General features: G+C 40.7%; 3 protein-coding genes and 1 long non-coding RNA gene across 8 annotated transcripts; 2 read left to right on the forward strand and 2 right to left on the reverse strand.

The window, feature by feature from the left end:
* Nucleotides 1–20,033: 20,033 nt before the first annotated feature.
* On the reverse strand, nt 20,034–23,791 carry LOC114572742 (uncharacterized). Its single transcript, XR_003694814.1, has 3 exons — nt 23,726–23,791; nt 20,291–20,344; nt 20,034–20,103 (listed from the first exon to the last, which is right to left on the reverse strand). It is a non-coding gene; the product is annotated as an uncharacterized LOC114572742 (long non-coding RNA).
* On the forward strand, nt 23,215–40,462 carry agbl5 (AGBL carboxypeptidase 5). 4 transcript variants are annotated; one of them, XM_028604469.1, is made up of 17 exons: nt 23,215–23,302; nt 24,516–24,808; nt 25,505–25,676; nt 25,803–25,969; nt 26,125–26,302; nt 26,405–26,583; nt 27,143–27,674; nt 27,873–28,042; nt 28,416–28,551; nt 29,709–29,926; nt 30,748–30,959; nt 33,435–33,611; nt 36,517–36,659; nt 36,765–36,817; nt 37,954–38,147; nt 38,512–38,648; nt 38,761–40,462. In XM_028604469.1, exons 2-17 carry the CDS (start codon nt 24,594–24,596, stop codon nt 38,797–38,799), a joined length of 2,922 nt encoding a protein of 973 aa, XP_028460270.1. In that variant the 5' UTR covers nt 23,215–23,302; nt 24,516–24,593; the 3' UTR covers nt 38,800–40,462. The 4 variants fall into 4 exon arrangements, with proteins under 4 accessions (XP_028460270.1, XP_028460268.1, XP_028460269.1 ...); XM_028604467.1 differs by having other exon boundaries at nt 38,781–40,462; XM_028604468.1 differs by having other exon boundaries at nt 30,751–30,959; nt 38,781–40,462.
* ost4 (oligosaccharyltransferase complex subunit 4 (non-catalytic)) lies at nt 40,460–41,840 on the reverse strand. The gene is made up of 3 exons (XM_028604473.1): nt 41,733–41,840; nt 40,802–40,940; nt 40,460–40,592 (listed from the first exon to the last, which is right to left on the reverse strand). Exon 2 carries the CDS (start codon nt 40,937–40,939, stop codon nt 40,826–40,828), a length of 114 nt encoding a protein of 37 aa, XP_028460274.1. The 5' UTR covers nt 40,940; nt 41,733–41,840; the 3' UTR covers nt 40,460–40,592; nt 40,802–40,825.
* A 30-nt stretch (nt 41,841–41,870) lies between these two features.
* selenoi (selenoprotein I) lies at nt 41,871–54,175 on the forward strand. 2 transcript variants are annotated; one of them, XM_028604472.1, is made up of 10 exons: nt 41,871–42,303; nt 46,183–46,251; nt 47,094–47,202; nt 47,896–47,970; nt 50,493–50,755; nt 50,846–50,954; nt 51,268–51,316; nt 51,410–51,590; nt 51,759–51,938; nt 53,026–53,091. In XM_028604472.1, the coding sequence occupies exons 1-10, from the start codon at nt 42,247–42,249 to the stop codon at nt 53,089–53,091; spliced, it is 1,158 nt and encodes a 385-aa protein (XP_028460273.1). In that variant the 5' UTR covers nt 41,871–42,246. The 2 variants fall into 2 exon arrangements, with proteins under 2 accessions (XP_028460273.1, XP_028460272.1); XM_028604471.1 differs by having other exon boundaries at nt 41,879–42,303; nt 53,026–54,175.
* Nucleotides 54,176–62,524: the final 8,349 nt, after the last annotated feature.

The following is a 62,524-nucleotide window of genomic DNA, read 5'->3' on the forward strand; positions in this document are numbered from 1 at the left end:
TATGGATAATCACAGACTGTCAACGTTTAGTAAAAAATGTAATAAAATGCCCAAAAGTCAAAGATAGTTGTGAACTGATCCTTAATTTTGCAATTTGGTTGAAAGAAACCGAAATTTCCCAAAAAGGGTCAAATTTGACTCGAGGACAACAGGAGGGTTAAACTTAATAAGACATTAGCATTAGCTAGACATTACTTTGATTAGTTGGTGGAAGTATTTACACATGGATGAGCACATATTTGTGAAAGAACAAAGTTTTTTTTGCTAAGAATCAACTCCAAAAATCACACAATGTAGGTTTTAAGGAACACGCCGACTTATTGGAACTTTAGCTTATTCACCATATCCCCGAGAGTTAGATAAGTCCATACTAGGGATGGGCGATATGGCTTTTTTTTAAAAGAGAAAGATACATAGTATGTAGTTTTGAGAACATTTATTGTTCAAAACTGTAATTATACAACATAATGTTGCAGTTAAATAAAATTCAGTTTATCTAGTTGCAGAGACTTTGACAAAGAAAAAGCTTAAAGTATTGGGTGTCTTCTCTTTAGTGCAAACCATTCTAAAAGGCACTACACTTAACACTAAGTTTAAGTCCTTGGTTCTTAAATGCCACCCAAGATGCAGAGAACAGGAGAACCTGGTGTCTGTTTAGTTAAGGAACAGACACTGTACCTAAAATACTTTCAGTATTAGGCAAAGATGCACAGATACTTTAAATAAAAACATATTTCAAACAAAGTTAATGTAACGCTTTTAGCGCACACACACACACACACACACAAACACACACAAAAACAGAGAAGAGTCAGGACTTTTCCCGGTGGGCCGGTCTGATAATAGTTATACATTGCAAGTTGTTTGCAACACCATCCGGCGGCTTGGTCCCACTCCGCCGCTACACACACGCGCACATGCACACACGGCTGTGTGTTCAGCGGGGAAGTACAACGTCTGCAAACACCGGCTGCCAAGATTCCAATCGTCTGTTATATAGTGAATTGTCAGGCTGGTGAAAGGCTCCATGGTATGACTCGACCACCGGTCCGTTGTAGCGGCTTAAATCCAAATCAAGTCCAAATAATGGATGTTGCACCGGTCTTTTTCACCAGCTCCTTGCTTCGCTTTTAGTCACGTTTACTCAAGATGACGATGACGTGTGCAGCCGGTTGCAGCTCGTGGCTCTAAACTTCGCGGGTAGATTGCGTCATCAACATGAATTATCGCGATAGTGCAATATAATTAAAATCTCTATCGTAGGCATATTTTGTATCGTTTATATTGCATATCGTCTATATCACCCATCTCTAGTCCATACATACCCTTCTCATCTCTGTGCGCGTCGTAACAAGGTCACATGAGACACAGCCATCTTCTAACCGTATATAAACTGGGAACTATATTCTCAGAAAGGCAAAGCAGTGTTACTTTTGCTACTTGGGCGGAGTGATATGCTTGCAGCACCTGAGAAGCCCCAAGCAGAGAGTAGCAGTGCTTTGCCTTTCTGAGAATGTAGTTCCCAGTATGTATACGGTTAGAAGATGGCTGTGTCTCATGTGACCTTGTTATTTGTACATGCTGTGACTACACAAATCACAACATGTAAATAGGAAAATGTTGGTGTTATTTTGTCACTTATTGGGAGCAGTAGGCTAGATGGAGCCGGTTACCTCCAGGATCTGTGCTAGGCTAAGCTACCGTTGGGGCCGTCAGACAGACTTACAACACGCACAGAGATGAGAAGGGTATGTATGGGCTTATCTAACTCTGGGGGATACGGTAAATAAGCTAAAGTCCTAATAAGTCAGCGTATTCCTTTAAGATGATATTGTTGTATGGCACAAAACAGATGTTTTCTAGCTCAGCTGGGGTTGGGCATATAGAGCTCCTGTTAATATCAGATGCAGAACCAAATGGAAGATAAAATAAAAAACAAAGCTCAACCTGGTGTTATCATTGACAGTAATAAATCCAAGGTATTAGATTGAATTGAGATTTCTATACAGAAATACGTACGTATACAGACACGTATCTGTTCTCACAGATGTTCATTTAACTCAGGGAACATTCATGTGGACCAACATAATTTAACGACACACCATTCAGCTTTGAGGAGCGATTAGCAAACAGAAGAACAATGGCCTTAGGTGGTGAGGGCTCAGTATGCGTGTGTTTGTGTGTATTACAGTTTTTCATTAGCACGCCTCAAAAGGACTGTACAGTAGTTAAACAATAACTTGAAATTCCAGTTTGACTTCAACAAAGTTTTTTTCTGACGTCCCTTCAACACTTGAACGTACATCAAGCTATGAAATGCAGAGAACTAATTCAAGTTGGGTTATTGTATCAGGACAGTTGACCTGGTTTATACATCAGTGTTGGTTGTAATGCACCTATTCCCCCCTTGTGGTTATTGTCTTTGTTTTCCTCTGTACTTTTTTTATCATATGTACTACGGGTTCCGGCATCCATTCCGACATACTCCCACTCCGACATTGACGTCTAATTGTCGGAGTGGCGGCACTTCCATTGTTTTCAAACGTCCACCACTCCGACAATTTTTGTTTCCATTTCTGAATGCACTCGCTTCAAGTGAGGGCTGGTCTCCACCCAACTTGCCCTCCCAGGGGAAGGGGGCACTTGGCACAAAAGTGCATTCAAATAATCCCTAAAGGTTAGGGTTAGGAGCAGACAGGTTAGGGTTGGAGAATCCAATTAGGGGTTCATGGCCTAGGGTTAGGAGCCCCGGTTGGGGTTAGGAGCCCAATTAGGGGTCCCAGCCTAAGGTTAGGGGCCTTGGTTAGGGTTAAGATCCCAATCAGGGGTTCTGAGCCTAGGGTTAGGGGCCCCGGTTTGGGTTAGGCATCAGATGTGTGAAATTTAGGTTTAGGCACAAGATAACAAAATGGTTAAGTTTAGGTTAAAATCCCTTGGGCCAGGGGATAGAACCGGTTATTTTTCGTTGAGGCTTTTAGGGACCAAGGTCCATAATTTAGAGATCCAATTCCGTTCGGTTTTACGTCAGACCTGTACCGTCCAATTAGGATTTGCTTCCAAAATCGTGGCTCTTAGATTGTAGTGCCGCTCGTGCTCAATGAAATGACTCACCAGAGGATTATATACATTTTTATGGTTGACAACATTGTATCTATGCTGTGTAAAGTTAGGGTTAGGGGTTAGGGTTAGGGAATAGCAGCATGTCGGAATAGTGGCATGTTGGAATAGAAGCATGTCGGAGTGGCGGCATGTCGGACTGGCAGCATGTAACCACGTACTACTACGTGCATACTAGTTGCAGTTAGTGAGTAAAACTCTTTTGCAGCATTGTCTTTACGCTGAAACAGCAAGCACGCTGCGTTTTTTTCTTGATTGCTTTTTCTGGCAATTAGCTTTTGAACCTTCCTTATGTCCTCGGACAGAACTGTCCTACCTACGTGCATCTGCCCCTCTGCTCGTCACACGGACATTTCACAACCAAAACCCTCCCTTTCCTCTGTTTCGCTCTCCCTCTCTGTCACACTTAAATAACTCAAAAGAAATCCAAACACATATTCTATGTGCTTCAAACCCCATCTCCCAAAGAAAAGTTTCAGATTTGTATGCATTTTTTTTTTTCTTCGTCTCTAATGTGATAGACGGGCAAACTTTTTGGAGTGCAGGGGGATTTGGGGGCTGGCATGGCGATGATGGTGGTGGTGAAGTAGGCAGCAATTAGCGTGGCGCTAATGAACTCCCTCTCATTATCAGTGAATCAACAGGCCTGTGCTAATTACGGTTAGCAGGACAGACTCCTCTCTCCCACTGCGACGGGCTTCAAGGTCCCTCCGGAGCTGCAACATACCGGATGGTCTGCCATAGAGCCACAGGTGCAAAGCACTCGCTGCCAATGTTAAAAACAGAACATAACACATGCACACGCACACCAACATGGGGTCTGACAAACACACCAATCCAGAGAGCAATACTCTTATCTGTCATGTTGTGGTCATCTCTTGCAGATGGCCCCATTGCACAGCCCTTTTTTTTTTTAAACACATTTGTTAGAAATTAAAGTGCTGTTAGCCCAAATGGTAAGCACATGAGAGAGGTATGATTCAATATTTGAATGGGGCTGTTACAGGATCTGACCTGGGCTTTGTTAACTGCAAGCGTATTTTAGCGTCCATTGCTCTTCTGATCTTGAGGTATAATTTTAGTTTATTTCCACTTGGGTCTCATTTTCATGGTTTTTGCCATTATTCCAATAGCAATATTAACCTTTTTATTAATTAATTTATTAATTTGCTAAAATCTGAGAGCATTAGCCTAGAAATCTAAACGCACCTTAGCGGCAGCAAATGTAATTTGCCAGGGTCAGTCTAGCAACTCTCCGTTGGCTTGCGAGCTGGAAAATCCAAACTCTAGTCAGGCCAATCACATGTATAGAGTCGGTGGGCGGGCTTGACATAATGATGGCAGAGTTGCGACGGTTCCGAGTGAATTCCCTGCTACTTGAAAACAAAGAAGGTGGCTGCTGCTGCTGGCGAACAAAGGCCTTTCAAATCGAAGACTCTGAAGACTTGGAGTTAAGCTTTTCTTTGAGAAAAGAACAAAGAACGGCACAGAAATCATTCTTAATAAAGGAAGATGCGTTTGGAGTTTTGCCGACCGGATACGGCAAAAGTTTAATTTATCAACTAGCTCTGCTACCTTCTGCCTGGTTGTAGCGCTATCCTATTGCGTGCAGAGGGAATTTGAAAGACAACCGTTTATCCCGCCCTCGGATTGAGCCCTACCAATGGTGAGTTCCCAGACCCGACATCTTGATGTGGGTCTGGCTTGTCAGGCTATGAGAACATTTTAAATTAAAAAGAAGTCCGATGGGGCAAGGAACACAATAATGCACACATGGTTTTAAAGTTGTGTTATTCCATACATTTACAATATAAATGGACTAAATGACTGTGCGCTATATTTGTAGTGACAAATATACAATGAATTATCCTGCAACTCTACAGTTCCCCTCACTTTTACAGAGCATTTTAGCATCTTTCAGTTCATTGTTTCGGTTTTATGTCCCGCAGCTTTACTGTTCTGCTTCACCACTCACCCACTCACTCGCTCACCACTCTCATCATCCAGCAGACAGCTGAAAAAAAACAACTTTACACTCCCTGCCCAGCACCAAACAGCAGACAGACCAAGTTAGTGACTAGCTGGTGAACATAGTGGAGCATTAGCTGGGTGCTTTCTGTTGCTGAAGATCAAAACAGAGACTGAAAATGTGACTTTATGTTTGTCAGATGGCCAGAAACGTGATTTTAAATTAATGCTAATGCTGCTTCAAGTCTGCTAGATCAGGCAACTGTAACATCTATAAGTAGATCTATAATAATGTCAATAGCTGTGCTTCCTTTCAGGTGTCGACCGAATTCTGAGCAAACATTAGAGGGACTTCTAACAACAAAGCGAATTAGGTGTGTTTCCATCAATTGGCTCGGAGCAAATAAACTAGGCGACAGCGTAGTTTTGTCAGAAGTTGGCATGCAACAAGTATGCATGGCTGTAATCCGCTAGTAAAGAGAGTAGAAGAAGTAAAGGTTGTCAAATTTTGCCTTTTCACACAGCTTGTCTAATGTGATACTACAAATTGCGCATACAAATACGTGACTGGAAACTCAACTAATGTCAATATCCTCAAGCAATCGAAATGAGTTAATTAGAAATCAGTTAATAAGGCTTTAAACAAACATCAGGTTAGCCCAAAGGTGAACGGTGAAGTGTGTAGAAGTCAGCAATTACTTAAGCATGTGCAATGTAATCATAACTGATGCCAAAACTGAAAAAAAATGAGCCTCAGGTTGAGTTCATCCTCCTTTAAGCAGGACCTGCTCTGAGGTGTGTACGTTTTAACTGCCATATCACGACAAAATCCGTCAATTATCTTACAACAACCTCCCAACATTCCCCTGCTCTGCAAACAAGTGTTTTACAACAGACACAGCAAGATCCATTAATCAAAAGCCTCTTTTAAGCCAGCAGTGGCTTTCGCCTATCAAACACTCTAAATACTTTTTAAAAAGCACAAGTTCTAACTCCATTGATTAAGGGACTAACGGCTTTTCCGTGAGTCACTGAGGTGAGCAAACACCAAAAAGATACTTGGTGTCAGCCCACAGCATGAGCCATAAGATGGGACCCGGGCGTGTAAAATAGACCCCCTCCCTTTCCATCTATAACTTAAGCATAGATCAGTGGCTAACACTCTTAATCCCAAGGGGGTGCTTTCTGAGCTGTAATTTAAAAATAGCGTTTTAATAACACACCACTGCTACAGTACATTAATCTCAGAATTAATTATCTACCCCACCCCCCAGCCTATTTGCTTGAAAGAAGCTCTTTGCTGCATTTCTTGTGTTTTAGTTCTATTTATTCCTAGAGTGAGCGGATAAAGAGATGCATGTGGGGTGTCTTGTGTTGAGCGCAGTAATTATGCAGTTGCTAGTATATTACCAGTATGTATATGAAAACCAGCGAATAAATTAGAGCTGCAGGGTGTCATCGGCATAAATGGTCAGTAAGGTGTGATGTTCGGCGCGCAATCTGCAATGTAAACAAGACACGATTCAATTAAGGAGGGCATTAAATAAAAAATGAGAGCGTAATCCAAAGATATTGTAGCAAACAGCTGTGGCGTGGAGAATAACTTCATGTTCCCTTACATTTTTATGCAAGAAAATGTTTTTAATCAAACGTCACTCCTAGCGATAGAAAATCAATTCCGGTGAGAAATTAAAGAGCATAACGTGACTGCGAGACAGGCCTAAAGGCACCGCAAATATTCAAAAACAATATTAAACTGCGATAAATAAAATATGAACCTTCTTTGGCAATATAGTATTCAAGCATCAGGGGAATGTGGGCACTTAATGCAAGTTAATGAAACACAAGAATCATTGTTTTAAAAGGCACGGCAATCACTGAGCTTTTGTCGAAAGGTGATGATCGTGTTGCTGAGCCCTCTGGCAGAAGTTGCAGGGCTGACAAGAGATCAAGTTGAACACTGACGGGGATTAGAAGTATATTAGCTAGGGATGTTCAAAAAAAAATCTTTCTTGTTCTCCCCCCACCCCCTATTTCCCTGATTGACTGACTGACTGACCTCTATTGTCATAGCTCCACAGCTGACAGTGATCTCCACACATACATCACTTTGTATGTTCTCGGCTGAATAGCGGCGACGAGCGTGAACTCTGCATGAGGCAGGTGCCCCCGGGTCTGTGTATCACAGATAACCTTTACAAGGAGGTGCAGTTCACGCCTCCCGGCCCCCGCACCTTCCCGCTATCACATCAAAGGATCTGGATGTGGTTAAATTCAGACACTGGAGAGACAGTTGGGGCTTGGCATGCATGATTGATGTCGAGTTTGTAACATTAGGTATCATAAGGTGTAATATAGGAGATAGCGTGAAGTGTAAGATTGCATTTGAGCGTGTTGGAGGAAATAGGAAACAGTTTGACAGCTCTCTGTGTTTTATGGTTTCCTGCTGGTCTTTTTCTGTTCTGGATATTTGACCATAGCTATAAAAAAAAACAAAAAACAAAGAGCTGCAATAATTTGTGTTATGCAATGTGTTAACTCCTCTGTATCTCTGGCTGCCTTACTTTTTGGCTGTGTTTTGTCTTCCCTGCTCTTAAATAAATCCCTCACACACATAGCAGACTTTCATGTTTCAATTAAGGTTTGATTGAGTTATGAAATATACGAGTCGTGCAGCCAAACCGACGTACATTTCTGTTGTTTGTGACATGACTCTCCTCCGATTTCTGTGTCTCCTACATGACATCGTATTAATTTTGTTTATATCGAGGCAGGTGGTTGTCAGTAAAAGTCATTTCGTCAATCAATTTATTTTTTTTCTTTCCGGACTGACTATTTTTCAAATGAAAAAATAAGTTGCTAATTTTGTCAGTGCTCTTTCTAGACACTGCAGGTTTAATTGCTAATTGTTAACTGGGAATGAATGCATTTGCATATTAATTAGTTAGCCCATTTGCATTTTTAATTTGCTGCCTTCAAAGGGGGTGAGATAAAAGGTCGCACAATTCTGAATAATTTAAATAATTTATGCTCCATTGGTGAAAAGAAGCTGAACAGAAGTGTTCTGCGGATATTAACCCCTGAGAGCTTTTACCGAATAAAGCACTCCAAAAATTGTTTTAACAAATCTAATTAAACGGAAAAAGGTCTGAACACACAACCACCCAGAGCACTAGGAGCTAGAGTGTGTCCTCGGGAAAAAAAAAAAAAAACGCTCAGGAGAGAGTGATGGAGGGTGCATGGATATGGAGGATGAGACTTCCAGCCTTCCATCCGGATATGAAGGCCTCTCGTAGTCTTTTCATCATTCAGATTGATCAAATACCCCTGCAGGAATGCTGATGGAGTCAGTGCTTGGTAATAGTAATTCTCTCTGAAGTTAAGCTGCTCTTTGCAACGTGTCGTACTCCATACGCAATCAAAGAGATGCATGGACTGCGGTGGATCCTTGAAAGTTAGCCGAGGCTAATTTCAACTACACGCGTCCTGGTTGTCGTTTTAATGAACGGACACCACTGGCACAAGTAAATTCATCAGATCATCACAGGGAAGTAACAACAAGTATTTGGTGCCATGTGTTCCCCACTTTAACTTTCTATGCATTTATTGAAACTACTGAAGTGTCCATTTAAAAAAATAAAAAATAAAATAAAAGGCAAACATCTTTCCAATTTTGGGTGGAGGAGCTGATATTTTCTCTCCCTCTTCTTCAACCAGGTCCCAACTGCATTGTGAGACTGTCTCCTTGCCTTTGTCCCAGTGATCTTAATTACAGGCCCTGGGCCCTGAGCAGAGAAGCCCATTTAAATCAGAACACATCCAGCTTCCATTATGGGCTTGGCATTTGGTCTTTGTGCCCATGCTCTTAAATTACATGCTGCCAATCCTAGTGGGCACGGGCAAGATGAGGAGCGGAGGATGGGTGAGAGATGAGGTGAAGGGGGGGATGAGAGAAAGGAGAGAGGGGGCTGAGAGTTACAGTGGAGGGGGCCACAGGCTACACTTGTCGACAGAAACCCCCCCACCCTCACCCCCCTCTCTCCCACTCTCTTCTTCTGCCCTCTTTATCACTAGATAACTTATGTAAAGTAGCAGATGAAACCCATTCCCATTCACGTCGGCCTGATTGTCAGAATAAGCTTGCATTCCTTTGAAAAGTGATTGACCGCCTGAAAGGGTACAAATTAGGGGCCTGTTCGTCTTTTCTTCTCCGGTCGTGTGGTATATTTGCGGCAGATTCACCCAGGCCCAAAATTAAGTGAACTCAGGCAGGGATGAATGGGAGAGCTCTGATTGAATAATTGATTTCCTTTGTGCGGCCTGTGTTTAAGAGGGATAACTAGACATCCTTTGGAGTGTAATGATTGTAATTACTGCGATGACTGGTCATGTCAAATATGACACAGGAAAGGACTGTTATTAACCTTTATTCCCCACATAGAAAGAAAAAAAAACTAACCCAATATCCTCTTGTCTCTACCGTCTGCATATGGGTTTCACCTCTGGTGGAGGCATGGCTGGCGTAGGTTGAATGCATGGATGAACTCATTCCCTGTCTTCTACTCCTGGCCCATGAAAGGTAGATGGGTAATTGACTGTGCAGTCGAAGACACTGGGTGTGTCAATGACTCAGGCGGCTAGTGAGCCTTGGGGTAACTCTCCAAGTGCAATGCATTATGGCTGTAGAATTTAAGTGTAAAAGATAGGAGTTATAGCCGCGTTCATGATATCTGTCAGATTCCCATATGCCTTGACCTCTCAAGCAGTGTGGCCCGAACAGGGCTTTGATGCACTTGATGCATTTCAGGGCCTCAGTGAAACAGACATTCATCATGTAGTGATCAGACACAGTCTGCTGAAGTTACTGGACATGCTGTCCATATGAATCAGAGATACCACCACCGATCGACTGAGCCATTGTCTTGCCCAAAGAGTGAGGCTTTAAAGCTGCATATTGACTGTTCATTTCTCAACAACCATTCTTAGCTCCAAGCAAGTATTAGCACTGACCCAACTACTCTCATTGTGTTTTGATGGTAAAACGCTCCATAGAGCTAAGGAGGGCTGCAGCATAGGGTGATAATTCTCTGTGGGTTCGTCACTACAATCGACCCCTTTCACATTACTCTAGTTATTTGATCTATTGCTGATATGGAAATGTTGATTAGCGCAGCTTTAAATTGAGATACTCCATGCTAATAAAATGTGCTATTTCAAAAATAATCCAGCTCAGGTTCAAATATGAGCAAGGCTCTCCTTAAGATGAACAGCAAAGAGTCAGGACTATGGTTATAATGTCAAACTGAAACCGATCCTGGAGCCACTCCATAGGCACTGAATAATTGAACAACGGCCAACTGTGACTGCTCCCGTGGACATTTTACTGGGATATGTAGACATTTTATGATTCACAGCTGTAAGGCCTACAGTCAAATAAAACTCATTTGGATGTAAAATCTCAAACATTCTACGAGCCCACGGAGTCAGTCGCTAATTCAGTGTCGGTGGACCACCTCCTAGAAGTGTTGTGAAATGATCAATTCAAGACTCTATGCTGTGATTTCCATTTCAGAAAGGCAGCTGTCTGCGTTTCTGTGTGTTGACGGTCTGAAATCACTTGGATAGCACAAATCAAAGTCTCATAAAGGATCTCCCTTTAAGAGCAAGTACCATGGGAAACGTGACAGTAGCTGTTGTAGCCTGAAAAAAATTGTGTTTCCGTAAGTGTACCACATTTTAACAGCTGTTTCAGAGACTAGAACTGCCAAGGGCTACCTCTTCCCATCTCCAAGTCTTATCTAACACCATACCAGTTTCTTTTTGCCACTTTTCTCCATCCCAGCAAAAATCTACAGCTCTATGTGTCTTTATGTGCTCTATGTGCTCCATTCACCACACCATAGACAGATCAATCTAGCTCCCGGCAAACTTTTACAGGCATTAGAGTTACCTACCTCGTCACCGGAAACCCCAGGCCTCGTTGCCCTTTAGTTGAACCTCTAGAGTCAGTGCTGCCTGCCTTGCCAGCTGTGGAGACAACTGAAAAACTTCATTTGCAACTTCATTTGAAGCCTTTAATTAGGTACCACAAACACTTGTACAGGGATAGTGTGACCAGTTAGCACTAGACAGATGGCACCAGGGAGGCATGTCATATTGATATATAGCTCAAATTGGTTATAAAATTAAATTAAAGAACTGAATCATAGCATAGCATAATTATTTAGCCATGCTAGCAGCGTGGCTCTAGGGATATGTGTCTATGGAGTATGTTGCCCTGCAGTTCACCGCTTTGGTCCAGACCCGAGGTTTTCAAACTGTGTGTTCTGGAGGGTTGACGGTAGGGCACAGAGGGAGAGACATGGGGCAAAGATACTGTGTGAGGTGAAAGGGACAGGTGTACGCTGGTGTTCTGAAAACAATGGGTCAGGTTACTATAGTTTGACCCGCTAATTTGGCTCACTCATTAACCCAACACGGTCAACAGCAGCAGCAGCAGCTGTGGATGCAATAGACCCTTTTCACTGAAGACATTTGACTTGTTATAGCAGAAAAAAGCACAGTTGATTTAGTTTACAATGGCTCAGTTCCATCATGTGTCCCATGAGCCATAATATACAGTACACACACAATACACACAATAGCAGGACCCTGGAACTAGCTCACCTAAATGGAATGCAGTTGTTTTTAATCAATTATCCCTATGATAATCCTCCTATTAAATGCTAAAATGTCTACTGTGAAAAAGATCTATTAAGGTACTTGAGATAGCCGAATGAAGCAGTTTTTGATACCAAGAGCACCGCAGCCTAAAACAACAGGTTAAATTAAAATGTCAGAAATATGAACTGTATCTCGAGCTGGGCTTAGTTGGACTGGCTCAAGTGACTCACTGCCCCACTGTGGCCTCAATGTGTGATTGGTAAAAAAGTGCATCCTAAGGATAGCATGTGGCTTATTAGCCAGATGCACCTGGAGGCCCAAGGCCTCATACTGACAAAGGGAGGAAAGGCCATTGTGGGAACTTTCACACATGGTACACACATTCATGTTCACTGTGGTGATCCCCTGACTTTTCATCTATCACCACGGCAGAATTTTAATTTGTCCAATACTTTGGTTTATGACTAAGTACCTGCTAAGTGCTAATCAGCAAAGTTAGCGTGCTAACACACTAAACTAAAATGGGGACGAGATTATGCCTGCTAAAATTCGCCATGTACTGTAAGCATGTTGGCATTCTGACATTAGTATTTAGCTCCTAGCACCGCTGTGCCTTAGTACAGCCTCACAGAGCAGTTACTGTTGCATGGCTGTCGAGTCTTGTTCTTATTGACAGCATTGTTGAAATGCACCGTTCACCGATTCCTCCTTCAGTCTGTGACTCAATGAGTATTTAGGACCCTACGGGGATATGGCTGCATCTCTGTAGCTTCCATCTTATCCTCAAGCCCTGGGTGTATTTCATGGTAGATCATGGAGGTATTGGAGTAACCATCATGTTGTGTGCATTAAGGCAAAACTGTTTTCATGCAGCCATATGTAGTGGTTATTTTGCAAACCAATGGCCACAGTGTGCATTTCTTTTAGTATTGGCATCTTTTGTAATGAACATCAAGCTGACCTAAATTGAATTTTAATTTTACTTTTCATATCATTATTTACATTGAAGGACAATATCTCAAACATGAGATATAATGAAAGACATTTAACAAATCTAAATTGTAAATGTAAATATCATCGTCAATAATGAGAAAATGTAAAGTTAGTTTTTTCCCCATGAGTCTATAAATGAAGACATACATTTAGTCTGGAGTTGGCTGCGACTGCGCCATCCTGCTATTTGTGTTCCTTAATGACTTTCTAATTCCTCATCAGTGGGTAGCTAGCCTCCACAGCAGGCAGACAGAGAGCAGTGGCAGGGTGCCATCCAGGAACAGGTGGTCTTCCATGTTGTGCTTATGCTGTCCGTAGGCCCCAGTTACATCCTTTAGGTTGCTTTTAAATTGGGAGCAATACAGTGGGTTCAGTGCTGAGCTGAACGTTGCATGCTTACACACTTGCACACTGGACTTCTTTGACTCCAGATGCTGATTAATTTGTGGCTGCTGCTAACTTGGCTAGCTTTGTTTTTAACACAGTGGCAAAGTTAGCTGGTTGCAGCAACAGTGAGCAGGAAAGAGATTGACTATGTGCTAAAATTATGTAAAAAGCAAGCTTATGACAAAAGGAAATCAAAGCCACATCACATGGAGGGTGCTTTACTGTGTGTGTACTGTGTATTGTCAAGTCAAGTCATTTTATTTGTATAGCACATTTAAACGAACAACGGTTGACCCAAAGTGCTTTACAGGTAGAACAGGGAAGGCAGAGACAATATGCCTTAAAAATACATAATCGTATATGCGAGGTACCATGAATATAAATAGGCAAATAAAAGAATTAGTAATGCAACAGAGAAAAAAACAACAAAGGAACAATGTTTGTAAAAAAACAAACAAAAAAAAAACTAGGAATCAAGGAGAGTTAAAAGCAAGAGAGTAAAAATGCGTCTTCAGATTTGATTTAAAACTAGCAATTGTATTACATGATTTGATATGGGGTGGGAGGGAATTCCAGAGTTTGGGGGCTACTACAGAGAAGGCTCGGTCCCCTCTGGTTTTTAGGCGTGTCCGGGGGATGACGAGGAGTTGTTGGGTTGTGGACCTGAGTGCCCTGGTGGCAGAGTAAGTAGACAGGAGATCGGAAATATAGGGAGGGGCTTGACCATGGAGTGCTTTAAAAACAATAAGTAAAACTTTAAAATCGATTCTGAATTTCACTGGCAACCAATGAAGCTCAGCTAAAACGGGAGTTATGTGGTCATACTTTTTGGTGCCAGTGAGGAGTCTTGCAGCAGCATTCTGGACTAATTGGAGTCTGTTCAAATTATGTTGGGTTAGGCCTGTGTATAGTGAGTTACAGTAATCTAGGCGTGAAGTAATAAAGGCATGAGTGATTGTCTCGAGATCCTTCTTCGATAAAAATTGTGAAAGAATATAGCACAAGGTCTCCATGTGTGTGTTTCTGATTTGTGCCAGGATGTCTCTCCACACTGTTTAATGTGACTGTACTGCATATTTACAGTAGCAGTACACATTAGATGTTTTTTTTCCAGAAAGAAAACAAGTGACAGTGATTTACACCTGTCAATCTAAACTAAGTCACGTGTATGATCATTAACATAACTCCATTTAAAGTCTTGTGAAGTTCTTAGAGAACATTTAAATTCAAACTTCAGGTCAAACTGTTATGTCAGGAGGGGAATATGTAAGATGTTTATGTTTCTTCCATGCCAGTGACAATATTTTATTCTGTCAGAATCACTAAGCAAATATTTTCATTTTTTGCTCATTAACTCTCAAACAGTCTTGTGTGTTCCCATGTGTTCTCCTTCTATCTTCTTCAAGGCTTCACTCTCTCACATTGCTAAATATTGACAGAGTGACATCTAGGACAACCAATTTCTTTACATCTCCCTGGATACTTTGCGGGCTCTGCAAATCACTGTGTATGGACCACCTATCTGCCTGGTAGTACAACACAGTATGTACTTCTTATTTGCACGATTAAGAGTCACGTATAGTTTCCATAAATATTAGCACGAGAAAAAAAGAATGTTTATCTTGATCAGCTGTTGTCAGTTTTTTTGTTGCTTTTTTGCTGTCATGAAGTCTCCTTAAGGTTATTAAATGCATATCACATGCAACTGTGTCGTGGCATTGTAATCTTTGCGTGACTCCAAAACATCTGATTTACGCTGACATTACCACGGTTCCATCAAATCTGCATATGTGTGTACTAAATCTGTTTCTCTCTAAATTTAGCCTCAATCTGGCAACCCATATTCAAATCATAGGATGAAGTATCATATTTTTTCAAGCTTGATTTAAAAGGGGGATGAATTTTGTCAAGTTTTCCATCAGAGAGGATGGCATCGCGTTGACATCCTCGCTTCTTATATTAACCCCTGACCAGCTCAAATATTCCAACAAAAGTGATAGAACATTCACAATGTTTACAATGTCATTTAGACAATACATACAATACATATTTTAAAGTGCATGGGAGGGTTTTTTCCAAAAGAAATATCTCAGTTCTTATTCTTTGATTATGTTTTTTATGCAGTCAAGGTAATACAATTAAACTGGTTTTGGTTCATTGCTTTTAAATTTTTTTGCAAATTAAACTCTTCCAGTTATTTACATACAGTTACAATTAATCCAATGCAGAATAAAGACAATACTGCTGGGGTCGACTATATGATGTCAGCCCAGAAAAACAAAGAAAATATACAATAAGAATAGGATAAAAGTATTAAAATTTTAAGTAGAAAGAGTTTAACTACCACACGGTCTGTTTCAGGCGTATGCATGTACATGCCAAAAAACAAAACTGTGTGTACCAAATATCAAATCTGCATTGTTGGTATTGACTGTGGTGTAGTATATTTTATAATAACCTTGATAAACGAAGTATTTATTGTTGGAGCCAGCTTACTACTATTTGCAGTAATTTGAAGTCATTTACAGCACCATACACTATCTGATAGTCAGCTAAGCCAAAGAAGAATCCTGACAGTTGGGAGTAAAGCAAATTCCTTCAAGGAAAACCTGCCACAGACACACATCCCAGTAAGTCTGTCCGCCATGACACCTCTCGTCCATGACGCTGGTCAGATCACTCATAGCAACATAACAGCACACATCTACCGGGCCTCCTCTGATCTCACCCGGGAAGGAGACAACACTTTCATATCAATACACCTGTCATCTCACAATGTGGCATCTTCCCCTTTGAAGGCACAGTAGCATTGTTGCAGTTTCTCAGATGTGAAACTCTAGCTTTTATCATCCTGTTTTGGGCGAGGAGGAGAGGAGTGGGAGATGAAGGAAGCGATTTCTTTTTAACTTGGACCCACCAAAGTGGAAAGAAACAGCGCTTTGACAGGTGTGTGTGAAAGGAGTGCTGCTGGGTCAACTGGGGAACTTCAGAGACCAGTTTAGAAGCCTTCATAACGTCTCTCTGTAGAGGAGGCATAGTAGCGCTCGCTGGCAGCAGAGCCAGTATCAACACTATCAGAAGTCCGCATCGAAGGCTAGTTTCTATGGATGCCTGCACCAGCTTTTACCCATAGATTATCGTTAGCTCAGATCTAGCCACGTAGTGGAAGGCTTTGCTAACGTACCACCAAAGAGTCTAAAGACAGAAGCCAGAGAGATTGGCTCCTTGTCCCGAATTACCAGCCAGCTGTAAACTACAAGTCCCATTCCACAGCAGGAGGATCACTCCTCCCATTAGCCCTGGCATAGTGCCGACTGCAAATGTGAGATCCGTGTGTCGTCAGGAGGCCCAGTTGGGACAAGGCCCTCTGTCACTCACGACGACACATGTCATAAACTCATTGTCTTGCCATCAATCTGGGGACCTAACCACCTCCGCAGCAGATGGAGGCCCAGCAGGAAGACAGGGGGCCATGCCCTGAGCCTCTGCCCCACACAGAGTGCACGCGGCGGGAGTAAGAGGGGCCACAACTATAGGGGAGCCCCGTACCCTAGACTGGACCTCCTGTGGATACACCTCTGGATGAAGTCCTAATGTTGTCCATGATTAATTAGGGACAAATGTAAGTACGCCGTTTCTGTGTAACAAAATATAGGCTTGCTTTGCTGTTGATAACTGTGTCTCCCTATTCACCTTCTCCTTTATGTCAGCAGTTACTCTGCATCTATCAGTCAATACATGAAGGTCTAAAACCACAGTGAGCAACATCCCTCCCGAATTTAGGAGTGAAAATAGCGATAAACATGGTCTGCAAGGGATAAAGATGCCTCGCCTCCCCTGAATGGGGATATGTAATGATATTCATAAAGAGCCCACCTACTGCATGGGGACACAGCAAAAACTGTTCCTAAGCAACAACATACACGTTCTTACAAGCTACATCTTGGGAAATTTTGACCGGATTGGGATGCAAACAACAGAAAACCCTTAACCAGGCCATGTTATGAGTCTGCTCCCTATGGCTGGGTATCTGGGTGTCTCGTCTGGCACGGATTACCCCCGACTAATGATACATACTGTATTTCAACAAAAGACAATAGAAGCAAGCTTGTGGTAGGTTGCTTATCCAAATTCCAACTATTGTCCATCAGTTCAAAATGTTACGTGAATGATGACAAGTCATTTAATATTCATTAATCCATCAAAGGTAAAGGTCAAGTCTTATTTATCTCAGGAAAAAATACCTTTTGAGCTCTTTTTTTATTTTATTGTACAACACTGCTGTACAAGTTTATGTACAATGAATGCATACTTCAGAGGTCAAGAACTGGTCAACCTAACTATTTAATTCCTGTTCTCCCTCCAGCACTCAGAAACCATTTCACATTATCAGTTGATGAGAAAACTCTGATGGCCCAGGTGCATTAAATACGTCTTATGCCCATTTAATGTAATTAATTGGTTAGTCCTGTTCACAAAGTTGCATTGTGGGATTACTGAATGTCAGAAATATTACATTTGGTGAAGAAAAAAAAATCAAAAGCCAAAGAAGAAGGTGGAAATCTAGTCAAAATCATGTGAAAATATAAATACCTTATAAGGCAATGTAGCATTCTGTCATAATTTCTACTGTGGATGCTATTTACATATGTTTACATAGAGGACTCTATGATGTAAAACTAGGCTTTAGACACTTTAATGCACCAGTTCCATCTTGCCGTCTGCGATGCAGTGTGTGTATTTAATGGTGTTGGATTGAGTGTGATTTTTGTGGTACTCAGATCTTAAGTATACTTTCTATTATGCTCTTCATTCAAAAAGGCCTATAAACAATTACCATTCAATAATGAGTGATGTTTGTTTCTCCCTGTCATTAATTACAGTTAATCAAAGCCAGCAGATGACTTAAAAGCGCCACTCTGCAAAGAGCTCCCACGGGTCAACTGACAAAACATTATCCTCTGGGTACAGCACTTCCAGGAAAATGATGAAACAACAGCATGGAAAGGAAGTAAATACGTTTTTTAAAGGACAGCGTGATAGATTATCCTCACAAATACATCATAAAATTATTAATCAGCACCTCAATACTAATATCTGCTCTGCAAATCAACACATTAAGGTGAAAAATGCAAGCGCTCAAAATCCTCATTTTCTTTCCGTGAGGACTCGGCCATTTATAAAAAGATTACAGAAGGTAAAGATGCTCCCTTAACTCTAATATGCATCAGCTTTTGCTGTCACCAAGTGACGAGTCTTTGAACGATGTGTCTGTGTGTGCCCAATCCTTTGCTACGGTTGAGGAAGAGGCCAGCAGAAAGGCTTCATTGCCCTCTTGTGGTGAAAACATATGACATTCGCCCAGCCCTATCAGTCCACCTTACAAGAGGCCTAAGAATCTCAGCATGAATACTGCATGTGAGGATGTCTGTCGTATGTGGCACACAACAAGGTAGGAAAGAGTAGAAGTGTGTGCAGCGAGAGGGAACTAAAGAGAAGTTTGCATTCTAGTTCTCTATTCTGAATTTTGATGGCAAGTTTCACAACTGTAGCAGGCTTGGTGGCTCAACAGTGGGCAGACACTGAGAGGGAACAGACAGTGAGGTAAGTCACAAAATATGAATGTCTTTTAGACCAGCATTTTATAGACAGTGTCACAGAGCAGCAAATAGGTCTCTTAAGACTCAGTACAAGCTGAGAAGTTGTATTTAATAGTGTATGTCAACCTAACAGAACACCTCTGAAGATAGTTTTTTCACACCAGGTCAATTCTGACTTTCTTGGTCGGCTTCTGAAGCTCAGGAGTTCAGGCTCTCTTGGGGCTTGGTGAGGTCACACTTTGAGCCGGACTCTTACTGAGTGAATCACCTGCAGAGCACTCAGAGCAGGTGTCTTTAGATCAATTCAATTTTATTTATAGTTTCAAATCATAAGAGATGTTATCTCAGGACACTTTCCAGATAAAGTAGTTCTAGACCACACTATAATTTACAGAGACTATTCTCCCAAGAGCAAGCATGTTTGGCTCCTCGTCAGGTTTGAACTTGTTAAAAGATCTTTCAGAGTGGGGAGAACCAGTTCTCTTTGTGGTCCCGTGGACTCATGCTGGGTGTGGACGCTTGGACAGATGAGCCGTTAGTCACAGACACTGATTCCTGTACAGAAGAAGGAATATTTTTTGTTTTTATACTGTAGCATGGGCTTGGTTGGTTGATTCATTTTTATTCACATCTTACCACAAGTACTTGGCATGGTTAAAGCAATAGTTAGGACATTTTCACATCCAAAAACTGGTTTAGCTTATCTTGTCAGCTTTGGCCTTGGCTGGTATAGTGTGTGACTATCTGGTAGTGTAGCAGAGATTTGACGGCTCACTGTGGGCTTCGGTTTCGGACTGAAGACCCTTTTCACGTTCTCCATTAGACATCTCCCAGCTGACATTGTCCCTGGTCACGTAGGTGACTGATATGGTCATCCCCTCTGCATACATCTTACAGCTGTCTGCCAGACTGTACACTGCAACAGCACAAAATATGATTTGGAATTTCACACAACATTGCTCAATTTTTACTGAATTTAGAAAAGTAAAAAAATATAAAACATAATAGCATCACTGAAGGACAGGAGTTCCAAGGTCAGGTCTATTTTTAGGTTTTTAGAGCCCACCGTATTAAAGACAAGTCCAGTCCGCCACCTTGTGCTCATTCCCTCTCTGAAACAGAAATACGGGCCAATGAGTACCAAATACTTTGTTGCTGCAAACTGAGATTAAATATATAACACCACTAACATTATGTTAAAGGCTAATGCTCAAGACAACTTACCGCCATAATTAAAATATAACCATAAAATCATGTGTCCTTACTTGGATCTGGATCCAGGGAAGGACTGAAATGAATGTGAGCCAGGGAATCGTGCACATTTCTCTCCATGTTTCCCACCAGGAGTCTGATTTTAGACTCCACCAGGCCAACCCTGACAGAGTGAACAAAACATCATTTTCAGAAAGCACTACAGTAGGTGGAAATAAAATATTTAAATTGTTTTCTCCTCCAGCGAGAAACATGGGGTTCATGAATAAGAAGCATTCTCACCCAAAGATATGAGATTGTCTACATTCGTTCCAGTTTTACTTAAACTTGGCTTTGCTCTGTGTACTTACCATTCAAAATGCTGTTTCTCTGTAGCTGAAGTAGTGTGCAACTGAATGTAATGCCTTGAAACATAAGAGACACAACAATGGTAACAGATTTCACAGGCTGGAACCGTACTACATCAATCATATTTCCTGTTTTACCAATAGTCATACTGTAGTTGAAGGGATTACTGATTTATATTTCAAGCAGGTCACACAGCACAATGTGTGACATCACTAAATGAAGATGGATACTAGTCCAAATCAATTCATTATAAACTTTTAACATCTAACTATTTTAAAAGACACAAACCTATGTTCACTGTTTTAAAAGGTGAGTATGAAAAGAGAGTAATGAATCTGCCTTCATGTATTTCATGTTAAATCTCGACAACTCAACTGCTTACTTCTTACTCAAGCTGGTAATTACCTCATTAGCCATATCAAGGATAATGCCTGTTCTGATCTTCCGATTGCTAAGTAATTGTGTCATTTAAGAAAAGGAGATTTCTACTATTTCTAGTCATAGTTCCTTTATCTTTATTGTGACTATTATTCATTGTTCATTGTTCATCACACCCCAACCGGCACCGTCAGACACCGCCCACCAAGAGCCTGTGTCTGTCCAAGGTTTCTCCCTAAAAGGAAGTTTTTCCTCGCCACTGTCGCACTAAATGCTTGCTCCTGGGGGAATTACTGGAATTGTTGAGTCTTTGTAAATGTTAGAGTGTGGTCTAGACCTACTCTATCTGTAAAGTGTCTTGAGATAACTCTATGATTTGATACTATAAATAAAATTGAATTGAAAGTTCAATTTGTCCTTGATGTTGTATGAGATGACTCAGCATAGACACCTTTGTGAGAAAGGTGCTAGCTATACAGTTAAAGGGACAGTTCACTCCAAAATCAAAAATACAAATAGCACTAGAGACAAATATGTATTTTTGATTTTGGGGTGAACTGTCTCCTTTAAGTAAACCTGTGTTTATTTCTGCAAATAGTGATTGGGCTGGTGTTTGCCTGGTACCAAATGTAGACAAGACAAACAAAATACCCATGGCAACATGAGACACTAAAACACATGAGCCATGGTAACGAAAAGCGAACAATGGCTGTGTCTGAAAGCCCGCTCTTGAACTCCTTCACTATTCCCCACATCATAAACACTCAATACTTCAAATTGTGAGTGAATAGTGAATACTAAATTGAGATTGAAGTAATCATTTTGCACCACTGCATTGTTTGTGCAAATGTAATTATCATGTAAGGGGACCAGTCCTCGAAATAATCGTCTGCAAAGCGAGTCTGAAGTCATAAATGTTTGGCATGAGCCTGAGGATCTCCTCTGTAACTCTGTAGCCTACAAAAAAATAGAATAAGAAAAAGATCAAGAAATAGAAACAGTCACATTAATAAAAAGGGGAAACCACACTAGAGTAATAAAGAAAACTGATAATTTTCCTTATGAGTGCACTCCCAGATGATAGGAGCTAAATGGGAAGATCTTTCCTTCAACGCTTTCAGTTACTGATTCAGGTAAGTTTGGAAATATTTCAGTATTTTTATATGAACATTTTATATGAACATTTGGTCACTACGTGTAATGTGGAAGGTTTCAGTAGAGACTACAATACAGAAAATGATCACCTGACTCTGCAGTTCCCCTCAGCTCTACAGCGATTTGAGTGTTTTTACATCTTTCAGCTCATTGTTTTGGTGCAATCACACTGCTCTTAGTGGTGATGCTTTTGGCTGCAGCGTGCAGCTGTTTTCAGTAAAAAAAAACACTGCATGCTACACAGCATCAAAGTACAGACAAAGTTAGGGAAGAAAACACGGAAATGGAGCATTCACCTAAGGGGACAGATATTTTTCTCAGGAGATGGTAGAGAACATGACAGAAGTAAGAGGGTGAATATTGAACTAACATGTGCCACTGTGCAGACTCCGTAGAAATGACTTCAAATGAATGTTTGAATGTGTCTATCGCATGTGAAAACAGGCAACAGTTTGCTAACAAGTTCACCATATCAACTTATATGTCAGTGTTGTGTTTACAGCTTGTTTCTAAGTTAACATCTCCCACCATGGATGATAAGCAAGCAAAAGTGTGTAATTAAATTTAGGCCTACTGTAGGTGTCACATCTGCATTTTAAGTGCCAGAGAGAGGGTTATATAGATTATCTGAGAAATTGAGGAGGTCATTTCATACCAAGTCTGTAACTTCTTTACCACCAAGTCCAAAGAAGAAACATGGTTTTATTAGGCTGTCAGGGAAGCCAATTGTTCAAACAATTGGTGATGATGAATAAATCACAGAAAGAAGATATAGCAAAAACAAAAAAACATAGATGCAGGTCCTATATCCATATTTGACTTACCTATTCAAGCAACTGCTTCATAATCGGACAAAGTCCAAAACTTTTGTTCAAGCTAATTAGCCTAAGCCATTGTGACATAATTAAGCCATTTTAAGCCAAGAGTGGCTTCCATACTACAGTATTTTACCATTTTCTGTATTTAAACAGCAGTTCAGTAAAACATCAACACAAATACATCACAAAGGTAGGCCTTATGCTGCAAAATGTGCATTGTTGCTGAGATTTGTTTTGTTTCATTGCTATATATTTATTATTATTTTTTATACTTAGCTTATTCTTGCTATTTTTTTTATATATATTTTTTGTTTTCTGTAAGAATTTTGCACTGCAGGGCCACCAGAGTCTGAATAGCGTCATAACCATAATGTTGGTCACTTGATAAGAGTAAAATTGTGCGTGTATAAATGTAAATATGGTTCTTATTGTCTCTGACTGCTAATATCAGTTACTTTTACAAACTTGTTTTACTACAATTCTTGCCATTTGGAGCCCGTAACAAAAAACATCGCACTACTTGTTACTGTAACAAAAAGCGAAACGACGTTTCCAGGCAGCGTTCATTTCTACAGAGAAACCTGAACGCAGCATCCAGAGCAATGAATTGAGGCTTAAGAAGGACGATGACAACAAAAATGGACATCGAACGACAATAGCCTCGTAAGACTGCAAATTCATTTTGTCACCTGAAAGCATTGGTGCAGCTACAATGTATTAATAGTGTAACGATGGAAAACCGTCTATTTGCTAAAAATACTGTCGTTTCGAGCAACGACTGATAACGTTAGTTCGGTAACGTTAGCTAAGTTAGCCTCAGTGCTTAGAAACGTATGCTAACGTTATTAGCTGTGTGTAACATTAACGGTAACGTTATGACAATGACCACTAAGACTAGCATAGTAGTAAATATAAGCTAGAATTTGCTGATGATTTAAATAGTGTTTGACGAAAGCATCTTGTGAACCGACTGTAAAGCGTCTAGCTGTTAACGTTACTTCACACCCCCTTACTGCGTGCTAAATCTCGGTCAGCTGTTGTTGTTATTGCTCTGGTACTGAAATCAAACAGCAGCCATTGTTTTACCGGTATCCCGCAGGACAGAGGTGCAGACATGTTGTCATAGATGATAGGCATGCAACAATGAATCTGCGCTAGTGGTACACTGCGTTGTAACTGTAGAAAATGTTGTATACACTCTGGCTATGGTTGTATTTTCCTTAGCGACCTCAGGTTGTCGCTGTTATGCATTTAAGCACGTTTTCATTTTCATCTAAATGATATCTCTAATTACATATTAACCAGAAGAAACGATAACCTGTTTTGCCCTTTATTTAATTTAAATATATTTTAATTAAGTTTTGATCTGAAATATGAATTCCATGTAACGTTACCTTCGTCGTTATTTTCAGTCAAATATATATTTCCTAATTAGCTAGCTTAGTGTTTAGAGTTATCTTTTTTTGGATATCCAAAACAAAGATATTACTCCCAATTGTATGATAGGCTACTACTACAACATGCAATTTCAAATATCTACAACTGGCAGTATGGCTACTCAACACTAGAGTAGAAATGACATTTGACTTTTTACTAGTCACAGTCCCTTTTTAAGATATTTACTATATGATCAGTCATGCAGTGTCCTGGTCATGTCATCCAGCAATATGCATGCTGTTTGGGTGTGATAATGACACCAATTTTGGAGGGCAAAAAACAGCGTCATTGCAATACAAGGCTGCACCATACACATACAAGACTGAAGTTTGTATTTTTGTTATTTTACTGGATGTTCCAGCCAGAAACACATCTTTTTCTTTCTTTATATGTTTTTTCTTATAGTAAATTTAATTGCGTTTGTCTGATTTCATTCCAGGCTGTCTATGTCAGACCTCTGCCTGGCACTTCACGAAGAACTAGAGGGGAGAAAAGTGAGAGGCCAGAGTCCAGAACCATGGAGGCTCGCTTTGGTAATATTGTCTTCAGCTCCAAGTTTGACTCAGGGAACCTGGCACGTGTGGAGAAGGTGGAGAAGGGCAGCTCCAGCCCTTCTACCGATGTAGCTCCTGGTGGGAGTGCCCTCTCAGGGCCAAACATTGCCCCTGATTATGAGTTCAATGTGTGGACGCAGCCAGACTGCGGTGGCACAGAACATGAGAACGGAAACAGGAAAAAAAAAAAAAAACTTCTGCTTATGTAGCATGTATTTTATGTTATTCACACGAGAGGACAGCAAAAGACATTAGCAAAACCTCTTTGTAGATACTGTAAATGTGTTTACTTTCTGCACACAACCCTTACACTAGAGATACACAGAGATTCCAAAAAGTGTCGCAAGGTCTGGCCACTATGTCGGCTTTGTTTATTCACACAGAACCAAGCAAAGACAGCATAATGCTGCCCCAGTGTGTAATTTCACGTAGCGTGCCGTAACACAACAGTGTCTGTGTCTAGTTTGTGTGAGCTGATCCGCACCGTTCATCAACCACGTGAACCCGGCCCACGAACAGCAAACTCGATGCATTATTGCAGCATAACCGTCGGTAGAGAGAAGGACAGAGACGGCCGCAATCCGTGCGTGTGTGTATGTCTTTGAGACGCACGCAATGTTTCTGTAAGTTAATAATAACTTTGGCTACTCTGAACGCTGCTTTGTTACTTTTTGACCTGCCTGTGGGTAGACTTGGCCATATTACTGCATGTAGTCCCACCACTGCCAGCTGTCCCTTTCACAAAGACCTTGGTTCGGCTCTGTTGCGGCTCTGTGACTACCTCTGCTGCTGGCTTAAAGGTGCAACAACTCTGTCTTGAACAGGCTGTGTGAAAGGGACTTAGGTAGTCCAAAATCATGCTTTTGTGTTTCAGATCATGGTTTTACTTCAGCGTGAGGGGAGCCGCACCTGGGAAGATACTGAAAATCAATGTGATGAACATGAACAACCAGAGGAAGCTCTACAGCCAGGGCATGGCTCCTCTCGTACGCACCTTACCTGGCAAGAACCGATGGGAAAGGATCCGAGACAGACCCACATGTGAGGTATTTAGACATCCTGAGGCTGTCAGGGAGAGGATGTGGGCATCAGGAGCCGGCGAGGCAGAGTGCTGTCAGTCTGGCTTCTATTATCTTACTCATAATATGTCTCTGTCTTCTCTTGTGTTGCAGAATGTAGATAACCAGTTCATCCTCTCATTCACTCACCGGCTGTTGGAGGCGAGAGGAGCGACCACCTACTTCTCCTTCTGCTTCCCGTTCTCTTATAGTGAGTGCCAGGAGATGCTGCAGCAGTTTGACAAGAGCTACCCCAATGCTGCTCAACTCAGTCCGAGCAGGTAAAGCACAACACACACAGAGACGCCTCTAAAACCGATGCAAGACATGTAGTTTGAAACTTTTGGCTTTTTTTAATTTATTTTTTCTTACTGCCCTTCTAATTTGTACAACTTCTTACTTTCTCTCCCACCAATTTCCATCCTCTCACTGTCAGTGAACCAGACAGTGTGTATTATCATAGGGAGTTGCTGTGCCACTCTCTAGATGGCAATAGGGTGGACCTGATCACTGTGACCAACTGCAACGGGATGCAACATGAGAGAGAACCCCGTCTGCCTAAGCTGTTTCCCGACGCCAACACTCCAAGACCACACCGCTTCTCCAGCAAAAGGGTATCGCTCAGTCATATATAAACACATAATCAGTATTCTCTTTCGTAATGTCAAAACAGTGAAGCCGACCGTGGGCCCTTGTGTGGCCGCGTGTGTTTGCAGGTGTTTTTTCTCAGCAGCCGAGTGCACCCTGGGGAGACTCCCTCATCCTTTGTGTTCAACGGTTTCCTCAACTTTATCCTAAGAAGAGATGACCCTCGTGCTCATGTGCTTCGAAAAATATTTGTGTTCAAGCTCATTCCCATGCTCAACCCCGACGGCGTCGTTCGTGGACACTACAGGTACAAATTGCAATTGAATTGTTTGTTATATTTTGTCTTGGTTACATGGTTTTGCATTGATCTATGCACGCGTTGTCGCTTGTAAATGTTGGATTTGACATGATATGTAAGAATGTTCTATTTCTGTTTCTCCAGTAATATGTTTTTGAAAGGTTCTGCCAATAGGGCTTGGGAATGTGCCGTCATGTATTGTCATGCTGCACGGAGCCACCATTGTTGTCACAAAGCTAGTTTGCTTTCTGTCATCCTATGGCTCAGCCTGTAGCAGGGCTGCAGTTAAGTTACAGTGCAGTTACAATTTCAGCAGTTAACAGGTGTTTGTATGAGTTGGTTGGCAGTGGGTTTTTTTCTTGTGCCAGTAACACAATCAGGTTACAAAGGAAATTATTGATTGCGTTTACATGCACTGTAGTTACCTAGTTGCTGTAATAATCAGATTTTCCACCTACACCTGACTTTACAGTATTTTGAAAGCATTACTTACTAATAATTTAACCACAGTGATTGTATTAAGGGTATCAGCAAACAGTGTTTTCAGTAACCTGTCTCTTGTTTGCAGGACTGATTCCAGGGGTGTGAACTTGAACAGACAATACCTGAACCCCAGCCCTGAGCTGCACCCTTCCATCTATGCAGCCAAAACACTTTTGCTCTACCACCACACACACAACCGCCTGCACAATCCACAGTCCAGCAATCGCTGTAACAGCCCTCCACACCCGCAGACCCCGCCGCTTAGCATCAGACCCGCCAATCAGCACCAGTCCCCTCCCTTCACTGCCCTTGAAGTCAACTTGAACCAACGAAATGCAGAGAAGGATGCAAGTCCCGCGCTGCCAGAAGTTCCCATGGTGATGGAGGAAAACGGCTGGGTCACCACAGAGATGGGGAGGGGGGACCAGAACAGCTCATCAAGCTCCCCAGAGACTGTAGCTCCTGTTGCTGTAGAGGTAACAGTACCACAGGTGGAGGAACAGGAGGCAATTCCACCCCAGGATGGGGGTGTGGCATATTATGTGGACTTACATGGCCACGCCTCTAAACGGGGATGCTTCATGTACGGAAATAACCTTTCTGACGAGAGCCAGCAGGTACAAATTATAAAATACACTCGCCCTCCCTTTGCAGTGTTTATGGAAAATTGTCACTTTTATTTTAGTGAGTTGTTTTGAATCTTGTTCTTGACATATTTGTTTATCCCCATACGGCAGCCACAGCACAAGCGGTACTATACTTTATGTATACATCTAAGCTCCTGTGTACTGTTTACTCTCTCTCTCTCTCTGCAGGTAGAGAACATGCTGTATCCGAGGCTGATCGCGGTGAACTCTGCCCACTTTGATTTCCTGGGCTGTAACTTCTCTGAGAAAAACATGTATGCACGAGACAAGAGAGATGGTCAGTCTAAAGAAGGCAGCGGGCGGGTGGCCATTCACAAGGCCATAGGGCTGCTTCACAGGTCAGATTACAATGAATTCACTGAAAGCCAACAGTTGATGTGTATGGCTGTCCGTGTATGGCTGTCCCCCCTCCTCCTCAATAGCTACAGACACAGAAATGACACATATTAAGGAAAGCTGGAATGAAGAGGACAGTGATAATCCCACTGTTGTTCAGAAATCTTTCATGGTGCTTTTAATTATGCCTAACTCTGTCAAAATTCAGTTTACTAGGGTCAGGTAAAATCGAACTTGCAGGAAACAACTGCTGTAACAGTTCTTTCTCAGTCATTACTTTGAATGTAAATGACCTGATGTCAGCTCATACATCTAATTTGTGTTCAAGCTTTAAATGTGTATTTTTACAAGTTTCTGTTATTGGGTGCCCGTCAGCTACACTTTGGAGTGCAACTACAACACAGGAAAAACCATGAACACCATTCCGCCGGCTTGTCATGACAACGGACGGGCAACCCCCCCTCCACCTCCATCATTCCCTCCAAAATACACTCCAGAAATATTTGAACAGGTAGGAAAACAAGAGTGGTTTCTGTACAAGTATTCCTTCTCATTCCGAGGGGAATGTGATTCTTTGATTAAAGCGCAACTCTCGCCAAAATGCAACCTAGGTTCTTATTGTGAATGTGCCGGAGTCAAACTTTAGTTTTAAAGCATAATTAGGACGGAAACGCCACTTTTAAGATTCACCGTATTCTCGTTTTCAGTCAAATGGCCTTTTGAATGTGAGTGCTAGGGCCACTACTATGATCGCATCAAATTCGCTATTTTTAAAACACTAAGAAGGCTCGACACAACATGAAACTTTGCTGGAAGTATCACCAGGGGCTCTACACGTGAACTCCAGCATTGAGAACATTGAGAGTTTACTAAAAAAGGTTTTAAACAACTCACAGTCATTGTTTACGCTATGCGCCATTTTGCCAGTCAAAAAGAGTCGATCTCTGAGTGCGAATGAACGGACTCCATAGGAGGAAATGTCATTCTTATATGAGGCTCCTTTTTCAACGTTCAATGTTGTTTTTCACTAATGATAAAACAACAAATTATCCGTGCATTTATATGGAACTAAGCTTTAGGAGCTTTCCATCTTTACTCTTCTCCCTGTTACGTTGCATTCAGAGATCAACTCTTTTTGACTGGCACGATGGCGGATAGCGTAAACGACAACAGCTAAAGTGAGTTGTTCAAAACCTTTCTTTTTAGTAAACTCTGTGTACACAAACAATGTTCTCAATGCTGGAGTTCACGTGTAGAGCCCCTGGTGATACTTCCAGCAAAGTTTCATGTTGTGAAACTTCTAGCCTTCTTGGTGTTTCAAAAATAGCGATTTTGATGCTATCATAGTATTGGCCCTAGCACTCCCATTCAAAAGGCCATTTGACCGAAAATGAGAATTCAGGTGAATCTTAAAAGTGGCACTTCCGTCCTAATTATGCTTTTAAACGAAACCCTACGTTGCATTTTGGGACGAGAGTTACGCTTTAAGGATCGCAGGTTTTTGGAGTACGTGAATGAATAACTTTTCAACATATTGAACCTCAAGCTGTTGATTTCCTCGTCATCAACTGATAATTCCACAATAGCTGCACATTCGTGTTTTTGATATGCGATAGCTGCATGCAAACCCACACCTCGTGAAGTAAACCAGTGGATGTTGTGCATCAGGTGGGGCGTGCCGTGGCTGTCTCAGCCCTGGATATGGCAGAGTGTAACCCCTGGCCACGGCTGGTGCTGTCGGAGCACAGCTGCCTGATGAACCTCCGAGCTTGGATCCTCAAGCACGTCCGCAACACCAAAGGCCTGAACACACACATCTACACTCAGCCTCCACCAAGAATACACCACAATGGCATGAAGGCATCACCGCCAAAGAGCTTCAACAAGTGAGTTTACATCTCTTTTATTAAACCAAAAAAAAAAAAAAAAAGACTACACGCTTCAGTTCCCTTATGGCGTTTGTCCATTACATGGTACCTGCTCGACTCGCCTCGACTCGGCGCACTGTGCGTCCCTTTTCCATTGCAGATTTTAGTACCGCCTCAGCTTGGCTGGTCGTCATAGCGACTGCCGTGGGCGTGGCTTGGTAGCGTTGCATTTCCGCCGACTCATTTCCTGGTTCTCCTTCTCCGTAAACAATATGAAATCAATGAGATAGTTAACTTTTCCTGCTCCAGATTTCCCACCGTGGTCAGAAAGAACAGGGGAGACACTTTGTTTCTCCCACTATATGACTCTAGAGTCGCTACTCGCTGCGGTGCTAATCGCCGGCACTCTCTCACTTCTCCCTCGCTCACCAGCTCCCCACACACACACGGCGACTCGACACACACACCAGCGCACAAGTACAAACATCAGGCCACTGTATGCAAAAGCAAAAAAACACTGCTGGCTAAACTATTTAAAAATGCCGTCTGTCGCTAGCAATGGAGTGATCAGTGACTATTCTTTCCGACCAATCTTTTAGCCTGCAGGGTTTCACGTCACCTTCTCGGCTCGCACTAAGCTCGCTTGGAACCTCGACTGAGGAGGTACTAAAAAAAGTACCTGTTAGCAGGTACCAGGTACTTTTTTTCGTAATGGAAAACCAAAAAAGTAGAGTTGAGGCGAGGCGAGTAGGTACCATGTAATGGAAAAGCGCCATTAGTTCCTTTGTCACATGTAACATTTGGGTCACGGGTTTCTGTGCTTGTCTTGATTTTCCAAGCAGCTGTCTGTCTGGCTCGGCGTCGGAGAACGCCCTCAGTCGCATTCGCTGCAACAGCCACAGTAGCAGCAGCCAGACTCCCTCCCCAAAGATGCACAGCTCCCCGAGCTTTACCTTTGGCTGCCCCCCACCCCGAACTCACACACAGCACAACAGCACGCACGGCATGGGACGCGGACGCGGAGGCAACAAGACCCTCGGGCCAGTCAGGGGTGAGTTGATCTCTCTCTGCCGTCTGCTTCTGTGTTCTTCTGTGTTGCTGGCTGGCATTTTCTATCACCTCACATCATTTGTCATCTTGTTTCTCTCTTTCTTGCTACAGTCCTCTCTTTGTGCTGTTGAAGTTGTTAAGAAAGGCTACTGTGTCAGTGCCTGTGTGACTGTTGGCTTCAAGTTTATTGTAGTCTCGCATTGCCAGACCTGTCTCCACAGCGCTGCCGATGAAGGTCTGGCAACAGGAGCACACACTCCTGGATAGGAGAAAAAAACAGTCAGGGGTTGTTTGCTTTTCTTTAAACCAATCACTATCGTCTTGGGCGGCTGCAAAATGGTCTCGGGAAGGAACTTGTTTGGTGGAACATTTGCAGCTCACAAAGGAAAACGCCACCTACAATAATACATTTTTTTCTTATAATATATTCTGTTAATACACTGCATATATCCATATTATTCTTACTACTATTATAATGTTACTGCTACTACATTTCACATATCTGTACATGTTGTTCATACATTGCTCATATTACATAGCATATTTATTCTGCTCTCATAAGGTAACTGCTAATACACTGCACACATTTATATTTCATTTATATGACTCTAAACCACCTTCTGTAAAGCAACTGTATACTACTGTCTACACTGCACTATATTTCTTGTCCTGCCTATGCACCACCTGTCTATACCTGTCTATACTTTGCATAACTCATTGCACTTTTCTGCTCTTTTTGCACTTCTGGTTGGACGCAAACTGCATTTCGTTGTCTTTGTACTTGTACTCTGCACAATGACAATAAAGTTGAATCTAATCTAATCTAAGTCAACTGTTCACACAATACAGTAACATGAGCTAAATAAATTAGCTGGATACATGATTAAACTTAATTTGTGTGTACTTCGTCTATAGCAAATCCCCACCAATCGGCCCCAAAACGTCCCGGTTAGAGAGGAAATGCCGTAAAACATATTCTTTGTAAATCTTTGCAGTCATTCCCAGAATGAACCAAGCAGGCCTGCCTGCTTTGTTGTTGCATGATCAAAATTTTCTTTAAAACTTGCCATTTTCAGCACGTAACGTTGCTCAGAGGTTCCGGTTTAAGCTGCTGTAGGTAGGATTGTGAAGATCCAGGACTTTGCCACAACTTCTCAGTCCCTCCCCCCTTTCTGCTCAAGCCCAAACCGTCACCTAAGCCCCTCCCACACAAGGGAGTTTGACACAACTGCCAGGCATGTCAGACAACATTTTCAATAACTAAACACTAACACAATGTTACCTTTACTCACCAACAGTAAAACGACGCTAACTAGCAGGCTACTGTTAGCCAATTCAGCATCATATCTGACCGACCTCTGTGCAAACGTTACTATCATCCTCACCAACGTAGCTTTGTGGACTTTTGACTACTAATAACCAAGTGAAAGATAAATCATTCATGGTAATTATGTTACCTGTCGAGAAGAAATGTGGCTACCTCTGCATCGTTCTTCAGATCTTTAAAATCCCACAGCTCGAGCCATCTCTGAAAAGCCACTCCAACATTCACCCGTGTTTTGGGAAACCTTTCTGCAGCTCGTGCGCGGGGAAGGGGGAGGGGAGAACGCTATTATATGCGTGTGCGTGCCTGAGCAGTGATTGACAGGCAGATAGACACCCCCCGTGGCCCTGATTGGAGAAAATCAACCGGGAGCGGTGGAATTTTGCCAATCGCACTACAGGCTGTAGGTGGTGCCAGAGGAGCTGGATTTTTTTTATATTACATAATTCATGTAGTTCTACTGGAACATAGGGTCAGTTTCAGCAAATATGACAGAAAGTTAGTTTTATAAGACTTACCTACGGCATCTTTAATGTTGCTCAATCCGACCAGAGTTTAAAGTTAACACAAAGAAAGCAGAAAGTGAGGGACATCCGGCGGCACTGGAACTATCCCGTAAATGAACCGTCGTCGATATTAACTAGGTTTATTGTGATGGTGATGTAAAATTGGTCCCCGGTTTGGGGTTAACCGGATTTCAGAGACGGGAACAAATAAGTGAATGCCCTGGATGTCTGTGGCCTGGAACATCAGTATGACCCCTGCATGACTCTTGCTACTGCTGTCTGTGCATGCATGTTTTCACCTTTACAGATGAGTTCTACTCAGATGATCCCCTGTTCCAAGGCACCAAGACCAAATAGATTTCTTGGGAAAACATACTAAAATCATTTTCCCACACTTGCATATTTTTCCATTATGCAGATTCTGACGTACAACTCGTTAATTGGCGTACCAAGAGCATCAAAACATCATGTGTGTCTCAGTACGTGGCTCATGTGAAGGGCACTTTGTGTTAGTCTGATCCCCGATCCCTGCATGTCTCTGAGCTGGGGCGTGTGTGCCTGTGTGCCTGTGTGTGTGCCTGTGTGTGTGCGTGCGTGCGTGTGTGCGTGCGTGTGTGCGTGTGTGTGTGTGTCTCCCTCTCTGTAGACCCTAAGCCTCAGGAGAAGAGACGCCCCCCCCACCACCACTCCATCCTACGGTCTCCCAGCAACAGCCACGCACCCTCCCGCCCCCCACTCTCACCCACTTCCTCCTCGTCCTCCTCGTCTTCCTCCGTGTGTGCAGCGGGCTCCTGTCCCCTCCCGGCCTCCGTCACTATGACAGGTCTGTACTCCCTCCAGTCCCCCAGCCTCTCCACCTTGCTTCCCTCCCTGCAGGCTCTGCCCTGTACCGGGCTGCTCTCCAAACTCAGGCCCCTGCTCCTTCAGGGCCTGCAGCCGCCCACCAATACTCCAGATGGGCCCACCCAGGACTCAATGTAACCTAACCTGTGAGAGCTTGGGCATAGATGTGTGTGTGTGTGTGTGTGTGTGTGTGTCTGTGTGTGTGCCTAACAAATATCACTGGTGCTAGCACTAAAATATGATTGTTTTTCCATCTGCACATATCTGTGTAATGGCATGTTTCTGGCACAAGCGTTCCTCAAATCTCAATTGTGAGTGAAATGTGTTGAAAATGTTTGTTTTTTTGTTTAATTACCAACCATGAGTCAAGTGCTTATTATTACACTGTCCTCTCCTCTGGCATAGTTTTTGTTGCTTGTTTTACGGTCCACTAGGACTTACATAATATATAGGATATATCTACAGTATACATTAATATTGGAAATATTATACTAATGGATTACATTACACTGATGAAGTCTCCTTTTTAGTCTGTATACAAGTAATAAGCTACGAAGAATACCATGTTACTGTGCTGATATTTGGGAAATAGCATAATAACATATTTTTTTCTTTTTGCACATATGCTGTGGAAATGGGAGCTGTTCAGGATCAGCTACAGTATGAATGATATACTTTTACTTTAGCCCTGCTGCGCTTGAATTTTTAATTATTTATTGGTTTGTTTTTATTTTTGAGAATTTGGTTTGCGGAATTAGACTGAGCATAGTGTGGCTTTCTCATTCTGTAAAATCTGTCAAAGCACCTTATTACCTTTCTTTTCTTTTTTCAATGTATTTGTATTTCGCTCTGTAATGTTTAGACAGAGGCTAATCGCACCATCCACTTATAGTCATATTTGCAGTCAGTTCAAAGTAGAATTGAGCATTCTGCAGATTATATTTAATTTCTAGTAATTGAAAATCACATTTAAAAGGACTGTGGGTTAGTTTTGTATGCAAGTCTGTGATTCATTTCTTTAATAGTTATGAAACCTGTATCATTCCAGTGTCAGTCCAATGTTGGTCTTGGCGTTATGATCTTCACAGCGTAGCCTACTGCCAGAAACCTCATGTGGATCATAACTGAGTTTCTTTGAGATAAAAAAATAGAAGGTTGCTTTATGAAGCTGTTTGCCAATAAGCAATACAATATAAAAGCGCTTTGTTTGGTCCACTGTTCGAGCAGTTTGGCTTGACGTCAAAGTTCTGTTTAGAATTTTTCTAATACAATTCCCATATTGATTTTGGTGTGATTAAAGTGAACAGTTGTTAAAAAAAAAAAATTAAAAATAAATTGTTACATGTTTCACCAAACTAGTGAAAAAAAATACATTGATCATTATTTATTCAAGCACATTTGTGTGTTTCCTAGTTTGAATTGAACCTGGCAGGTATTTAGTAGGCTGTCCATTGTCAAAGTTAATATATTTTGTGATTAGCAGAGATGAGAAAATATCTTGTTGTCTTGGTCTATATGTAAGTCTCATAGATCAATTGTGGAATTATTGTGTTTCGTCTGTAATTCAGTTTTGTGTGCCGTCATCCAAGTACTTGATGATGGTCTGTGTTTCTAAGGACCAGCCATTTCAGATGCACTGAAGATGCAGAGGTAGCGTGTGCGAGACCTGGAGAGGTTTTCACGAGCAGCAGATAAACCAGATCATGTATCAGTTGGATCCAAATAGCTTTCAGAATATCTGGCCTTGACTCGCTGTAGCCATTCTGTTCCAGTGCTGTGCTGTGACATTGTAGTTATGATGTGCCTTGCCCTGGTGTCTGTTGTAAGCATTAGGTTTTGGAGGCTCTGCTCAATAAAAAAAAAAAAAAACTCCTCTGCTTTGTTGTAGATTTCCATTCATATTAAGGTCTTTTGTTGACCTTTTCACAAAAGAAAAAGCTAGCTAATTAGAGCAGATATCAAACTAAAACTGATGCCAGTGATTGTCTTGCAGCATCGCCCTCTCTTACATAGATGGAAATGTTTCCAAAAAGAGAATATATGCCTGAAGGAGAAATCTCCTCTCTTAGAGAACCAATTATTAGGTTACCAGGAGTGAAACTCAAACTTCTACAAATTTGATCGTCGTTTTGTGCTCTGGGGATATAGAAGTCTTACTTAATGCTCCTGTAATATCACTAAGGCGATGATTTTCATGTAGCCTCTGCCCACTGCATTCCACGCAGTGGGAGGGCTGTCACTTTACATCAGTGCCCTGAAAAATGTACAGGGTACTGTAATTGTATTCTGCTTTCTCACTGTGAACTTTAATTTCCTGTTTCTCTTCATCCAGTATGACAAATAAAGCTTCAGGTGGAAACACTTTATGCATAGTCACATTCTCACCAGGTCTTTCTGCTTTTTACTCCTTATGAGAATTGTGCCGTTTCCTTCAATGTGGTGCTAACCTTCTATACCAGACTACGGTTGGTAGTGTTTGTCTGTGTAACAGAATATCACCTTCTTGAATGTCTGCTGTCTCTGCCGCCTTTCTGTTTAACCTCTGGAATAAAAACTATCCCTTTGTGAAGCAACTTCTGTGTGTGGGTCCTCTACTCTGTGTATGTATGTATGTATGTGTGTGGGTGTGGATGTGATGGGGGGTCAATACTGCTTGGAAGTCAAAGCTCTCTCCTATTAGATTGGATGGGACTCTTTGTCAAAACACAGGTTTACTATACATGAGATAAAGAGAAGGATCCGTGGTAGATCGAGTTCCAAATTTGTTTTGTTTTGTTATTTACCATGAACATGGTGTCCATCTTTGAACATTGTGTTACTGCCACACACTGTTTCTCCTTTTTGTTCCTGTTCCTTGTATTTATGTCCCTTCGTCTGGTTAACAGGCCTCAGCTGCCCAGACTTTCAGGCTGGTGTACCCAGTTCAGTGGGTTGGTCCAGAATTCCTTTCCCCATGCATTCCGGGCGTGTGAGGAGAGGATGCCGGACTATTACAATCACTCATCACCCCGCAGAGGCCCGCACAGAGGTTAGCTGACCTTGCAGGCTCACTCCCAGAGAGTTTTTTTTCTGCAATTTATCCTACATACACTTGTTTTATGAAGTCTCACTGTAATGTCTCCATCTGTCACAGACTGCTAAAGCCTTGGGGTCTGAACACATCCTTTCCTCCATCAAATGTAGCAAGTGAGTCCAATCTTGTCTGTGTATCTTGGAGTTTTAAAATCTCACAGGGAACAATTTCAAGCCAAGTCCAAAAAAGGGTTGGAATTCACAAATGGTATAAAATCTATATGAAAAACAGTGCACAATGATGACAAAAATGGTGATTAACGAGGTTACACATAGCAAAACTTTATTCTTACTCGTCACATACAATTGACACTACAATGTAGTGAAATATGATTACTGCATTTGAACCCATCTTACGTATTGGGAGCAGTGGCAACTATACATACAGCACCGGGGAGCAACTTGGGGTTCAGTGTCTTGCTCATGGACACTTTGACATGTGGCCGGAGGAGCCTGGGATCTAGCCGAGCACCCTACCTTCAAGCCACCGTCACCCAACGTCTGCATTGTCACCCTGAAACATTGTATATCATTCCTGCCATGATATATCGATGAGTGGTGAAACCATAGAAATAGAATGAGAGTAGAACGGACATTCCCATTCAAATAAACATAGCAGGGTGGTCAGAGCGGCGGCCATATTTATGTGTACCATTGCCATTGCAAAGAACTGTTACCATCGTAGCGGAATAACTTATGTATAAACGTATGTATAAACCGATTTGCTGCGAGTCGGGGACTCACTGAGTTGAGGTTTTGCAGTAACGACCAAACTAGCAGTGGAGTAGAACAAAGCGTAGAGAGCCAATGAATAATGATTTTCTATACCTAGTATAGCGTGAAAGCATGGCGGAATTAGCAAGCTAGCTAACTAGCCAGCCGTAAGCTAGTTAGCTACCTAGCTTGCTGATTCCACCATGCTTTAATGCTACACTGGTTACAGAATATGAGCCAATCAGCGTGCTGGCGGATGGCGGCAGCGTTGGTTCTAACGGTCCCTCTGCCTTGCAGACAAGCTAGCTAACTACGCAACCATCCGTCTCCGGAGCTGCCTTCTGCTCTCCTCCAGGCGAAGTAGTCTGTGATACGCTTTACGGCCCCACTGACTTGTTTTGTCCCCATTACAACTAAAATCAATCACCATTGTCTTTAGTACTAGTCAAATGACCACGGAAAACAATTCACTATCCGTTCTACTCTTGTTCTATCTCCATGGGTAAAACATGCTAACCTCTCTGTTGCCGGCCCAGATGTGAGCTGCAACCTCACGTGAGCCGCATCCCCATCAGGAGGGTGGGGTCGACTGAAAGCCCTCCTGCACATGACAGTGCAACATCCCCTAGCGGCGTTAACCTAGTTCCATCAGGAGATAAGGAGGTGTCAGCCACCATGAAGGTCTGGAAGCTGCTTAGACCTGGCCTCCATCGACACCTGTCACTGCCAGGCACGTATACATACACTTACACATGTTGCTGGTCTATTGACTCTGTTTGGTCTAGAGACAGTTACCTGACTAATGCTTGCACCAGTCAAAATAGGATACGTGACATTCAGGGTTTAGCTAATTTGTCGGTCGGTATAACACTTTGGACCAGGTTTTAGTAAGAAGGTGTAACATGCTGTTTCCCATTTCCATACTTGTAGCTCTAAATATGGCTTTAGTATGTATTCACATATCAAGCGTCACAGCTATTTTTTTTTGTTCAATAAGTGTAAAGTGCTGCATGACATTGCTTCTAGAGTTAACTCTTTCCAGTTTGTAAATTGCTCAAATCCACAGTTAACATCACATGTATTTCCATCTACAGGTGTATCGGGGAAAAAGGAGGGTGCCGTGCAGTTGGCCTCTAAAGCACTAATGAAGAAAAGCCCAGACAGGAGTCTCCACTACACAGGACCTACTATTATAGAAACTGCACAAGAGAAGGCCGAGACAGTGCAACAGGTGAAAACAGATATACACCCACACCCACACACTGTGTGTCAAATAGAATAATGTACATTCAGAGAGAAACAAATGCTGAACATAATGGATCAAGTTGCTAAAACTTAAGCAGGCTGTATGTTGTCCTCAAAGGTTGAGGAAACTCCAGTGATGCCCCTGCCTGAGACTGTGACCATGTGCGAGACAGTGACCCTGTGTGGAGAAGCCTAGGAACTGCACAGAAGACGCTTGCGCATATGTCTATATTTGCTTCATGTGGGCCTAAATTCCTATATTGTGACCAAAACCGTTTAAAACTAGGAAACAGGAAGGGGCACTGTCATCAAGGGAGGATTATTTTAATGTGCAATACAGCAATTTTAGCATTATTTATTCAGATTTCCCAGAGCATGCATGGTGTTTTCAACCATGCTGTTCAACATAGTCAGACCGTGGAGCTGTCCATTCCAACCATTAAGCAGCTTTACTGGAGAAGCTGGAGGTTTAGTGCCTTGCTCAAAGAAACAACTGTGGCTATAAAGGTACGGGAGAGGTACAAACCTTCCCCATCCCAAGTTTTCCAACTGAACAAGAATCCGTAGGCTTGAAATATCCTTTAACATTTCAGCTATTACCATTGTACTTCACATATCTGTTTTTTGTGATTTTATTCCTTGCCTTCTGATGTCCTTCTTCCAAAAAAAAAAGATGTTAAATGCACTCTGACCAACACTGTAATGCACTGGTATTTTTACAGTCAGCCACTTGTACTATTACAGCAACAGGTTGACTTTTATTCAGACTGATGAGCACAACAGCACCTTTATAACCTCAGTATTTCCATTGTGATTTTAGAAACTAATTTGTGAGTGAAGTGTGTATTTAATGTAATTATTCCAGAAGTTCTTAGTGTTTTGCATATAGTGCCTATAAAAAAGGAGTTCACCCCCAATGGACATTTTCATGGTTTTACAACACTGATCTTAGCAGCAGTTGATCTACACTGATCCACAGCAAAGAAACTAACCTGGACTTTTAAGTCCAAATATGAAACGATAACTGACTGCACATATTATCATATGGTATGGAAATGACCTGTGTGAGCCGTGTGTGACAAGTGATGTTTAGGATAAATACACTAACATCCTCATTGTCCTTTCCCAACTAGTAGCTGGACCTTTCAAGGCTCTGATTACCTCTTGGAGTAAAGTAATGAGTTATTAAAAATGGAGGGAAAAACATGGCACAGCTGTATCTGCCTAGAGCAGGCCACCCTCAAGTGTGAATGTGAAAGAGGCCTCAGTGAGAGAGGACACCAAATCCCATAAAGCCTGGCAGGGATTGCATCTGCTGCAGTCTACCAGAGAACAGTGATTTGGGACTTTTATTTCACACATCTAAAGCCATTTACACAAGTGGCTTAAAAGTAAAAACATTTAAAAATAGTAAAACATGGTAAGGTCCAAAGGGTGGGTTAATACCTTTATACACACACATCTGTTTAAATATACTTTGTCACATTCCTTTAGAGCTTTTTGCTCCACAGCACACCAATATAGGAACCTGTACTTTATTATCTCATAAGATATAAATATTTTGTGTAAGGCAAACGGTTACAGGAGTTGTCTTTTGTAAATGTAAAGAGCGTATCTTAAACCCAGTGACATATGGACTGGTTTTTACCAAATTACTTTTACTGTGACTGATAGAATACTGTGTTTGAACTTGAAGTATACATACATTAACTTGAAAGGTATCACAATATAATACCTCAATAAGACTGTATCTAGTGTGCATGCAGAATATCTTAAGGAATAAATGATGCATTAATGCAAAAGGCATACACATTTTTTTTTTTTATTATTAGAAAAAAACACTACTGTGCAATCATACAAAAGAAATTCATCTCTTGGGACTTGGAAGTGGGGAATGTTTCCATGGTGATGGCATTGAGTCCCATCTCACCTGTGGGGAGAAAAAGATTTTCAGCAGGTTCACAGATGTCAAACCCTGGAAGGAATAGTCCTCTGTAGCTGAATGTGCTTTGGTGAGAAGTCACTCACGAGTCTTTAAGTAACTTGACTCGATCAAGGTCACAGTGGAACATGATTGGCAGTGGCAAACAAAAATATATCAAAGTGCTGAACCATCTTAGACATTAAAATTGCACTCACCTCTCTGACCATATTGGGGGGACTCTACTCCAGCTTCTTGGGGTTATTGACAGCAACATAGTGATACAACACAACCAGCAGGAACAAGGACACGCCAAGCATGTTGGCGAATATGGCCAGCTGCACGTCCGTCACCATTCTGCAGAGGATAAAGAGATAGTATTGCAAGTGTAAGTCAAAGTGCTAGGAGCACTCGATTCACTCAATTTACTATAAAGTTATGTTTACTTTGCATCACCTCTGTCCATTTCCCAAAGTAAAAACACACCTTTCGCACATCTATCTGAATGCATTTTATGACCTTCCAGTCACTATTTACATCCATTTAAGTGAATGCACGTTATAAGCATTACTTTTTAATATTTACAATAGTAGTATGGGTGATGTTTACGTTATCTCTGCGAGTAATTTATCAATTCTTATTGTATTGGAAAAAGGCAACAAATAGCTGCTTTGAAAGATTGATGTAAAAATGCATTTAAAATCTAAAAAATTCTTTATAAAATGCCGAGCAATGGGATTATATACAATTTGATGTACAGTTACCATCAAGTATCTAAACCCACCAGCATAAACATATCTATGGGCTTTACGACATGTAATTTTAATGTGTAATAAGTCACTGACCACAAAACGCCGACACTTGCTATTCGCTGTATTCTGCTTATAAATGTTATGTAGATGGAGTTACTGCAACAACCATCGCTTTATTACTGATGACATGGTTGTTAATCAATCTGCCAAATCATGCTACATTTGGACCATCTTCTGTGCAACGTTAACGTTGCTAGCTAACGTTAGCTAACTAACGTTAACACCAACACTGGCTGAACTAACGTTAAACCAAAAAGGGGGACGCTACATATAAAGCTTCCAGAAATGCACGACATTAAATTTATTGCAAAGTAGTTCAACTAATAATATTACTTACATTATCCCTTAAATTGGGTTCTTACACTGGGTTCGAGCGATACTTCAGCTGTTCAGCATCAGACAAGCAAACCTTTCGTTCTCTTCCGGCTGCAAAGGAAAGCCACGTCACGTTTAAGAGCAGAGAAATTAAAAGCGGACGTCAGTGAACATTTAACAAAAACAAACCTAGATACGACACAACAACAATTATCCGTATTCGATTTCTCAAGTGATACCATAATTAATTAAAATCGTGTAATGTTGGACCATTTTACAGAATTCCATGCTGTTTTTGTTTTTTAAATAAAATCGCAATTCGCAAACATCCAGGCCAGAGGCGGCGACAGTGAGCTCCAGTCAGTTGGATGTTTGCGCTCCGTAGGAGTGGCCCAAATGTTTCGACATCACCTCACGCGTTGTGAGCGACAGCGGCCAAGCTAGATGGTACTTCGACTCGGCAGCTAACGTTCGGGTTCGCATTTCCAAAAGAAGACATATCCATTTATCTCATTGTGGGTGCAGACTGTACCACAATGGCTCTTTACGAATATGTCACTCAGGAGCAGCTCGCAGGCTTCGACAAATACAAGGTAACGTTGCGATTAATATGTTGTAATAGCCTGCTAGCAGCTGACGTTGGCCATTGAGCCGACCCTGTGCATAGCTATGCACCCTGTGTGTGTAGATGTGTTTAACAGTTAGCTAGCTGTCACGATCTGCAGGGTTTTCCCTGGCAAAAAAAAGTGTGTGTAAAGGTAACCAGAGTTAGCCAAAACTATACCAGATCCTGGTCAATTATCCCCTAGAAAATAAAAGCGTGATTAATGTTGGATAACGTAGCTAGTTATGAAGTTAACTAGCTAGCTAGCTGCAGTATGATCTCGTATGCTGATATGGCCATAATGTTTTTATATATATCAAGTTTGGGGTCAGAAAGTAAAAGGCACCCTTTGAGGTGGGAAGTGGTGGTTGGAGACTCATCTCTGACTAAAGGATTGACTTTGTTCCTCCCGAAATATATCGCTAAGCATTTTACACGCTACTTTAAGTCTGGTAAATACAAAAAAACTATTATTTGTCAAAGACATTTCTTAAGGGTCTGGATTATGTTAACGAATAGTAGGTTACTTTTGTTATTTTGAAAGTGGCGGCCGGAAGTGTAATAGTTTGCTATGTCTTGCTTGACATTGGCGCAAGTGTGCTAATAGTTAGCTAGCTAGCTAGCAACTCTTGCTGTTCCACAGTGCTTGGTTATGAATTAAGGCTTTACTTTGTGTTTTCACACATTTCAGATGTCCCCTGTATGTCTCCTCTTTGTGTAGAAAGCCAATATTGCAACCACAGAGAGAAAGTAAACCAAGTAGCTGCTGTAATGGCAAACTTAAGGGGAAACCACTCAACTTGAACCAGACTGAGTCAGGTTACAGTGATGTGAAACGCCGACAATAAACAAGGACTGACAAGCGAAATCACTTTCTAAGAATTCCAGTGACCATAGAACTGTGTTGTCAACTTGTTCAAAACAGCAGAATCCTTTCTGCATGGCACAAACATGTCAGTGTTCAGTTAATTCCCGATAAAGATGAGCATCAATGTGGTAGTACAGATACAAAGAGCTTGTTGTCCTGTCTCTGGCTATGGAGGACAGTAGAAAACAGGAGTGGCAGTTATTTAAAGGATCTAACGACACAAGGCAATTGGGTTGTTATAAGGGGGATATATTTTGACCTGGGCGTTGTTCACACATTAGTTTATGATCAGTACCATTGTACATAACAGCTACAATAACAATGTGTATTCACTCAGAATCCTCATTCATTTATATCTGTATGTTTTTCAGTAATTCTTAAGACAGTAAGGCCCTGTTCACACCTGGCATTGGCATCTGTCCTGAGTGATCCGATCACAAGTGGACAGTTCTAACTACAAGTGTGAACACACCCAGGGCACATTGAGGACGCATTGAGATCCGGTAACTCAGACCACATTTCGCCGGTGGTCCAGGCTGCATATGGATACATTCTTTTAGCAGTGTGTGCGGATATCTGTCCTGGGCCATATTGAAGGACCGCCTACTCAACTGATGTCCTCTGCGCAAGCGGAAATACATACTCATTCACTGGCTTTGTCCCCAATGTCTGAGCTATTGGTAGCTCTGTGTATTTTGGCCGTTTTTTGTATTTTTGGAACATATGTGTAGTATTCATCACGTCACAGAAACCATGGAGAGTGAATCTTGTATTTTAGATGTTATTTTCATACTGTCTGTGATGTGTGTTTTCTTCTTTTTGGTGCTTTGCACAGATCTGACACCTGCCCGCCTGCTCTTATCCCGGGCTCTCTGGAGCTCAGATCGCCACAGTTGCCTAGCAAAAGCGGGGTTGTCGGTGGCCCGGCGACTGCCAGTAGCCAATAACCTCATTTTAAAGGACAATTCCGGTCGATTTCAACACGTAGCTCTGTTGTTTGTAAATTTGGAGTGTTGTCAGTAGCAAGAAAAACGAAAACAATCGGTGCTGCCTACACCGTGTTATCCTCCTGCTAGCGTTAGCACCCAGGAGGCTGAAACAGAGCACGTTTTAAATGTGCTTTTAAGCCTCTTAACTTGTTTCAAATGTCATTAAAAGTGCTTACCCATGTGAAGTGATTCCTTCCAAGTGAATCTGACTGCAGTAGATGTGAAAGAAATGCATGAAAGTTGTGGTAATTCAGCTCTGTTTAGTTCCAGTGTTGAGAAGAGAGTGCTTAGGGGACTGTCTACAAACTACGACACTGAAAAAAGATACAACAAAAATATTTATTAATTCAGTGATTAAATAAGGTAGTGTCTCCAAACTTACCTCAATTATAACTTGTCTCCTGCTAGTTGTACTACAGCACTTACTTTAAAAAAATGAGCATATGCCTATTTTTGAAAATCTTTTTGTATCTCTTTTCGGTGTTGTAGTTTGTAGACTGTCCTGAAGCACTGTCTTGCTGTATCAACACTGGAACTAAACAGAGCTGAATTAGCACAACTTTCATGCATTTCTTTCACATCTACTGCAGTCAGATTCACTGTGTTCACTCGGAAGGAATCACTTCACATGAGTAAGCACTTTTAATGACGTTTCCATGACATGCCACGTTAAGAGGCAAACGCACGTTTAAAACTTGCCCTGTTTCAGTCTCCTGGGTGCTAACGCTAGCAGGAGGACAACACGGTGTAGGCAGCACCGATTGTTTTAGTTTTTTCTCGTTACTGACAGCACTACAAATTTACAAACAACAGAGCTACGTGTTGAAATCGACCGGAATTCTCCTTAAGGTTTATAAAATGTAAATTTAAAAAAATGAGATGAAAATCCAAACATGTCATGCACATATACCACCGTCGGGCGGAGAAATGTACACTCATTAGCACACAGACTGAAAACAGTGGTCACCTCTGGCTCCAAAATACCAAGATTGCAATGGCCGAGTTTGTCCTGGTCATGTTCTTTGTCCTTGAATGACACAAGCACAGGTCATTCAGGCTCTTTTTAATACTGCCTCCCTTGATTACTGTGGGAAACCGCTTCCCTTAACTGTTCATCATGCAAGACCTTTTTTTCCAATAATCACTTTTGAAGTGGTTCCCGCTATGTGTTGGCTACAGTGCCTTGAGGTCACTGTGGCCGGAGGAGAGTGGAAGATGACAAATGTCAGTAGACTGTCAGTCAAAGGACTCGATGTTTACTCAGTTGCAAATGGAAAGCACATGAGAGCGAAGGGTTGTTCCACAGATCGTCCCACTCGCTTTCATGCTGTCATCCATCTTTCTGCCTCTCGCATACTTTGTCACACTTAACAGAAACTGCCGCCTCCCTCGTGTCTCTGTGTTCAGTCGTGTTTGTATATTTTTGCATATGTGGTGAGGATTAATCACATCTTGTTGATTTGAGGAACACAACATGACTCTCTCTATCCACAGTCGACATTCTAAAAGGAAGTGCGTGAGTTATTGCTTAATCTCTTAAGTGCTGTTCAAAATCAAATTGTAGCCACCTGAAAATGCAGATCCCAGTCCTGTTTCAAGTGAACTAGGGGTGAGAGTGAGATCTAAATCTAAAAATGGAAAGCAATCGCAGAAAACAGTGCTCCAAGAACACTGGCATCAGAGAGACAGCATTTATTCTTAATTGGAAACCTTAGCATAAAGGCACAAAAAGCAGCCTAACACACATCCTGAACTGTATGAACACCATAGAGGGTACATTACGCTGTAGCCTACACACTGATTTTCGTCATGCCTGGATAAAGTAACTGAGACTGGGATCGGGTTTATTTTAATTCAGAATGATGGCAGGCCACCAAAATGATCCAGTAAACAAATTACACGGGAGGCCATGTGGCCTTGTATTTCAAGCTGTAAAACACTTGCAGTGAGATGATCAAATGACGTGTTTGATAATCACATCTTGACTGATTTATTTTGTGTCTCTTTACAGTACAGCGCAGTGGACTCGAATCCCTTGTCTGTCTACGTCATGCATCCTTTCTGGAACTTTGTGGTGAAGGTAAGAAAAAAAAACAACCTGTTCAGCTGTGTGTGTGAACAAAACAAACTGTGAATACATCATTAATGAGGTTTCCAACAGTCTGCTGTGATACAGTAACAAGACAGCCTCATCCTCCTTTGTCTGCCTCCGAACGCATCAGTCTCTGATTGTAATATTGTGTTCTGGTCTTTGGACATACTGTGTTGATTTGAAAGCAGTCATGTATCTGATAAAATGCATCAGTCTGGGTAGGTTAAGACACTAACACATTTATCTACTTATCTATATCAAGCCTTTATTTGTACGTTAATCTCTGCTTGACTGCGATCTGAGAAGTATCTCTGCCTAACCGTGATGCCACTGTCCATGAAGTGTGGCAACAATAATTAATGTCTAGTTATCTAATCAGTATCAGTATTCGGATGAGAAGACTAGGGCTGCACGATATGAGGAAACCATCTCATTGTGATTCTTTTGACTGCTATTGCAATTGCGATATGATTCACGATATCGGAGTGAATGATCATTTTCGTATCATTCTCATTGAAAAATTCAAATGATTACAGTGTGATGTATGTGAGGATCCGTACCAAACAAAGATTTTTGTCTTTTAGTCTGTAGGATACCATTTGTAGACTGGAACATCTCTGCAGCAAGCACTTAATTCAGAATGGTTTGACATATGGCTTGACACATAATCCACCCCCTACCCCGCGATTTGGATATTGCACTAGTTCATATTGCGATTTCGATAAAATTGCGATTAATTGTGCAGCCCTAGAGAAGACTATTTATCAGCCACGTGACATGTTAATTCTCTGTTACTATCTTATTGTCTCTGTCCATCTCTTTCTCAACAGTTTCTACCAACATGGTTGGCTCCAAACCTCATTACATTCACAGGCTTTATGTTCCTTGTGTTGAATTTCCTTATGTTGGCCTTTTACGACTTTGACTTCACTGCCTCTGGTAGGTCCAATGTACTACTCCTTTTCCCCCTAGTTGTGTTTGACTAGTGAGGTGAGGGAGTGTTCCGTTTATAAAACACACTATGCTAGTTGAATCCACCACAACTGTTTACAAGCTGGCAACAAAAGAACTAGAAGGGTGCACGTTGGCAAGTTTGTTTACTGTCTAGGCAAAGTCCATCTCTTACTGACGCACCAGTGGCTATGGTGGCTCAGGCTAATCACTAACCCATTGCCTTCCTACAAAGACACACACAAACACTGAGCTACTACTGTTAACATATGCAATATTCAAGATCTCTAGAACATTAGCAAAGACTGACCCACAACTCTGCAAATAGATATTGTGCTCTATCAGTCTGTTGTCTCATATGACGAGGTACACCGATAAATTGACAGACATGACTCATACGCCAACCTCTACAGTCACTACACAGACTGGTCAAACTGTCCTCACAAGAATATTTGTTGTCAGGTCTCCTTCCTTACAAGAATAGCTTAACCAAATTATGCACGTGTTAATGTTTCACCTAAAAATATGCTGCTCAGAAGTTGCAGAGTTGTTGTGCATTGCCTTAAATTTTAGCGGAGATAAGTTTAAACAGGAAATGTAAGCAAAGTCAGAAAAGTGAAAATAAATTTTTGCTAATCCATGGCTCTCAGTTTCTGCATATTTACATTCTTTGTGTGTCAGCTGCAGGACATGAACACGTGCCTAGCTGGGTCTGGGTTGCCGCAGGGATCTTCAACTTCTTGGCCTATACACTCGGTGAGTCCTAACCCCCCCCCCCGCAACCCCTGTGTGTTGTTCTACTCCGACTTTTGGAGGGGCGCCGGGGGTAAATTCTTCCCAACGGAATGTATTCTATCAGACCCTATTCATAACCAGTATCGTATGTCTTCTGCTAGAATGTACTGCGCCTGATATCCTGGAGGTTTGGACATATTTAATTCTGTTTCATCACATTTCCTTAGATAAACAAGGTACTGTGTGTGGTGTGTCGAAATGGGATTGTTTATGAGAGATAGGTAGGTAGATAGATAAGGTGCTCATTATGACCTCATAAGCAGCAAGATTCCAGATCGGCCCATCTGAGCTTTCATTTTCTCAAAGTCAGAACAGGATACCCAGGGCTCGGTTTACACCTATCACCATTTCTAGCCGCTGGGGGAACACGTATTAATGTTAAAAAAAAACTCATCAAGTGGAATTTTCATGCCATGGGACCTTTTTAAAGCAACACTAGAGAACTTTTCCCAGTTCGGTCCCCCTACAGGTTGTCTCATTGGAACTACAGCTTGCCCTACCCGATCTGGCAAACTTGCATAATGTAATGTAATGGACCGTTCCGCTTCCAACCTGTAGGGGGACCGAAGTGGGAACAGTGTTGCTTTAAAGCTTCCCTAATGTGGATGTGATGAATGTGTGTCATGTGAAAAGGGTTGCTTGCAGAAGATATTTTGGATGGAGGACCCAAAAATGTAATTAATACAGTTTTAATTTTATGTAAAGTGGAGATCGTTTGTGGATCGTTGTCAGGAATCAAAAGGACAATTTCACTTAATGGTTTAATGTGTACAAATTGGTGCGATCATCCAAGGCATTTAAAGGAGATTGTAATTTGCGATGTGACTGTGGAGGAAAATATGCGATAAGGTTGTTGAATATCACGATAACGATATTACTGGCGATAAATAAACAGATATTGAAACTCAGTTCTGCATTCCTGCTGCTTTCAGTATTCTGCTAAAATACAACAATTGCTCGTTGAATTTATAACAAATGAAAGGAAATCATTTTCAACATTCTTTTGTTAAACAAATTGGACATTGAATTGAATAGAAAAGGCACCGCTAAAAAAAGAACCACCGTTACAATAAAAAAATGCAGCTTTCTACTGATAAAAAAAAAAATCTCTGAGTGCCTTTTGCGATATGCCACAGCCTTTCGCGATATGTGTATTGCGCTAGTTAATATTGCGATGACGATTTAAAAAAAAAAAAAAAAAAAAAAAAAAAAAAAAAAGATTCATTGTGCAGCCCTATGCCACGCCCTTCGTACTCTCCACCCAAATCCTTCAAGCAAAATAAGTCCCATTAGCAGAGCAATATTTACACAGCAAGGCGTAACATTAAGCATGATAATTGGACATGTTTTGTATTGACAGATTTCCAGACTAAGATAAGACCAAATATCAGTAAGCGTGACACGTGACATTGCAGTTTGTAGCATTGCTTCACAAATAATTAACTGAACATTTTAAGCTCATAGGAATTATATTAGAAGTGCCAAGGGGATGAACTGAGTTTGATCTTTCGTATTTAATAGCTGGCTCACTGACAGTGCCAAAGTCACATAGATGCCCTCACATTTCCCCCGGGCTGTTTGGCAGCCAAATAAATACAGATTTATTTTTACGGTCAGATTCCTTCCCTGTCTGTTTGTGTGTAGACTGTAGACATGTACTCAGTGAACCACTCTAAAGTCAGTTTTAAAAGTCATGCTGACCACTTTGTGAACCGTTCAAATAAAACCAACCATCTTATGAGGATGTGTTTGCAGATTACTTCCATGTGCTCGCTTGCAGCTTTTATCCTACAAACCCTGAGTTTCTATGTGGCCGGTTAGCTCGGTTGGTAGAGCGGGCGCACATAGACGCAGAAGGTCCAGGGTTTGAATCCGACCTGTGATGGATTTCCTGCATGTCTTCCCTCCCCTCTCTCTCCTTTCATATCTCAGCTTTCCTGTGCAGAAAGAAAAATAAACCCCTGAGTTTCTCTCTGTGTCCTCCCTCTTACAGAGCCAATCACGCGGTTTCATTTCCTCATTGCTCCGTGCATATTGAAGTGCGTTAATTAGTAGAGGTTCACTGTATTGCAGAATCAAAAAGTCCTGGTTGGACATTGGTTTGTGACTCAGGACTATCTAAAGGTGCCGCTTTTATGCGCTGTCAGTCATTTCCTGGGGCAGTGGGTTTTTTTTGCTCTCACGTACTGTACAAGCATCAATCAGCAGTGGGCGCAGAAACGTTAGTACAGCTGGCCCTCAGAGTTCAGTGTTAGGCTCAGAGTTTGGTAAACCTGCTTTCTGAGACATTGCCGGTCCGTTGCTGTGACTGTGAATTCAGACTTTGCAGAAGACGTTTTACAGTTATGCAGGCCAGACGCTCGAGTGGAAATGTGAGAGATGGAAAAAAGAAAGACAAGAAATGTCTGTTTATGTGTGCCTATATAAATGTTGACTTAAACATGTACCGTACCAATGCTCTGCGTCTTCTCTGTTGTGTGTAGATGGTGTTGATGGTAAGCAGGCTCGTCGCACCAACTCCTCCACGCCACTAGGGGAGCTGTTTGACCATGGCCTGGACAGTTGGGCCTGCATCTTCTTTGTGGCCACCGTCTACTCCATATTTGGACGTTTGGAAAGTGGCGTGGCCGTGCTCACACTGTATTACATCCTGTGGGTGGTGCTGTTCTCATTCATCCTGTCTCACTGGGAGAAATATAACACTGGCATCTTGTTTCTGCCATGGGGATACGACATCAGCCAAGTGGTAAGAACACACACACACACACACACACGCGAACGGTCACCACCTTCACATACCGGCCATGTAATGACTTGATGTCTCATCTCCTTTCAGACAATCTCCCTGGTTTACTTGGTGACTGCTGTGGTCGGCGTGGAGAAGTGGTACCAGCCATGCCTGTGGCACTACCTCTATAGAGACCTTTTCAGCTTCATGATCATCGGTGAGTTGTGATTGGTCACTCTGAATGCATTCATTCACTAGCTGAGCCCCAGGTCAGGAATTAAAAGGACTATTTCACTTAATGGTTGCAATCATAATGGTTTGGTGCAATCATTAGAGGCGTTTAAAGGAGATTATATAAATGTGACTGTGCCACACCAAAGCTAGACAGCCTTGCTGTGCCTAGTAACTATAACAAAGGTTTAAAGGTTAAGGTTGTGGGTCCCACTCATTTAAAAAAAAAAAAAAAAAAAAAAAAAAAAAAAAAAAAAAAAACGCCACCTACAATAATGAATATTTTTTTTTATTTTCAGTCTGTTCCTTCACTGTGACCTTACCCATGAGCCTCCACAATGTCCTGAAGTAAGTACACTCCTTCCTTAGCATTTTATGATATTGGAGTATTATTGCTACACACAGCGCTGTGAACTCTTCACCCTCTGCGTTGTTTTGCAGAGGTTACCGCAGTAACACCCTGAAGCACAGCAGCATGTACGAAGCCTTCCTGCCCTTCCTCTCTCCCGTCCTGCTCTTCATCCTGTCCACCACCTGGGTGGTCTTCTCTCCATCCAACATCCTCGAGCTGCAGCCCAGGATCTTCTACCTCATGGTGGGCACGGCCTTCGCTAATGTCACGGTGAGTGTCTGCTGATTTTTCCACACACATCATTATTATTATTATTATTATTATTATTATTATTATTTGTGCTTTTTCTTTTTTTGTTGACAACCACGCAATACATACATGTCTGTATTCAGGTGGTAATGCGTATTTATTCCTGTTGTGAATGCATTTATCTCGCAGTGTAAGCTGATCGTGTGTCAGATGAGTAACACACGTTGCCAGGCGCTGAGCTGGCTGTTGTTGCCCATGACGCCGGTGGTGTTGTTATCGGTGACCGGGGTGGTCGCAAACGAGACCCTCCTGCTGTATCTGTGGACGGCTGGCGTCGTCCTAGCACACATACACTATGGAGTTTCAGTGGTAAGAGAAGACGCGTAAAGGACCTCTTTTTGAAATAATAAAAAATGTCATGTACAGTAAATATGTAGCAACCACTCGGCATAGCATCAAGACTGGAAACGGGGAAATGACTTGCCTGTCCGAAGGTACCAACATCCACCTACCAGCTCCTCTACAGCTCAGTAATTATCATGTTATGTCTTGTTTCTTTAATTCAGTTCAAAAACTGAAGTGTAACGATGTCAATTTGCTGGGGGTTGTGTGTCGCACTATTTCTTTGCTCTGAGTAGTAACTTACTGGATTTTCCGCTGGTTGCCTGGCAACTGGTCCTGGCCCGAAAATAGTCTGGCACGTAACCTCCCGTGTAACAGCAAATGTGTGCGTATTAAACAAAACGAGATTCAGCGTATTAATTGGAGAACTTTTGTAACCTTTGGACAGAGCCAGGCTAGCTGTTTCCCCATTTCCAGTCTAGCTAAGCTAACCTAACCGTTGGCTTGTTGTGGCTTCATAATTAAAGGTGCTCTAAGCGATGTCACGCGTTTTTTTTTTTTTAAAGGCTACAACATTTTTTTGTCACATCTAGCAAACATCTCCTCGCTATCCGCAAGCTGCCTGTCCCCTGAACACACTGTAAAATAACGGGGTCTCTGTGGACAGCCCAGGCTCCGCAAACGGCAACAATAAAAAACAAACTGGCCAACCTGGACCACCAAATATAACAAGAGTTCCAGCGTTCCAACCAATAACCGACAAGAAGGATTTGGGGGTGGGGGGTTAGTGGGCAGAACGAGGGAAGGGAGGGAGAGGGGACGGGATGAGGAGGAGGAGGGAGGAGCGAGCTAGCCTTGTTTTGTTTGAAAATACTTTGAACGTCAACGAGAAGTGCCGTCACCCAGTATCGCTTAGAGCACCGTTTTAAATAACAGATGTGACCGTGGTATCAAGCTAAACTGCAGGCATAGTTTTTTTTTTTTTTTTTTCAAGATAAAAGACCGAATTGCATGTCTGGTTCCTGTACTTCTAAATGTTAAAACATTATGCAATTTTCTTTATTGAATCCACACATGAATGAGGTACAAAATAATGCTATTTTCCATTGCATAGGTAAAACAGCTCAGCAACCACTTCAGCATCTTGGCCTTCTCCCTGAAGAAGCCCAACAGTGACTGACAGGAGCAAGAACGAATCGGCTTGAAGGCAGCGGAAGTTTAGGCTTCCTGGCTTATCGACACTTCACTCTCATCACCACGGAAACCGCATCCCCTCCCCTCCATCCATGAGGACTCTACGAGTGGAATGGACTGTGTTTCCACTGTCCGCAAAAACACACACACCCACACGCACGCACACATTCCCAACCAATCAAACTCTGGTCTCTGCGATGGGGTGGGCCCAGGGGCTCTGGCTTCCGTCATTGGTGATTTGGCTAACTTGGTTGAGCCAATGAGGTGCAATTGTTTCCTACGGAAATGTGCTTCAGTCATGAGGACGGGCCATGCGAACACACACAGACACAGACACACACACACACACACACACACACACACACACACACATATACTTGTACATACTGCTTTCGTGCAGATAATTTATAACTCGTGGCAGGTATTTCAAGTACAAACACAGCCAGACACAAACGCACACAAACAGTTGCACTCACATAGTATTATGAATGTATAATATGCCTTGGGGAAACGCCATTTAAGTCTTATTATCTAATTATTATATTAACAGGAATGCTTCAAGTAGTGTTGTTTCAAACCTGACCAAACCTCTAAATTGTGGCCGCGTGTGGCTCCTACACATCCACAGCGGTGTCCAGAGTTTAACGGTTCAGTCACCCATTTCTTTTTTTCCATGGGATGATTTTCTGTTGGAAATCCCAGTGATATATGTCAATAGCTATATATATATATATATAATATACTGTATGTGTTAAGGGGTTTCAGGCATTTTATTTTTGACTGAAAGGAAACTTAAAAAAAGAAGATAACTCCTGTAAAACGTTGTATAAATTTTCCTCTAATTAATTCCACATTCTGCTCTGTGATGATGGTTGTCATGAGTAAACCGTGTTGGATTGTGTCTAACTAGGGCAAGAAATGACCAGGGTGACCTCTGACCTTTTGAACTCTACTAAGCTTCCACTTGGGCCTCCGACAGAGCACCCGGGTCTCCCTACCTTCTGAGGTGTTGTGTCTTCATGCCGATTCGTTCTGTTTTAATTTTTATTATATATATATATATATATATATATATATATATATATATATATATATATACACACACACACACACACACACACACACACACACACACACCTTCTGAGGTGTTGTGTCTTCATGCCGATTCGTTCTGTTTTAATTTTTTATATATATATATATACACACACACACGTTGCTGTTGCAATGGTTTGTGGTTTAGTTGCGCAGTGCTTGAATGAAGAGTGCGTTTAAAAGCCGTTAACGGAGCGGACTCACTCTGAGGGAACAAGTTGTCGCACAGGACCACCGCAAACGCCGCAACACCGCCTGGCGTCGCTCTGCTCACATTGATATTCTCACATCTTTTTATACTGTCTGTCAGATAACTTGTGGATTGTTGCGTTTTATTTCTTTTTTTTTTTCTCTTCAATCCGTTAAACACAGTTTCTCTGTGTGATTTTCAAATTTATGTTTCCATGGTGAAGATGGAAATGTAGTTTTTACTGCAGACTGGACTTGGTTTCTCATCAAACTGGCTTCCACTGCCGGGGCAATCCAATTTGAAAGGCTTACCGATCATCTGTGTCACCTCTAATTGCAAAAATCTGTCATTTTGTTCATGTTAACAACAGACTGTTTGGCTGTAGTTTGGAAGAAATAAGTTATTTTGTGTGTAACCTGACCCTGATTCCTTTGGTTGAAAAGTAGACTAGTCTTGTTTATCTGCAAGACCTTTCCCCAGAGCTCCAGTATCTCTTGACATAAGACTGAAAAGAGTTTCAAATTGCAAGCTTTGCCTGATTGGAACTGACATAATCAATGAGGAGCCAAGACTTGGGGATGAAGTCTTCCAAGAGTCTGTCTTCTTCATCAATATATTTAAAACTGTGGTTCTCAATCTCAACAAAACTAGACAATTTTAGCCCGCAAAGTGTGTTGGGTTATTGGTTTACATGCCTCAAAAAAAAAGTTTGCAATAGGTGGATCCAGTCAGCTAAACCATCGGTCCGATGGAGAAGGAAAATGGCGGAAGGAAAATGTTAAAATGAACCACAATAACAACTGTTGAGAAAGACTTGCACTTGCCTTGTGAGCATTCAATTGGGAGATCTGTCTGTCCCTTATGCGAGTCTGAATGTGATGTCCCAATAATTATCATCTCATGTAAAAGTGTGACTAATACTTAAAAGGTACAAGAAAACATAACATACACTGGGGTTGAAACATATGAAAATGTACTTTGAGCTTCATTCTACTTATACATTTTTACCACGTGTCCAGAAGTTTTGTACATAAACTGTTAGTGAGCAACTATTTAGACGGCAGCCACGGCCCTGTTGTGTCCCTGTAGTGCAATTGTGACTGGGAGAGAGACAATGTAAGATCCAACTCTACTGCCATAATACCCAGTAAAGTAGCCCATGTTGGTTTGCAGCACCTCTGCACTGTAGCTGGGGAAAGCTTGCTTGCAGTCATACGCACATAAATAATAGTTGAAAGTTGATTTGCCCCACATCCGTGACTTGAGAACATCTGGGACTGAGATTTCGCCACCACAAGCCTGTTAATGTTTGGATGTATACTCTGTATGTGTGAATATCTGTAAATACATATTATGTCTTCATTTTTTTTTTGTTATCCGGTAGGCTGCTTTCTCCAAAAGGTGCATCAGCTCCAAACCCCGCAGCAGTTCCTAGATCTGACAACACAGGGTTTTTTATTTTTTATTTATTTTTTTAACAATTGTCATTGCTGCTGCTCTACTGGCCGACTTGGATCTTTTCTCTGGGATAGTTTGGAGAGGGGGCGGGCTCTGGGTGTGAATACCTCCACCCCAGGCTGGAAACACTACAAACAATGCTGAATGCAACAATGGAGTTCATATCATATTACTAAGGAAAATGTTAACTGGGTGAGAAAATGTGTGCCTACTAACAAAAACCAGGCAGAAATAGCAGAACAACCAATTAAACAAGTGCAATTCTCATCCAGTTGGCAGGTGAATTCATCAATTATAAAAGGAAAGACAAAAATTGTTAGCTAATTTTCTGGCCATTTTTTGTAGTGTGCTCCTCAGTTTCACTCACAACTTTGTAGAAAAAGTCTTAATTCCCCCTCCCACCCTCCCACCTGGATCAATGAACCAAACTGTTCAAATTGTGACTAAAGTTGTTGTATAATGCTCCGGGGCTTCAGTGTGGTTACTTGTGATGTTGTATTTAACTAGTAAAAGAAAGATGGCCCAGAAACAAATAAAAGTGAATTTTCTTTAACCACTTTACTGTGAGAAACTTTGATAAGTTTTTATAAGATTGAGTAAATCTAAAGTTCCTTTCATATCCACTAGGGACCATCAGGGAGCAGCTTTGGGCCTTATGTAAACAGTGCATTGCCTGATAAAGCATTTACATCTTAAGTAATTATATTTCTTCACTGTAGATCACCTGTGACATGGTTGCAGACAGGCCACTAGGCCTTGTGTCTGCACAAGGCCTGTAATTAGGAAGTAGGTACCAATGCAATTTTCCTATTCTCCACACACATTTCTTACAAAAAGTTTGCAACTGCAGCTTCCCCAAACGTCTCACCTATTTCACTAAAACTCACACTAACCTACTCAAATGAACCACAGGTATAAATACACATCTGCCAGAACACTAAAACTCGTCAAAATCAAAAGCAACCTTTTTTTCACACACACCTTACACCTCGACTTTGAAGCACTACAGCATTCAATAATAAAAAAAATATTGTCAAGCTGTGTGTGAGAACTTTTTGATGAATACACATTCAAAGTCAGAATATTAGTTTTAAAGGAAGTTCCTGGAGATTCTCCTCAGTCATCGCCTTCAAGTTGAACTACTTTTTGTAGTAAGAGTGCAATGGATAAAATGTGTTAAGTGTTGTGCAGAAACTGATAATAGTTTTAATAATTAGATAAATGATAAGCCACAATTAAGAAGTGTGTATTTCAAGAATGGTACATGAGTGTAAGTAACAGAGAAAACTTTAACAGCAACCTGCACTACACAGAGCCTTCAGCAGATGGAGCTGCAAAACAACACATGCTGTCAATGACATGATTTTCTGCTGATGGTTGCAGCAGTTGAGGACAAAAAGCGGGGAACGATGACACTATTGTCTCTGCACACATTTGCCTCTAAAATGAGTTTCACAAGTGAAACAACAACAACAACTCCATCACAGTGTGAACGTGTGTGCTGAACCTAACACCTCTGACTCATGTGGCTGTGCTTTCTGTTGCAGACTTCATAAGTAATTGATTGTCTCCTTGTCTGTAAGTTTGCCTGGCACCAAAAGCTTGTGCATGTGTTTGTTTTTTAACATCTTTGCTCACAACTCTATTCAAGAAGTTTGGGAGGTGGTGTTGACTCAGTGAATGAATTTTTCAAACAGAGAAATGAGAAATCCTCAAGTAATCTTTAAGAGAAACTGCCAGAGAAAATAAAAAGAAAAGACTATATGGCTTGTATATCATTGAGTCACTTATGTCTGTCTTATTGTGAATGTATGTGAAGGTGCCGAGTTCTGCTTGTAAAAACAACTGTCAGCCAATCATAGGTCCCTTATCTTGGAGGGATCTTTTTCATCCAGAAATAAAACTCTCATCCAGCAATGACTCATCCAATATGCTGTGAGCAAGCAAGAGGTTTGCTCACGCATTAAATATGTGATCCAACTCATTGTCTGGGAACGGGCTACAGTAATAACATGTTGAAATAAGTCATGGATAAGTTATACTATAATATATTGAAAAAAGTCGTAGTATAGTATTTCCAAAAAAGTCATAGTATATATGTTGAAAAAAGGCATAGTATAATATATTGATGAAAGTCATAGTATAGTATGTCGAAAAAAGTCATAAAAAAGTCATCGTATAGTATGTGCTTACCACTTGCACCAAAGTTTACATTGTGGGAAAAGTGATAAAAGAGTCGCAGTAAAGTATGTCGAAAAAAGTCATTCTATAGTATGCCTTTTTTAGACATACTATACTATGCCTTTTTTAATGACCTTTTTCTACATACTATACTATGCCTTTTTCAAGACTTTTTTCGACATACTATACTATGACTCTTTTTGACATACTATACTATGCCTTTTTATAACTTTTTTTAACATAGTATCCTATGACTTGTTAATGTCTTATTTCGATATACTGTACTATGACTTTTATCGACATATTATACTATGACTTCTTTATGCCTTTTTTCGACATACTATACTATGACTTTTTTAGAAATACTATACTATGACGTTTTTGACATACTATACAGTGCTATGACTTTTTTTGACATACTATACTATGCGTTTTTTATGGCGTTTTTGAAAATACTATACTATGCCCTTTTTCGACATACTATACTATAACTTTTTAGTGACTTTTTCGACATACTACACTATGCGTTTTTTATGACTTTTTTCAACATACTATACTATGACTTGTACTATGTCGTATAATATGTTGAAAAAAATCATAAAAAGGCATAGTAGAGTATGTCGAAATGAGTCTTAGTGTAGTATGTCGAAACAGGTCATAAAAAGGCAAAGTATAGTATGTAGAGAAAAGTCATGGTATAGTATGTCAAAAAAAGTCATGGTATAGTATGTAGAAAAAAGTCAAAAAAAGGCATAGTATAGTATGTAGAAAAAAGTCATAAAAAAGCATAGTATATAGAAAAGTCATAGTACAGTATGTCGAAAAGAGTCATAGTATAGTATGTCGAAAAGAGTCATAGTATAGTATGTCGAAAAAAGTCATAAAAAGGCATAGTAGAGTATGTCAAAAAGAGTCTTAGTATAGTATGTCGAAAAAAGTCATAAAAAGGCATAGTATAGTATGTTGAAAAGAGTCATAGTATAGTATGATGAAAAAAAGTCATAAAAAGGCATAGTATAGTATTACGAAAAGAGTCATAGTAAAGTGTGTTCAAAAAAGTCATAAAAAGGCATAGTAGAGTATGTCGAAAAGAGTCTTAGTTTAGTATGTCAAAGAAAGTCATAAAATGGCATAGTATAGTATGTCGAAAAAAGTCTTAAAAAGGTAGAGTACAGCATGTTGAAAAAAGTCATAGTATAGTATGTCGAAAAAAGTCAAAAAATGGCATAGTATAGTATGTAGAAAAAAGTCATAAAAAGGCATAGTATAGTATGTAGAAAAGTCATAGTACAGTATGTCAAAAAGAGTCATAGTATAGTATGTCGAAAAAAGTTTTAAAAAGGCATAGTATAATATGTTGAAAAAAGTCATAGTTTAGTATGTCGAAAAGAGTCATAGTATAGTATGTCGAAAAAAGTCTTAGTATAGTATGTCGAAAAAAGTCATAAAAAGGCATAGTATAGTATGTTGAAAAGAGTCATAGTATAGTATGATTCAAAAAAGTCATAATAAGGAATAGTAGAGTATGTCGAAAAGAGTCTTAGTATAGTATGTCGAGAAAAGTCAAAAAAGGCATAGTATAGTATGTTGAAAAGAGTCATAGTATAGTATGTTGAAAAAATCTTAAAAAGGCATAGTATAGTAAGTCGAAAAAAGTCTTAAAATGGCAAAGTAGTATGTTGAAAAGAGTCATAGTATAGTATGTCGAAAAAAGTCATAAAAAAAGGCATGGTATAGTATGTTGAAAAAAGTCATAAAAAGGCATAGTAGAGTATGTTGAAAAAAGTCATAGTATAGTATGTTGAAAAAAGGCATAGTAGAGTATGTCGAAAAGAGTCTTACTATAGTATGTCGAAAAAAGTCATAAAAAGGCATAGTATAGTATGTTGAAAAGAGTCATAGTATAGTATGATTCAAAAAAGTCATAATAAGGAATAGTAGAGTATGTTGAAAAGAGTCTTAGTATAGTATGTCGAAAAAAGTCATAAAAAGGCATAGTATAGTATGTCGAAAAAAGTCTTAAAAAGGCAGAGTATAGCATGTTGAAAAAAGTCAAAGTATAGTATGTCGAAAAAAGTCATAAAAAAGGCATGGTATAGTATGTCGAAAAAAGTCATGAAAAGGCATAGTATAGTATGTTGAAGAGTCATAGTATAGTATGATGAAAAAAAGTCATAAAAAAGGCATAGTATAGTAACGCGAAAAAAGTCTTAAAAAGGCATAGTATAGTATGTTGAAAAGAGTCATAGTATAGTATGTTGAAAAAATCTTAAAAAGGCATAGTATAGTAAGTCGAAAAAAGTCTTAAAATGGCAGAGTAGTATGTTGAAAAAAGTCATAAAAAGGCATAGTATAGTATTACGAAAAGAGTCATAGTAAAGTATGATCAAAAAACTCATAAAAAGGCATTGTAGAGTATGTCGAAAAAAGTCATAAAAAGGCTGAGTATAGCATGTTGAAAAAAGTCAAAGTATAGTATGTCGAAAAGAGTCATAGTATAGTATGTCGAGAAAAGTCAAAAAAGGCATAGTATAGTATGTTGAAAAGAGTCATAGTATAGTATGTTGAAAAAAGTCTTAAAAAGGCAGAGTATAGTATGTTGAAAAAAGTCATAATATAGTATGTCAAAAAGAGTCATAGTATAGTATGTCGAAAAAAGTCATAAAAAAAGGCATGGTATAGCATGTTGAAAAAAGTCATAAAAAGGCACAGTAGAGTATGTCGAAAAAAGTCATAAAAAGGCATAGTATAGTATTACGAAAAGAGTCATAGTAAAGTATGATGAAAAAAGTCATAAAAAGGCATAGTAGAGTATGTCAAAAAGAGTCTTAGTATAGTATGTCGAAAAAAGTCATAAAAGGTATAGTATAGTATGTCAAAAAAAGTCTTAAAAAGGCAGAATACAGTATGTTGAAAACAGTCACAGTATAGTCTGTCGAAAAGAGTCAAAGTATTGTATGTCGAAAAGAGTCATAGTATAGTATGTCGAAAAAAGTCATAAAAAAGACATGGTATATATAGTATGTCAAAAAGAGTCATAGTATAGTATGTCGACAAAAGTCTTAAAAAAGCACAGTATAGTATGTCGAAACAAGTCATGGAAAGGCATAGTATAGTATTTCAAAAAGATTCATAGTATAGGATGGCGAAAAAAGTCTTAAAAAGGCATAGTATAGTATATCGAAAAGAGTCATAGTATAGTATGTCAAAAAAATTCCTGAAAAGGCATAGTATAGTATGTCGAAAAAAGTCTTAAAAAGGCATAGTATAGTATGTAGAAAAAAAGTCATAAAAAAGGCATAGTATAGTATGTTGAAAAAAGTCATCGTATAGTATGTCAAAAAATTTTATGAAAAGGCATAGTATAGTATGTCAAAAAGAGTCATAGTATAGTATGTTGAAAAGAGTCATAGTATAGTATAGCGAAAAAAGTCTTAAAAAGGAATAGTATAGTATGTCGAAAAGAGTCATAGTATAGTATGGCGAAAAAAAGTCATAAAAAAGGCATGGTAAATATATTATGTCAAAAAGAGTCATGAAAAGGCATAGTATAGTATGTCGAAAAAAGTCTTAAAAAGGCATAGTATAGTATGTCGAAAAGAGTCATAGTATAGTATGTCGAAAAAAGTCTTAAAAAGGCTTAGTATAGTATGTCAAAAAGAGTCACAGTATAGTATGATGAAAAAAGTCATGAAAGGGCATAGTATAGTATGTCGAAAAGAGTCATAGTATAGTATGTCGAAAAGAGTCTTAGTATAGTATGTTGAAAAAGGTCATAAAAAGGCATAGTAGAGTATGTCGAAAAGAATCTTAGTATAGCATGTCGAAAAAGGTAAAAAAAAAAATAGTATAGTATGTCGAAAAAAATCATATAAAAGGCAGAGTATAATATGTCAAAAAGTCATAATATATTATGTCGAAACAAGTCATGAAAAGGCATAGTATAGTATAGTATGTTGAAAATACAAAGTATAGGATGGGGGGAAAAAAAGTCTTAAAAAGGCATAGTATAGTATGTCGAAAAGAGTCATAGTATAGTATGTCGAAAAAAGTCTTAAAAAGGCATAGTATAGTATGTAGAAAAAAAGTCATAAAAAGGCATAGTATAGTATGTTGAAAAAAGTCATAGTATAGTATGTCGAAAAAAGTCATGAAAAGGCATAGTATAGTATGTCGAAAAGAGTCATAGTATAGTATGTCGAAATAAGTCATAGTATACTATGTTGAAAAAAGTCATGAAAAGGCATAGTATAGTATGTCGAAAAGAGTCATAGTATAGTATGTCGAAAAGAGTCATAGTATATTATAGCGAAAAAAGTCTTAAAAAGGCATAGTATAGTATGTCGAAAAGAGTCATAGTAGAGTATGTCGAAAAAAGAGTCATAGTAGAGTATGTCGAAAAGAGTCATGAAAAGGCATAGTATAGTATGTCGAAAAGAGTCATAGTAGAGTATGTCGAAAAGAGTCATGAAAAGGCATAGTATAGTATGCTTAAAAA

Source organism: Perca flavescens, chromosome 18 (genome assembly GCF_004354835.1).
Source record: "Perca flavescens isolate YP-PL-M2 chromosome 18, PFLA_1.0, whole genome shotgun sequence".
Classification (NCBI taxonomy): domain Eukaryota; kingdom Metazoa; phylum Chordata; class Actinopteri; order Perciformes; family Percidae; genus Perca; species Perca flavescens.

Excerpts from the sequence above, each read along its gene's own strand:
- selenoi (XM_028604472.1), top strand. The coding sequence starts at position 42,247 with ATGGCTCTTTACGAATATGTCACTCAGGAGCAGCTCGCAGGCTTCGAC. Across the intron at positions 50,756-50,845 it reads GATACGACATCAGCCAAGTG|ACAATCTCCCTGGTTTACTT; the intron begins GTAAGAACACAC and ends ATCTCCTTTCAG. Across the intron at positions 51,939-53,025 it reads TACACTATGGAGTTTCAGTG|GTAAAACAGCTCAGCAACCA; the intron begins GTAAGAGAAGAC and ends TCCATTGCATAG.
- agbl5 (XM_028604467.1), top strand. The coding sequence starts at position 24,594 with ATGGAGGCTCGCTTTGGTAATATTGTCTTCAGCTCCAAGTTTGACTCA. Across the intron at positions 36,660-36,764 it reads CCGCAGAGGCCCGCACAGAG|ACTGCTAAAGCCTTGGGGTC; the intron begins GTTAGCTGACCT and ends CATCTGTCACAG. Across the intron at positions 38,148-38,511 it reads TCGACACCTGTCACTGCCAG|GTGTATCGGGGAAAAAGGAG; the intron begins GCACGTATACAT and ends TTCCATCTACAG.
- ost4 (XM_028604473.1), bottom strand. The coding sequence starts at position 40,939 with ATGGTGACGGACGTGCAGCTGGCCATATTCGCCAACATGCTTGGCGTG.